Source organism: Zosterops lateralis (genome assembly GCF_965231275.1).
Source record: "Zosterops lateralis genome assembly, chromosome: 3".
In the NCBI taxonomy this organism is placed as follows: domain Eukaryota; kingdom Metazoa; phylum Chordata; class Aves; order Passeriformes; family Zosteropidae; genus Zosterops; species Zosterops lateralis.
Window position 1 is genome coordinate 69798815 of NC_139764.1, and position 72089 is coordinate 69870903.

Consider the following 72089-nt stretch of genomic DNA (forward strand, 5'->3'; position numbering starts at 1 on the left):
GCCAGCCAGAAAACCAAGGCAGCAGCTGCCGCGCTCGGCCTGGCGAGGCCGTGATCTATAACGTGCATTGTCTTTTTATGTAATGTGTTTTATTAAACATCTTCTAAAGCTTACAAGTGTCCCCAGGATATAACTCTCCAGCACAACGTAATGCTTTGCCAAGTAATGAAGTATGATTTATGGCGGTAATGGTTATCCTATGTTTTTTTAAAAAAATTATTACAGCAATAGCTCTGTCGAATATAGGAATATAACATGCTGCATTTGGCACGTTTATGACAACAGTGCTCTGGTTTTCTTAACTCCACAGTTCGGTGTTGGCAGTATTTCAAATTCTTGAGACAGATGTTTAAATGAATTTTTTTAAGAGGACAGTGAAGTACTTTTAAAACATCATACGGCGCTGAGTGTCTCAATATGCGCAGGAACGTTATTTCTTTAACATTCAGGTAGGGCAGGGCAGCACATGGCCTCTCTGGTTTAGATCTCACGGTAAATGATGGAAGTAGCAAATGTTGAATTAGGTTTCTGGGGCATCCTGGCCTGCTGTTATTCCTGAGCTGAGGTGGGGAGGGAGGGGCGGACACTTGACCTTCCCCTGGATTTAGTGCACTGTTCGCATCTCCTTTGTGAGCACTTACAACAGATCCACGTTTGTTTTGAATGCAGTTCCCACCATGCTGAGACAGGACTAAGTGGTCTCACACTGACATTTTGAGCATGTCATTGTGGTCCCGGTGGTTAGGGTTTCAGGCCAGAAATGACAATCATTTGGAAAAATGTAAATGAGAATCCTGGTCACATATCTGAGAGGCAGACAGCATTGACGTATTTCCATTGAAACACTGAAAATTCTTGTCCTTTTTTTTAAAGAAAAGGTACTGGCTGAACCTGAGGAAACTTCTTTACAAAACAATGCCAAGGTATTTGGCTCTGGCATTGCTGTTTGCAGCTTTCTATGAGGGGAAAATCAGAACCCACAAAGACAAGAGTCAGCATTGCTGAAGACACCATCGCCCTCGGTGTACCAGTGTTGGGGCCACAACCAGGCTGTGCACCCAGTTGGTGCAGAGAGATTGAAGACAATGGAAGCGTCAGTAAAGCAATGAACACTTATATTTAATTTACATTTGACAATTTGCACATAAATAATGATGTAAACCAATACGTAAACATATGATAGTTTGTTGTTCTAGCAAAGTAAAAAGCCTGTTAACTTTGGTCAGAGTCTTTCTTAAGAGAGACAAAAAAAACCCCAAAAACACTGTTGATTGTTGCTACATTCACATGTAAAACGTCTAAGGGGAGGGGGAAACAGTAAAGAGAAGTAACAATTCTTAAAGCTGATGCATATAAATTCTTGTAAATTTTGTATCAAATACAAGAAAGCACTACAGGCAATAATAGGAAAAGTGTGTGTCCAGTGACAGAGTAGTGATACTTTGGTTTATCCTACAATTAAGTACTATATTTATGAACTATTGCTACATTTAAAAGATGTCAGCCTCACAATTTGCAGGAGTGGAAATGTAATGAACTGGAGTCCTTCAAAAGCTGTGTTGAGAGACTTGTATTTCAGAATTGTTTGTTTTTTTAACAGAAGGCATTAAGATGAACTTTGCTGAAAAAAGAGACCACCAAATCCTGAATTGTTAAGGTGGACTTTAAATTTTTTTTAAAGAACATAACCAGACAAAAAGGGATACATGGAGGGAAGGTGTGTAATAATGCTACTTATGTTCGTGTGAGTTGACTGTGCAACTCGTTAGTGGCAGGGCACAATGAGACAAGGGCCTTGTCACACCTGACTTCCACCCTGCCCTTACTGTGATTTGTGACCACATCACGCACAGGTAATATTTGGCTTCTTTTCCAGTTCTTTCAGTTACATTTTCTGGCTGTCTGTTGACTGACCACTAGCCTCCTTCCCCCCAGTGCAGACTGCCAGGAGAGCAGGGGACTGAAGGAGCCCTGGCCTGCACACAGGGTCATTCCCATCAAATTCACTGAGATACCACACGTGGAATAAATGATGATGTCATTCACGTGTCTGCAAGTTCCGGCTTCGCCTTCAGCTGTGCGTGTGTATTTGCAAGTGATAAATGCCTTGGTACAACCTTCTGGTTTTGAGGTCATTGGTTATTTGCAAAACTGGGATAACATTTGATTTTCACACTTAGATGAAAAATAGGTTTTATTACATGGTTTGGCTCACAACTTAAGTGGTATAAATATATATACATATACATATATCGTATAGTGGTATAAATATATCTATAAATATACATGTATTCTTTGCTACACCTCAAACATCACCATTATCATCTTTGGGCTTAGCAAAACAAAAAGATAAAAGGACGTGCATTCTATCTTTCCCTGTGCACATTTTGGTTTCTTCTCTAAAGTAGCAAAGCATTTAGGTAAAACAGCATTGTCTGCACCACTGGACACAAGCACTGAGGTAATTGTTGTTCAACAACTTTGCAATGCCCTTTTCTTCTTTAATTAAATTAACCACAAAATGTACAAACACAAATACTGAGAAAAATCTGAGTCGTACAGGAAGGAAGAAAAAAAATTTATGTGCCAGGAAAGGACTTTGTTCCCCACTTCTACCCAGACAAAGTGGGAGAGAAAAATACAAGCAAAACTGAACCCCTTCTTTCTCAGGGAATCTGACCATCTCTTTTTTTTTATCCCTGGAAGGCTCTGGCCAAAAAAAAAACCCCAAAATAAAACAAAAATCTGAAGAAAGAAACCTGCCCAAACTCCCCTTTTAGGCAGAATATTATTTGTGGTTTTGCTTTTAAACTGCTTTTGAAAACAAAAGAATGTAAGTGAGATTTGATTTTGGAAAAGCCACTATAAGCTCATGTGTTCCTTTGGTCTTAAAGTTACATGACAATGTGTGGGGCTGGAGCTGTGTTCTAAAAACCTGTGGTATTGTCCATGGCAGGTCGGTGTTTGTTGTGCCACATCTGTTCCAGGGAGAGCTGCAGGTAGAAGAATCTTTCTCCTCTGCTCAGAGAGACAGGGGAAAAAGTTTCTTCCCTGCTTGCTGCTACTCTGGCTTGTTGATTTGGCTTTTGTTTTTTTTTTTTTTTCCCTTTTCAATTCCCAGGGGGGTGATTTGTTCATGAAAGTACACAGCATTTTTTTTCAAACCAACAGATTCTGTATGTCATATGTCCAACTTTGGCAATATGAAAAACCACATTTGTTTAAAAGACATTGGTACATAAAACACATTTACTGAAACCCTAATCTTAGGTTCTTAAAACAGATGTGCAGAAAAAAATATCTACAAAGAATGGCCATAAAACAAAAAATAAAAACATTTAAAGTAAAAATTACAATGAATTTTTCCAGTCATTGTAAACATTTTCCTAATTATTGCTTTTAGAATGATTAATTGCATAATAAATTACGAAGTACTATCATTGAAAAAATAATTATGGATAGATGATTGTCTCTTAGTAACTGGCGAGGCAATGCACAGTCCTTTGCCCCTTTTTATGCCCTGAGAAAACAGTAACTTTGGAGTTCCTTCTTTCAGCTGGAGAGCGTAGGGAGACTACTGTAAGCCAAGATTGCTTTGCAGCATTGAAACTATGTACAAGCAACTGCTACAGGCACCCTGACTTGCCAAGTCATAAATAAAAAAAAAATCACTTTGCCAAAAAGTCTTAAGGGTCCATTGGTTCAATTGTTTCTTGCTTGACCTTTACAGGTAACAGAGGTAGTGGGTGACCGTGAGGCAACTTCATAACTGACATATCTGACGACTCGTAAAGGTTGCATCCTGAGGAGATAAGCCCATTTCCCAGGTTCCTCTGTAGAGAGACTTTCATATTAGCTCCTTCCATTTCCCTCCTGAGCATGGTCAGTATATCCTTCTCCACGATCGATGTTAAGTCGATATTGTCCTCCACTTCTTCCAGCTTGTCAGCATTGTCACTGATGTCGAACTTCTCGATCTCCTCATTGATTCGGTTCAGGTCCTCCATGGAGAGACCGGAGGCCGGGGCAACGGGGCAGTTGCCCTTCAGGTGGACCTGGAGGCTGCAGAGGTGAATGTAGCTCTTGTGGCAGTGGATGCATTTATGGGGGCGTTCCCGGGTGTGGAGACGCTTGTGCAGCTTCAGGTGCACAAACTGGGTGAATTTGGCTGGGCAGAGCTTGCACTGGTAAGGCTTCTCTCCAGAGTGGAGCCGCAGGTGGGTTTTGAGATTGCTGGTGCTGCTGAACCGCTTGTGACAAACCTAATGTGGGGGGTGGCAGAGAAACAGTGAATGAGTGGGAGGCAGTTTTATGGTTTAAATCACAGACACCTAGGAGGAGATGGCAGGATGAAGCAGCAGCTTTCTATATCTTCACACTTTCTCACAAAGGGAAAGAAATCCCCACCTTTTTTATTTAAATATTGCTGAATGTCATTTTGAGTGTGGCTGATGACAAAACTCTATCAGGCAGATGTTGCTCTAGCAGGCTGCAGGCAATTGTGCTGTCTCACAGATGCTGCTGCACCAGGGCTGGGCCAGGCTGTGGTGCAGATTCCGGCCCTGAGCAGCCAAGGGTTTGGCCCTCAGCCCTCCCTGCACACCGCAGAGGGTGTACAAAGCCCTGCCGTCCCTTCGGCCTCAGAAGGAATCATCTCTGTCTCTCTGGGTTACATACCTGACACTCGTGAGGTTTTTCTCCTGTGTGTACCAGATAGTGCTTCTGGAGGTGGGCCAGCTGCGTGAAGCCCTTATTGCAAGTCTGGCATTTAAATGGTCTCTCTCCACTGTGTACTCGGAGGTGCACCTAGGGAGAGACAAAGCAATTAACAATTTGCAGTTTCCAGTACTACGACAAAAGTGCTTTCAGATGTTTCCTAAAGTCAGCGGAAGAGTCCCATTGCCAAAATACAATGTTATCTAGTTAATTAGGTGGCGTCAGTATTAAAATACACAACCACGCTTTCTTGCTGGGGGATGCTGTATTAAGCCCAGACACATAAACAGCCTAACAAGCAAGGGAGGCCTGACCCGACTTTTCCTCGAAAACCTACAGGGAGAAATCTGAGCCTTCAAAGACGGTTCCTGTCTTATTCTCTACTGCCTACCTTCAGATTGGAGAGCTGGCCAAAGGTCTTGGAGCAAACATTGCATTCGTACTTGATCTTCCCATTCTGCTTTTTCAGTGGATATGGGAGGGTTTTGTAACCGGTCACATTCCTCTTACTTTTAATGAGATTCATGGCTTCTTCACCACCGGTGGCAGCCAACACCACTGAGGTAGGTTTAGGTTGCATTATGTGTTCCGAACTGGCTGCTGTACCAGCGGTGGGGGACCCACTGGTAGGGCTGCATGGCTTGTCCTTCATGCTGGCAGCAGCGCCCGTGATAGAGAAGGCACTGTTGGGTGCTGGTATGAGGAAGTCTCTCGGATGGTCAGGCTGCAGCAGTCGACGGCCTCCTTCACTGGGCAATGAGCTGGGGAGTGTGGTGGGGTTGAGCATGTGGTGGGAAAGGCTACCTCCGCTGAGCAGGTTGCCATAAAGAGGGTACATCCTTGGGAAGAGATTGAAATTGTTGATGCTGTTGATATTGTTCAAAGCGCTCAGGTTATTACAGCTCATATTGAATGGAGGTAACAGGAATTTGGGGTAATGGGGGTTATAGGATGGTAGAAAGGCAGGTGAGAGGTGGCCAGGGGGTGCATATCCAGGATAAGACCCCAATCCTTCTGAGCCATAGGATCCATTCAAGTAAGAGTATGGCTCTCTGTGCTCTTGGGAAGTAGGTGCCAGAGGCGAAACTGTGACCCCGGGACTACTGTGAGGGCTTGAACTTTTTAAACTTTGGTCTGGGCTGCTCCTCCCAGAAGGACTTGGTGTAGTAGATGCCTGGATGGGAGAGTGAGTAATGTAGCTGGGTCTGTCCATGCCATATGCTAAGGAAGCTTTCAGATAGTCTTCTGGAATGTGAGGTCGGATCGGGTAGACAACTCGAGGGAAGAAACACCTCTCCGGGCTATAGTTCTTATGTAAATCATCCAAGTCTTTTTCTGGAGTAACTGGTGAAATGTTGGTCTGAAAGAAGTCTTTTCCTTTAGGAGGATTGGATTCCATTTTCAGGATTTCTTTCACACTGTGCTCCTTCTTTGGGACGTTTTTCTGATAAAGCTCATCTTTATCAGTGCTGTGCTGCTTTGGATTAACGTGCGTTTGTGCTGAAATACAAAGACAAGATAATGATTATTTAGATATGTCACTGGCATTATCTCTTTTCAAAACAGAATCTAACCCCTACAAGTTTAGTGGGAAGGAAGGGCTACTCTCAGAGATGAGCAATCATTCAACTTGCCAGAAAACTAATTGTTGTGTGAAGAAATGCCTGCTGGTATTAAGTGTTAATAAAAAGCATTGTTAATTTAAGGGATACTAACCAGTACATAGAGATCTGGGTTATGATGCATTTGCGGAGTGCCAGCCTTCACTCTGCAAACTGATTTCATCTTTCTTCCCCCTTAAATTTGCCTAGCTTCGCTCTTGAATGTCTCTTTAAGCAGTATTTCTAATAAATGTGGTAACAAGCATTTGTTCACATTACAGGTTTAACTGAAGGACGTTGCAGAACACAAGCTCCCAGAAATGTTCCTCAGTAAAATAACAAGGCATGACAAATCAGGTTTTGCCAAACCACAGCAGTCACTTCACCAGCCAGTTCAATTACTTACAGTACCAAAAAAACCATGGCTGGCTAGGATGAAAGCCTTCTTCAAAGAGAAGGTATTCTCCATCAGTAAACAGATCATTACTCATTAAATATACTGCTTAGGAACATCTACAACAAAGCAGACTATTTACTGCAGATTTCTGTGGCATTCAGTCTATGCAAAACTCCTCTGCTTACAGCTGTATTTTATAAAAAAAATGCTGAAGCAAAGCAAAAGAAAGCAAGACTGGTTGGCTCCAGCTTAAGTTGAAATGTGCTTTTTTTTAAAAAAAGGGAAAAGAAATATGTATTTAGAAGGAAATAGAAGCTAACATACATTCATCTCAGTTCAGCACATACTCTACTTGTATTCAAAGACCTTGCTGTCTGGACATAATATAATCATAACAGCACACTGAAAGATGACTTCAGTAGAAAAACAAATCTGCCTTTATCTTTGTTACATAATCTTGATTATTTTTAAGATATTTTATTATGGGGGAGAAAACTACACAAAGGTTTCATAATCACAGTTAGTTAGTGCAAGGCTTTCCATCAGGAGGTACAAGCTGACACCAGGAGGTACATGACTAAAAAACCCTCCAGTCCATTAGAAGCATTTCTGCTTCCATGACTGACTGTTCTTACTTCACTATCTGAGGTGAGAAACAGTTATTTCTGATTTTTGGAGGATCATCTGAACCAACTGAGGAACGTGAGAACAGGCAATGACCACGCTGCTTTCAACACAAATTCTTTGCTTCACTATTCACTACCCTGATGAAATCTATCATTTGGCAACATTACCCTATAAGGCAAAGAAACAGACATTTATTAAACGTATCCAAGAAAGCAGCTGCTTTCAAAGCATGCTCCTACTTACAGCAACCCACTTTACAGTAGTATCCTTTTTGAAATGGCATTAGACTACTAACAAGCAAATTTAGTTTGAGATTTTTGAGTGGTTTGTATATTTTTAAGCTCCAATGAAATGCAATTGAACACAGGTTAAGTTCAATTAAAATATTTATGATAAAACTTTAAAATGTTGTACAGCAAGCATGTGCACACATAGCTTCCCAATGACTTCTCTTGGTGTCCAAATTTTAGTGCAGAGCTGTATCAAAAATAAAGTAATAACACGTTGTATTTTCTGACTTTAAAAAACATCTACTTTCTTCAGTTATTTTGTTAGTACTCCTGGACTGGTAACCCATTTTCTAAATGCCAACCAGATTTTTGGGCATAGCACAGAGGTCCTACTAGGTTCAAGAAGCTTCACAATGGCACTGTGGCTATTATCTGTATCTTCTTATCAGCTGCCTTTCACCACAGCAGTGTCTCAGAGCAAACATTCCTGGTGACACTATCAGCATGGGGAAGTATCAAGACCAGGCAGTATTGAAAACTGGACAGAGGGGTGGGAGGCAGGACTTGTGAAGCCTTGCAGCAGGAAAAATAAATAAATACCACCTTATCAGGCCCATATCAGTTTCTCAGTGGGGTCTGTCAAGCAGGAAGTTCAAATTGACACTTTTCTCTTTTAAAGAAAAAAACCCAGGGGAAGGGGGAGGGGAAGGAGAAATGCTGGTGGTGCTGGAAAAGTGATAGAGAAACTGGGGCCACTTCAGCTGGAGAAACAGCTCCTGTTCCCAGTCACAAGGTTAAACAAGAGGCTGGGGATGTACATGCTTTATGTGCAGGAGCAAGTCCAGGAACAACAGAAAAAAAGCTCATGCAGAGATTGTAACTTTCTTTGTGCAACAATCCCAAGCTCTCTCTTGACTGACTAAAGATAATTGCTCTTTTCTTCCCTTCTGAATTTTCCCAGTAAAGCTGTCCCTCCTACTAATCTCCATGTGTAGACAGAAGTTGTGATATTTAAAGATTATTTTTCAAGTCTAACTGTGACAGCTTGCTTTAGTTTGCAAGCTATCTTTGGTCCATAAATCCGCTCTTGGATTTTTTCCTTATTACCTGAGGACAAGGGACACTTGGGAACACCAGAAATATCAAAACATAAACAAGCATGTCAGCACTGTTTAAAATAAGAGAAGGTAATGTCCGGGGCCAAGGAGAGGTTCTAAAGTTTTATACTGAAGGTGGATTTAAACCAGGGCTGAAACTGATTGAGAGGTTTACAACCTTTCTTGTTGCTCTTTAAGGAGCCATACTTCAAAGTGAAAGAGATATATTTCTTATAAATGGATTTTTTTGAACTTGTGATCTTAAATCTAAATTTTTACCAATCAGAATTTTTCCTTTTCACTCTTGAGATGCATTACTCCCCCGACTCCTATATACACACACACATATATATACAGTAAATATACACATATGCACATACTCTTCCAAGATCTGTCTAGTTTCTGTGGTCACAGAGACACACAGAAAAGAGATTCACGAAAAAACAAGAATGGTCCAGCTGCATTTTCAAGTTACTGATCTGAGGGGGTGGGGGAAGAAAGAAAAAAAACCTCAGACGTGCCTCTTGAGGAGCCTGATCCACTTCTAACTGAGGTCAACAGATTATTTGCTCAGATCTGAGATTAGTGAGTGCGTGCAAGAGGAAAAGGGACAAAACTCCTGTTACTTTTAAGTATTAATAAAACTTGAGTGAAGGAGCTGCCTGAAGTCACTCCAATGTGGGTGTTCCAGCTACAGACTGCTGCAGAACTATAGACTTTGGCTCTTGGTTCCTGTGCTCTGAAGCTGCAGCCTGAGAAACATTTCATAAAAACAATGATCTGTTCTTTTCTAAAAACTTGAAAAACGGTTGTAGGCAGACAGTAATTTCATTAGTAATTTCAGGAGTGAGATGGTACCGAACACTTCGAGTGGTGGAGCTTAATTATGCCAATTCACATTTTCGATCTAAATTAAGCACCTCTTTTGCTAGTAGAAAGAGAACCTCGAAGTTGTGAAGCGGGCAAAACAAAGACTGTTTCCACTCAAAATGAGAACAGAGACCAACATTTAGAAGTACATAATTTGATCATCTGTTTTCTAAATGTGTCCGTGGCTGTGTGACATGCCTTTGAAAACTTTTTGCTCAGAGAAGGTCTTTCTGGGAGCCTTCAAATAATTCTCAATATTGAGACTTCAGCCCCCAGATTCTGATTTTGTGAAGACAACCTCTCATATAATTTAAAAATCATTTTCCTGAGCCCTTTTGAACATTCCAGGAGGCATTTTTTTAAGCAAGTGCAGATGTTTCCTCTCAACCCAAACAGAAAAGCTTCAAAACCAGAAAGTGAAACTGCCCATAAACAAAAGGGAAAGCGAGTGACAGGGCTGAGCTAATGGCCAGCATGTCAGGGCCAGCAGGAAGAATAATAAATTGCATTTAAGAAAAAAAGCATTAAGAAGTTAATCTTCATAGAACCAGAAACATTTTAAATAATGTCTCAGTAAACCTGTTAATGAAACTGAAAGATTGCCAAATAGTTAATAAATATGCAAATTATCTTTCCCCGGCTTGAATGTTTTTCTGAAGCTCGACCAAAAGATGTCACCTGCCTGTACTTGACTGAGGAGACAAACATGACACGAGCAGAAGGAAGTTGCATCATATGATTGCAATATATGAACATTATTATCAAATAGTCATGTCCTGAGTCAATCCAATTGTTTGGAGTTTGTTGGGTTTTTGTTGTTTGGTTTTGGGTTTTTTTTAACTGTTACCTTCTCCACTCCTCCACCCCAAAATAATCCTCCCATGTTGAGGTAAGAATGAAATTCTAAACCATTTGGAACCGCCAAAGCAAATTTACTCAGTGTTCGCTAAGTAAAATATCACAGACTAAAAGACAATCTGAAGGAGCAGTTGAATGTAGTTAAGCACATTTAACAAATTACTGAAATTTTATTTTTAGCAGAATATAGAGATCTTGTGCCATCATACTTTATTGACTGGACAATGGCACCATCTGAAGGTGACATCTCAAATCTTGACAGAAAACATCAAGGGCCTCAAACGGGCAGGAAGGGAATGAAACTTGAGTTTCCAGCACTGGAATAATGTGGAGTCTTGCCTCCACCACTGTTGTGCAACTCCTCGCAGGCACTTCAACATCCATTTGAAGTTATGTAGCTCCACTCGGAGCTAATCATGGCCATGAAGGTAGGTGTGTGCTCCAGCGTCTGAAGGACTGGGTCAAAGGCCCCAGTTCAGGAAAACACAGAGGACAGGGTTAAACCCACAACTAAGGACATGCCTAATTGCTGTCTTGCATCTGGATGCTTTCCTTCTGCGGCACAAATGAACTAATGTTGGGGAAGTGACCTTTAATTTGAAAGTTTGCTGTTACAGAGGCAAGTAGATGTTACATGTGGGTGTGTAAATATATTTATGCTCTAAAGTGGTAATTCTCTCATTTTTGAGGCCACTAATTACAGGAAATAAAGCCAGAGAAATTCCCTGATACATTTTTCCCCGGAGGCCCATCCTGCTCTGTGCTTAAAGAGGAACTAAGGTGCTGAACTCTAAGGCTGTGATCCCCAAACCCTTGAGGCACTTAAAGCAGCTGTCTATATTTTAAGTTGGCAAGACTGGAAGGTCTCTGTAGGTGTGTGTCCCAGGTGCCCTCTCCTGTGCTGGGCAGCCAGCCAAGGTACGACTCTTCCAATGCCTCCCACGGGCACCACTGTGCACTGCACACCCAAGACACAGTGAAAGGAGAGATCTGGGTGCAACACACCATGGCCACTGGCTGCCTCCTGCACACACCAGCGTGTATCCCATGGAGGAGGCCCTGACTTCAGCCTGCCTCTTGGGACCCAGACCCCAACTTTCCCTCCTTCCTCCTCAGCGGGTGCCAAAACCGGCAGCCAAGAGCTGGGAGAGGTGATGATGCACCCCTGCTCTTCTTGAGGGAAGCCACACTACTTTAAACACAAATTATTAGCAATCCATTTGGCTGGAGAGGACTTTCCTGACTTCCTAGCAGGTCAGTGGGGGGAAGGTGTTGGGGTGGGGTCCCCTCAAGCAAGGCTGTGTTCAGATGTTTTGCTGGGCCAAAGCCCCATGTCTGTCACAGGTGCAGAGCGCCAGCAAACTGGGGACAAACCCTCTGCACTTTACTCATGGATGAGTGCAGTACCAGGCTACCTTGGGCAGCCTTTGTGACAGAGAGAGAGAGGCTGGAGAGGCAGCAGAATGTTCTCTAATTTTAGATTTAACTAGCAGCCTGGGAGAAAGGAGCAGAAGAAAGCTAAACAGTGCTGGCATTCACGATAAACTCATCTGGTTCCAGTACTAATGCTGGAAAAACCACCTCTGCTTGCACAATTGCTACAGGGACTTTGGCAAATAAGGATCTTCGGGAAACTTTTGGATTTTTCTGCTACACTTTTCAAAGGCTAACTTTAGAAAACCTCAATCCTTATGGCACCTGTAGGGGTTTTGGCCCATCTGCAGGCTTTAGGCCTGAGTGTGCTGCTCACAAGAATGATGGGGAAAGAGAAAAAAAAAGTGAAAAGTTTTTCTCATTTTCTGAACTACTATTTTCATTAGGTGGAAGGAGCTAACATAAAGTTTCTAAATAGTTTAAATGCAATTATCTTAAAAAAGAGAAGAATGTCTATTTCAAACTCAGCATCTGGAAATACTGCAAATATTAACACTGAAGTACAAAATCGTGGCTCAAGTTCCCATTTCTTTAAATCCTTGTATTGAACTTACTACTTTTACTAAAATCAGTTATTCTACCATGTCCAGACACCCCTAGTTTTGATCTGATTAAGAGTAACCAGACAGAATAAGAAACACTTTACAAGTACATTAATTCCTACTTCTGCAAGGAAGCCTAAGGTGCCAGCAATGCAGGAAACTGATCCTGTGTTTGTTTATCCTCCTAGCTAGTGGTCAAAATGTGCCTGACTAGATTTTAGCAAACTCCTCATTGACCAGAGCCCAACATGCTGTTGTCTCATCTCACCTGCAGGTACCACTGAAAAGCCAACAGTTCATTTAATCAGGAAATAAAACTGCACAGAGAGTGGTGAAATGACATATGTAGCAAAGATGACAGAATCAGTGAGATAGTTTTTAAATAGAGAATATAGCTGCAAAAGACATTCCTTCCCTCTCTTCCCTTTGTCATTAGGAGACAAGTTTTCTTCTATTAAATTGTAGGAAAAGACAAAAAGCTAGTGAAAGGGTGACACCCACAGAGTACAGATGTACTCTTGATTAATCTGAATATGTGATATAATTTTTATAGTATGGGATGACAATTCTAATGATTCCCAAAGTAACACTGATATTTTTTAACCCATTCCTTGTTGCCAAATAACCATAAATAAGGTTTTTATTTAAAAAAAAAAAAAAAAAAAAAAAAAGCCAGAAACCACACAACAAAAACTGCTTGCAGTTTTTTCCTTCAAGTTTCAGTGTAGTCACTGCAGAATGACAGAGGAATACTCTGCTCTATCTTAAAGCAGCAGGGCAAGCAGCCTAAGAATCCAGCAAAAAATCAGCAAGAATCCTTCCTTCTCTAGAAGGGGCTCTGGGAGAGGTGTCAGGCAGTGATTAAGTGAGAAGTAAAGCACCAAGGCTGGAAATAGTCAGAAACCACAGAGGAACACAAACTCCTGGAAACACCTCTTCCCTCTGCTGCCAGTGCTATTATTTTTGAACAGAAAATGAAAGCTGCAATATGAAAAGTCAGAAATGGGGACAAAGGACACTGGGTTTAAAACACAAGTAACCAGATGAGAATACCACAGGAGGTTTGCTCCCATAAGATAAATAAGTGTAGATGCGAGGCTCAAAGTGCATAATGCAGTAAACATGTATTTTGTCAGACACCTAGACAGAGTCATGGCACATTGCCACTTCCTGGTACAGTGAGGGCAGCCCTTTGGGAGCATGACTGGACAGCCCTGAGTATACGCGACCAAAGCAGACTTTTGCTCAACACACTGTGGGATCTAAAACTTTAAAGTCTGAGAGTGAACCCAACAGCTATGGTTAGGAAGAGAGAGGTCAGGTTGTCTGTCCAGAATTTCAACAGACAAAACTCAGATTGTAAACAAGCAACTGCTCAGATTTTAGAATGTCTTTCCATCTGAACAGGCAGAGAGAACTCATTCTCTTGTGTTGGGTTTTTTAATTCCCCTTTTCCACTCCAAGCTACCTCCTGTGACACAACAGATGATGCGGCTGTATAATTATACAACTTATTATTAGATTGTATAGGCAGAAGAGACATTACTAGCATTCCTTGTTTATACTGTAATCCACTTACTGAGGTTCATCATTGTCAGCTCTCTGGAGGGGGGATAGTGCAGCCTCTCTGCGAAGTCTCGGCAATACCACACAAGCAGCTCTTGGTTGGCAGGGATGGGCTTGATGGTATAGAAGTAGATGTTCATTCCATTCTGACAAGCAGCCAAGTTCTGCTCCTGAACAGAGTAGCCAGGGTTTACATAACGCATCCAGTTGCTCTTGTCCTCATTAAATCCATCAATGAAGTGGTGAAGTTCACCACTTGAATAGATCTGGAATAGAGAGGAAGTGCTTATGAATATATATACATATATATATAGGCACAATACGCAACATGTATGCACAGAGTCCATCAGGGAAGAGCGATAAGCTCTTTTTTTTTTTTTTTTTTTAGATGAGCATATATTACTGAAGTAAGTGCTCCAGCTGTGTTCTTGCCTTTTGAACAGTGACATGCTCTGAGTTAAGGTATTTAAAGGCAAGTCCACAGTCACCTTTTCCATTTAATCTTAGCCTGTGTCTCTACTAGCTTGGGAAAACAAGACCCAAAATCAGAAATGCAGAGTACTCTCTCTCTCTGTGAACAGTCTACCTTAGAGTCCTTTTCCTGGTGCTCTGATCAACAAGTGGGTGATGCTGATGACTGCAGGTCTGAGTGCATGCTTGCATTAATGCTTTGAGTCACCTGTGTATAAGACTGGCTGGCTGTGCTACGTCAGAGTTCTTCTCTTCTGGCCTCTTTCTATGGCCTCTGTACTTGCAGTTTCCTACCACCTCCACCCAAAGGTTTAAACTATGCAAACATTCTCCACCCCCCAGTCCTAAAGCAACACTTGCTCATAGCTGAACTGTAACCCTTTTGTAGGAAGGCTGGGCGAGGCAAAGATGAAATTCACCTGCCATAACTGAAGGAAGACCTGGAGAGGCATTAGCCCATGAGATGTCACTTTTCCTACCAAGGGACATGTTCTGACTTGTCCACAGAGGGGCAAGAGAACACGAATCTGAAAACTGCTCAGCGGTTTCGGGGGAAAGAAGTTCCCATCACTGACAGAGAAACTACTGTTTCTTGAAATGCTAAGCATAAGAGAAATATATATATATAAAAAAAAAACCAAGAGAAATCCAGGAAACACACTCGCAAAAAGACAGTGCTTACTCTCAAGGGGAACTAGCTCCGTGCTGGATGAAATGGGGTTCCTGCTTTTCTGAAAACAGATGACCAGGCAAAAGCCAGACCTTGAAGTGGGAGCAGCTTGCACCAGCAACGCACCTCGCTGAGCAGGAAGTGCTTTTCCCAAGGGGAGACAGAGCTTATCTCAGGGAGAAAAGGCTCCAGGGGGTGTTGGTGCCCGTGTGCCCCCAGCAGTGTCTCTGTCCCCCCGGGCGGGCACGGCCGGACCCTCCCGCGCCCCGAGCCCGGCGGGCACAGGGGGAGGCGGCCCGGCCCTTTAACGCGGGCCGTAAACACCAGAATCACTTTCTTTAAGAGTAACTTCCTGTAAACTGAGAAGGGGGAAATACATGTGGCCTCATCAAAGCGGCTTGCGAGAGATTTTGCGGTGTGTTTGTTATGAGAAAATGGAAGGGAGCCGGGCGAGTTGTGCCGCATCAAGAGGAGCCTTCGGGTTTCTCTGCTCGCAAACTTCCAGGAACGCGGGGCTCTGGCGCTTGACGCCTGCCACCACTTCCCAAACCAGCCCTCCGCCGCTCCCACGTCAGGGCCACGGCTCCGAGCCCCCGGCAGAGACACCCACCGGCTCCCACCGATTCTGGGGAAGGCGCGCCCAGATGTGCTGAGTCACGGCGCTTCCCAGAAACGAGGCGGCCCCGCTCCCCCGGCGCCCGGCAGATGTTCCCGCTCCTGCCAGCCGGCCCAGGATGCCTTCAATAACATGTGGGAAGTTATCTCCCACAATTTCCTTTGCATATGCAAGCCTGTGTCAGACCCCTAGGAAGGAATTAATTTTAAGTGCAGCGGTCTGTCTTGAACAAATCAAGAGATTATAACAGGGAATTTAATGATGCTTAGATGGCTCTTAGGATATTATTTCTGAGGATCCCTCCGCATTAAGCTTAAAATCACATCGTAAGAATGATGTCATCTTTCTCACTGAAATGTAGGAATGAAGTCCTGCAAGATGGTTATCAGCCCCTCTTCCCTGTGTCTGCTCTTACCAAAACTCGGTGGGGCCAGGGTCAGCCTGCTGGTCTCTTCCTAGACTGGACACAAGCTCCCAAAAAGTTCGGCAAAAAGAAACATTTTGTGGCCTTACTAATGAGAAAACAGTTGCCTGCTCTGTAAAAACACTCATGCAAATAACTGCCTGTGCAATGCCGTATTACACTGTACAAAGACAATCGGAGAAAACCAAAATGATTCAATTAGGTAGGAAGAAAGGGGTGTGGGGAATGCTGGTGCATGCCCTGGGTTTCACCTGGATATGAGGTTGGGATATTACTAAGGCAGGGAGGCACCTGAGCACAGAGGCTTGGACACAGTCCCAAATCCACGGATTTAGACACAACCTACATGGCTAGAAGGCAACAAAACAAATCCATGGAATGAGATGGGGCTGAAGGAATGTTCTCTAACAATTAATAAGGTGTCTGTAAGGAAAATGAGGATTATGTCAACTGATAAACTGGAAGCATATTCCCCAGCACAGACTGCTCAAGCCAAAACATACTGGCTGCTGCTCTCTTCCAGCTTATACTATGGAGTACGAATTAAGCACCACCTCTGCTGTTTGTTTCTTTTCCCTTCGCTACAATCCGTGAGCTGCTCTTTTAAGAATTCTGAGGAGGCCTAGAAAAGTTTATGAATTGAATAATATATGCTAAAGACTACCACCACTGTGTTATAGCAGGTCGATACAAGACGCAGGAAAAAATGTCAGAAAATGTATCACAATTCCAGAGTGAAAGTTTATGCAGTATTTCAACAGCTTCTTTATGGTCGGAAAAATCAAGGACACCATACTTGCATAAATCAGAACGTCCTTCCACTGTGAAGAAATGCAAAATAACCTGCCCTTACAGCAGGCAGCAGAACTATTTCTTTACAGAATCATACATTTTGGAAGGCAGAGCCAGGAAGGGCTGTGCATCTCCACTGCTCTCTCCACCCACACAGTCCCTACATCCAAGACAGCCAGGCTTTTACTCAGCTTAATTCACCCAGTGGCCCTGTTTGTACCTGGCTGCATACAGAGGTTGTCCCCTGCGTCACACAGCAGGAAGTGACCCAGCTTCTCAGCCATACTCATTTAGTGATCTGCTTACTGCAACAACGTGGTGCTGTTTTTTCCTACTTACCCGCCAAAAGTATTTTCTGTTCGCATTCTTGGGAACTGTATCACTGGTATAGATCTCTCCTACCAGGGGTCCAAAGCGTGTTCCTTTTGGGATGTACTCTTTGCTTATAACTCCAGTGACCTACAAGAAGACCAGCACAGGAACAGTCCATCACAAATAGAAAATGAGAAGTCTCCCTCTTCTCCCCTGTCCCCCAAATGTAACAAGGTAAAGCAAACAATGCAATAAATTTTTGTGACAGGTCAGCAAAACAGAAATAAATATATGAACAATCATGTTAGTTACAATACAAACAATTTTATTAGGTACTAGCATTTTCCAAAGACAGATGGAAGCTAATGATGAATACCACCTTAAAAATGTGCTTTCTGAAAATACATTTACAAGAAGAAACAGTAAGCAAAATGTACAGAGACTGTCAAATATCTTCAGAAGTTATTTTTCCTATCAAAGGCAACCCCTGAAAGTCTAGTTCCAGCAAACAAAAATATGTGATATCTATCAATCACTTCACTGCTACAGAGCTTGCTTTTTTAATAAGTTAGGAACTGGAATGACTGCTCTTCCAGATCAAAACGAAACCACCCTCCACCCCCCTCCATTCTTTGGTCTATACCCGCCCTGATAGCTAAAAGGAGAACACAAAAGAAACAACAACAACCAAAAAGCAAAAAAAAAAAAAAAAAACAAACCACTCCAAACCAAAGCAAACAAACACCAAAACCCCAAAAAACCTTCAGTTCTCTTACCAGTATACAATGGCATACAAAACAGAATATGAAATGGCTCAGTGACATGTACTCACAGGTCACCTTTTTGTGCAAAAAGGAATCATCAGTTATCATCAGATAACATACAGCAAGTGGTTTTGGTCAAAAAAGGTGTAAGGATTTTAAAGAAAATGCTCCACTATTCTAGGCCTAAGAAATGTACTCTGGTTGTTCAGCTTCCTTCTTGACAGTAATTATACCAAAAAAAGTCACTGACCACAAATCAGGAAGCAATTCATCATTATTCAGAAGAACGTGCCTTGGAGTAACCCTTTGCAAAACACTGCTGAGTTATTGGTTTTGTCTCTCTGTTTCTCACCAATCTTCTTAAATTTAATGTATCCAAACAATGTTAGAAAACCAACAATTTTGTAAAACAAAAACCCCAAGCCTTTGCAAGACTGATCCTGCTGCTCAGATAGTGAGGGAAAAAAAGAAGGTAAAAAGTCTATTAATTTGGTATTATAACCAAATATATTTTAAACCTCATGGCAAAATGTATTAAACATATCCCCTTTACACATCTTGCTATTTGTCTTTTTGCTCACCAGGATTTCAGAACAAGACAGGAACACCAGAAGTAGCTGAGGAAGACTGAGAACTGGGATTACTGCTATCTGTACACCACAAAGAATCAATGTCCTTACCAAAGCAGATTAGCACTTGTCAGACCCTACAGATAGCTCACTTCAGTGAGCTTTTCTATTTCTTTTTTTCTATTTCTTTCTCAGCAAAGGGTGGTAAAAACCCTGGACTGTATGTAGACAAATTAGCTAAAATCCTTCTGATTTTCTCAGAACATTTTCTTACACTGTATGATACTTGATGTATAAGTAAGAGGCAGACAGAGAAATCCTTGCCTGTGTACTGGTCGAGATTAAAAATCCCAGTAAAAAATGAACACCTAGCATAATTTCCTGTTAAATGTCAAAATAAAAGGGCCAAATAACAGCCATGGATTCAAGGAATCACCTGGAAACAGATTGCTGGGTGTACGTGGTGGCTGTTTGTACTCTTTTGCATCTTAACATATGTTTTCAGCACACTACAAAGAAAAAAAAATTAAAACATCAACAGCAGAGGTAGTTAAATGCTCCATTGATCTGTGCATCTGGACTGAAGAGAGAGAAGAGGGACTTCCAGAAATTTTCTTACACCTACCATATGCTGAAACAAGCTCAGTGGCTCAGTTTTATTTTTGTCTTGCTTGTACATGTCTCATAGAGAGCTGAAAAAGGCAGATGTTCTTCTCATTTTCCCTATATATCTTAATTTACATCCATCTGCCCTCTCAAGAAAAGTTCACAACCAAGCTACAAGCACGCCCTACCAGTTTTACTGCACGATAGCTTGAGATTTTTCATGGTTTTAAAAATATCTTGGCCTTAATTAAAATGACTATAATGAAATTCTCAGAATCTCTAGAAATCACTCCTTGAACTAGTCAACTTGAAACAGCCTCTGACACAGCAGATACTTTTTGATATCTACCTTTACAGACAGCGTTTGTGTTCAGCTGTGCCAGGGGAGAAGCAAAGATGATTTCTCAGCCTGTACTCATCAGAATTTGGCAGAAAAGGTTCTGCACATCTGCCTGTGCCAACACTGAAGTTTTGCTAAACCAGGCTATAAAGCCGTCCAGATGACTTTTAGCTGACGGTGGCTCTCAGGTCAGCAATTCCCGGCCGCCAGTGCTCCCTCCCAAGCTCAGCTGCCGGGATTGATGGGGGGCACCCTCGGGAGAAGGGCAGTGCCAAGGCAGCCCGGCTCCAGGCCGCCGGCAGCCCCCCTGCCGCAGCCAAAAGCGCGGCTCCTGCCCCGCCGCAGCTCAGCGGGGGAGGCTTAGGGAGAGGCCGGGAATCAGGGAGCTGCCGGGGGCCGGCAGGCGGGACAGCGGCGCAGCTCCGGGTGGGGAGCCGGGCGGGGGCGAGCCGGCCCCGGGCCGCCGGAGGGCTGTGCCCGAGCGGCACTTCGGAGCTGTGTCCGCCAGGTGTCCCCCAGCGCGCCGCTCCGCTCCGCTCCGCCCGGCGGGAGCCCTTCCCGGGAGCCGCGGGGGCCGGGCGCGGGCGCTCCCCGGAGTCGCAGCCCTCCTGCCGCTGTCGCTGCCCGCGGGGCCGCTCCTCGCCACGGGCTGCTCCCCCCGACAGCTCCTCTCCACAGCGCTTACCCCTTCTCCCTTCACAGCTCCCAAGCGCTCCGGTCGCGTCCCTGCTCTCAGTACAGCAGCATTTCCAGCAGGAAGGTGCAGCCCGGCCCCAGCCGGAGCTCGCTGCCCGCTGCCCGAGCGGGGCGGCTGCAAGCGGCGCCGGGGCGCGCCGGCGGGGACAGCGCGGGGACAGCCCGGCGGGGACAGCGCGGGGACAGCCCGGCGGGGACAGCGCGGGGACAGCCCGGCGGGGACAGCGGGGCGGCGGCGGCCCGGGACGGCGGCCCTGGAACTGACCAGGGTCCTAATGCGGCGCCGGGGGCCGGGCACGCCTGGGGCACGCCTGGCCCGCTCGGCACATCCCGGTCCGCCCGCGACCCCCGGACATGGGACCGATGGGCTCCGGTCCCAAACCTGATCTCAGACGGCGCTTTGGAAGATCAACGCTCCTGCGTCTTTCTTTGGGGAGAGGGCACTGCACTAAAACAATGACTCCTGCTAATTCTGCAAGGGGATGGTATTTTGCAATGGAACCACTAAACTGCTTTTAAAAACCGAACAAACTCTTACTGGCTTCATTAAAACAGCAGTATTCTCCACACGCAAATTCAGGCCTTCACATGTCCTGAATTAACACCGATTTTAATTTTTTTTAGCTACTAGTTCTATAATTGTGTATTTTTTTTTACCCCTTTGTTTAGTGATCAGTTTTCTAAAAGTGATGCCACAAAACAGAATGCTTTCAGATGGCTTCCTCGCCATCCACATAAAAAATAAATAAAAGCAATAGGGGAGAGCAAGTGTCTGAGGTCAGTAAGGCACAGCTCCTAACAGCTAAAAATCACTGCTTTCACCAAAATCACTGATTCAGGGTCTGTCTCTATGAAATGTCCTTATCAGAAATATGCAACAGTAATGGGTAGTTTGCCAAGATATGTTTTCCTCTGTCAAAGCTCACACACCAGCATGAAATACTAGTGATATTCAAGACAGCAGAGGAACTGTCATTTTATATCAAGAAAGGCTGTTTGGGCTTAAAGCACCAGACCAAAGGGAAGATTATTGAAAAGAAAAATTTTAAATGTCTGCATGAGAAGATCATTCACATATGGCCTTCTAGAGCATAAGCCTGACACCACGTTTCATCATTTTTTGACAATTGCCTAAACTGGGGGAAAGGATAAATAATTCACGCAAATAAATAAATAAATAAATGACTTCATGTAGATATAACAGCCTAAAATGTTATGAGCAGTAGTAATTCATTTTTTTAAATGCTGACACATTCTGTGAACTCACAGCAAAAAATGTGTTCTTCAGAAAAGTCCCTGATCAAGATCCAAGAATAAACAAGAGTATGATGACGTGTCATGGGCTCCCTTGCAAATTGCATAAACCTTTAAAGAGGAGCTCCACAAAGCATGCAAGGAGAAAAGATACAGAAAAAGCAACCCTCCCCAAACAGCAGCGGCCGTACTTCCTCCCTCCCTAAGGAGACACGCAGTACTTTTCCTGCTCCAGCCCGAGACACAATACTAATCGTGACAGCACTAGGATTTCATGATCTAATCATGACAGTATCAGCATTTCACAAGCGATATATTATATATGTTTTTTTGACAATAAACTGACTCAGCATTTAAAGCTCTCAAACAGATGAAGCCACAGCTCTCCCCAAAGTTAACAATGAAGACAGCTCACATCTGAAACCCACTGGCAAACATGCACGCATGCATCCCCCAAAGTCTTACTTCATCCTTTTGCAAGTGAAAAAACCCCCCTCTACCGAGCTGTCGGGACTCCAGGCTTTCCATGAGATCAAAACCAGAATCAGGCTCCCTGACTGACCCACAAACACCAACACGCGAAAGTAACACATGGAGCCAGTCCTGACCCCCCTAAACAAAACCGAACTTGGAGGGCAGACAGAAAAAAATTACAGTGTTTCATGTCAGAAGTTACTAGCACACAAGTGGATTATGCCATTTACAACTACTTCACTCTGCAGATGCGGAGCAAATGAGACCTGTCCGTACATTCAGCGGAGAGTAGCCTTCACAGAAGGTGAGCAAAAGAGCACATCATATCGGCCCTTCCTTTCAGAACTACCTTAAACACAGTCAGGGTTTAAAAGCTCCTATTGCTCCTTAGGGTAGGTGCAATTCAGCACAAATGAAAGACCGGGGGGAGCTTTGGAGAACAAAAGGAGGATGTCCTATATTCAGACTCCCACTAGCAGGGAGCTGCACGGGTCACATTTTACAAGAAAGAACCAGCAATCTTTCAACAACTTCTCTCTCCCCCCACCTCATATACAGAGATGGCAGCAATCCTCCTGATTCACTGACCTGAGCCAGGGAATAAGGAAATTACACCTTGGTGTTTCCAAACACAGTGTTGGGAATTTTGAAAGCTCTTTGGATGTCTCCAGCCACAGTAGCAGGACTCTACAGGGCCAGAGAGAGCAAGCAGCCTCAGCAGCCAATCAGTCATCAGCCGACAGCCAAGGACCGACCTGAGCTGTCACAATGCAAGCTCATCCTTCAATCAAGAATTTCTCCTGTATCTCATGGCAGTCTCAGCTTTATTTCCTTCTTCATGCCAAACTAAGACCTATCTAACAATACAATAACACAATACGAGGTTTCACACTTTTCTGGAGCGTGACCTTTCTCTGCCAAAGTTCTGCAGGGCAGGGCACGGCAGATGGGAAGAGAAGAGGGATTTTAAGGAGAATTTAGCTTTAACATCTTACCAAATGTACTTGGCACTCTTATTAGGCACTGCCAAGCTAAATTCCACGGTGTCAACACCCTTCAGCTGGGGGTCCAGCCCTATTTCTTTACACAGGATTAAACAAGTACCTGCTCTGGAAGGAAATATTTGATAGGCACAGATGAGTGTACCTCTTCTTTTCAGCTCTGTGGTCAGTATGTTTAGCCAAAGCAGAAGCACAGGTAATAGTTGCTATACCACAAGTCTCAGCACAGGGAGAAATGAAGGGTTGTCCCCTGGGTTGTTACGCTACCGAACATCACACCTAGCTATAATAGCTACTCTATACCAAGGAGTAAACACAAAACCAAATTGCTCATCCAGGCTTGTTTCTTTCCAGCCCTTCTGAAACAACAACAAAGAATGTACCCACTCCAGGGACAAGGATAGGACAGACTCGCACGGCTAGCTGCTGGTGAAGATACTGTCCCAGATAAACAAAAGTTAATTTAAGCTACGGCCACCCTTCTGTCAAACTTGCTACAGTTCTACCATTACTTCCTTAACTGACATGCCAGAGTTTTTAAGAATTTAGGAAGTTGGGAATACAACAAGCTCACGAAAAGAATAAAGCAATTTCATAACCAAAGGGAAAACAAAAAGAAATAATTAAACACATTTCCAGGAATTTGTTGGGTTTTTCGGGTTTTTTTTTCCCTTTACTTTTTTAAAGCTATTTATTGGACAACCGAGGCACTTTAATCTCTGTGCCAGAGGCAATGAATGGTCCTGGCAAACAGCAGCCTAGAAATTGGCACAAAGAACTACCCCACAGTTTAAATATGCTTATTCAGATGCTGTTCAAATTGTGTGAAAATTTAACTGTTTGTGAATTGGTACAGAACCAGTTTCAAGGATAGGTTGGCTGCAATTTTCAGTGAAAATATTGCACAACAGATGACCAGCACACAGTTTCTTAAAAGAGTTATTAGGGTCGCATGTTAAAAGCCAGTGGGCAGCATTTGTTGTTGTTGGTAGGGTGTGTGTGTGTTTGCTAAAGAATCAAAGACAGGGTGAGCACACGCTTTCCAAAGTGCTGTGATTTGGCTTGTCTGACTCCAACCTTCCCCAGAGCACTGCCGCTTACCTCTTTGCAGTTAGATGCGTATTTGAAAGTCAAGTTCCTTGGCAAGGAAGCCTCTGCCTGAGTTAGGGTGCCTCCATCGGCACTGGGATCCAGCGGGTGATCATTTACAATGTATGTGCACTTCTCTTCAAAATCAGCCTCTGTCCACAGAGTCATGTCAGCATCCTCCATGTCCATTTTCATTGTCCACTCTCTCCCTTTCACCAGATTCTTGAAACTCACAGCGTCCGAGCTACACTGTGTAGCAGCCTGGAAAAAAAGAAAACAGCCTTTAATCCTCATTGTCCTTCAGTGTTGTGGTTTCCGTTGATACAGTGTGACTAATTCAGTAGTCTGTGACACTTTAAAAGCGTATGCAGGATAGTTGGTACAGTTGAGTAATAGCCAAAAAGCAGTGTAAACGAAGCTGCTCTGACTGAAGCAGCACTTTGAAATGCCAGCCTCGGTAGTAATAAGGGAACAAAAACAAAGAGGAGAAAATCCTTAGGCTGTGACAACCACTTTACCTTTTTCAGACCCTTTCCTTAATGCTTCAGAGAGAAAAGAATATTCTGTGCTGAAGAAAATGTGGGGTCATGGCCGTGAGACCACTTAGTCGCCTGTGGAAAAGCTGCCTCAGAAAAGTGTCACACAAACAAGGAGAGGAAGAGGAAAGGAACTGCTGTCTGCGTCTGAATGAAGCTAAAAATGGAAAGCGCATGTTGGAAGAGCGGAACCCAGCCTTGCCTCTTCCAAATGGGGAAGCCTGAACTTTCCCACCGGCTTTCAACACACAAACAACTTTCAAAACAACCTGGCCCCCCCGCCCGCCTCCTCCTGACGTCCCCTTATCCTTTGGCATGGAAGGCTGAGAAAGCCGACATCCTGCCAGCATCACTAGCAGCCCTGCACAAAGCACTGCAACACGTTCCTGAGGGTCAAACCACAAAAGGAGCAGGGGAAATAAATAAATAAATAAATAAATAAATAATCTTTTAAAAAAAGTTATTCTATCCCTTTTGATGGTACCTCGTAGAATTGGTATCCCAAAGCAGTGGATATGAGCCTAGCAGAACACTTCCAGCAAGTCCTTCAGCCCCTCTGTCTGCTCAGGACAGAAGCGCTGTTATCAAACCTATCCTCGAACATGTACTACAGTCGGGCTCTTTCCATAAGGTTCATGAGGAACCAAAATCTCTATGCCGGTAGCTGAGAATGACGCCCAATACGGCGTAAAATCCCTTCATTTTTCCTGTCTGGATACGTAGCTACTATGAAATTCACACCCCTCCACCGGGAAAAACGAAACACGAAGACTGAAAGCGCAACGATCTTCCGAGAAGGAGGTTAAGGGCTGACTGAGGGGGGCTCGGGGAGACCCCCGGCGGGCCCTCCCGGAGGCACATCCCGAGGGGGCTGAGGGGGGCTCTGGCAATACACAGCCCCCTCCCCTCCGCCGCCGGACCGGCCCCCGCCCCGTCCGGACCGCGGTGGAGAGAGCAGGGAGACAGTGCCGGCCCCTCGGCGTTCAAGGGGGAGAGGGGACAACAGCCAAACTCGGCCCGGGGATGTGACAGCTCGGCGGCGGAGCGAAAGGGTTAACGCCGCTCAGAGGAGCGCTTCCGATCCGGGAGAGGCGACGAGGAAACTTCTGCTCCGTCCCGCGGGCGCCGGGACGGGCGAGAAGCAAGAGCCGGGGAGGCGGAGACGGGGGTGAAAGAGGGGACGGCACCGCGCTCCTTACCGGGGCAGAGTCCGCGCGCGTTTCCACAGCGAAGCCCACCGGCGGCGGCAAACCTGGCTCATTTCTACAGAGTAAACATTTCTCCTTCCTTCCAGCGGCCGGGTCCCCGGGAGACTGACTCACACCTCCAGCCGCCGCTCCCCTCCCGCTCCTCCCTCCCTCCCGCGGCTGTCACAGGTGCTGCTGCTCTTGCCGCCGGGGAACGCTGGGGGGCCGCCTGCCACAGCCGCGCTCCGCTGGCCCCGGCCCGCCCGCGCTCCGGCCCCTCCCTCCCTCCGCCGGCCCCTCACAGCCGGGAGGTGGGGCCCTACCTGCGGACCCTGCCCCGCCCAGCCCACCCGCGTTGGGTTTTCTACATCACTGTTATTATTTCATTTTTTTCCCCCTTCCTTTCGGCCCCGTGCGTCAGCCGGGAGAGCCGGGCGCTGCCCGCGCTGGATGTGCGGGGTGGGCGGGCGGGCACCGCGGCGTTCCGCGGAGAGCGCACCTGAGCCGGCTTTTACTAGAAATCTGTTTTCCGTGCTATTTTTAAGCTCCGGAGTTTAGCACGTGCCCGCTTTCGTTCTTGCGCGGTTTGGCTTGATAGAACTTTATAAAAAATACCAACTAAAATTAATTGGCCGGTTTGCTGATTAAAACTCGATTCAAAGCGCTCGCTCCCAAACCTCGACAATCACAGTACTTTAGTTGAGACGACAAATTTGGGAGTTTGAGTTTTGATTTTATCCCTTTCCCGAGTCTCTAATCAGAGCCTGTAAGAGGAACTGGGAAAAACATTTCTTCCCTTAAACAAAACCTTCCCCCTTTCCCCTGGTAACAGCAGGGAAGCTCACAGCGTTTCCAAACCCCAACGCCCCTGTCGCAGCGCAGAAAGAAAACGAGCACGGATCTTCCAGGGGGCAATGTGTGAGCGGCCGTCCAGGAACACGCTGCTGATGGAAAGAGGGTTGGTAGAACAATCAGCAGATCCCGGCACCCAATTTTTTTTCCTCCGATCCAAGTCAGCATGCTGGCTGAAGGAAGGACATCCTGTGATGATGGCATACAATGTCCTGTTTGTTTATTATTAAGAGCATTCCTGCTTCTCATTACAAAACAACCAGATGCCTTACTTCCTTCAGTGGTCCTGTCTCTTCAGCAAGGCGTCCTCGGGCTCAGAGGAACGGTGATGCACAATTCCATTTATAGCCATCCACAGCCCAGTGCAAATGCTAGCAGCTTCACTCTGAGGCAACTCTACTACTTTTCCTTCTCACACGTCTGCAAGCACGATTCTCGTCACTTGCCTGGCACTTTACGTGGCAGCTAGTTTCACATTCTTCTTCTAAACACACATGCACTTACACTCTAGGGCGACCTCTGAGTTATGTATTTCTTCACAGGAAAAAGGGAGAAGGGGAGAGGGCGGGAAGCAGGTTTATGCAATCGTGTGCCTGTCTGTCTCCCTGACAGGCGTACACAAACCCCTTTCCCTTAACCTGCTCCTCCTCCCACTGATAAAAAGACGTGTGGAAAGGATTACTTGCCATTTTGGGCCTGCGATGCTGAGAATAGCATATCTGTGTAAAGACCTTCCGTGCGCGCTAACGCGGCGGGGCTCATGGCAGCAGACCTAAGTAGGGCAACTGCTCGCAAGTGAGTGTCCTGGCTTAACTGCCACCACAGCGTAATGCCACAGGAGAGGTGGCCCGAGCACTGGGGCTGAAGGATAGAAATGTAATTGGATATACCCTGTAAAAGCGAGGCACATCCAAAATGAGGTCTAGGAAGTCTCTGAAGTAGGAAGAACCATTCATTAAAGGAGAGAAATCCGGCCTACTTGATTGGGTTAATTAACTGATGCTGAGTCACACGGCATAGAACAGAAAAACAATGTAGTCATACTGAAGGTGATTATTTTACCGAAAAATAGTCTCACTCCGAGAGGCAGCTGTTTCAGAGCTTTTCACTTCCCTGTTAGCTTGCAAGGAAAAAAAAAAAAAAAAAAAAAAAAAAAAGGGGGGGGGGGGGAGACAAGAAGAAAGGGTTGATGTGTTTCCTTCAGAGACTGATCTTCTTAATGTGAAGGAGAGCAGGGGAAAAAGGCAAATCTGCTTTTCAAGGAACTGAGAATGCTTTTGGGCTGGAAAACAAGAGGAAGCAGAGCTTAGATTAGATCACATCAGATGAAGTGAAATATCCACCAGGAAGATGCCAGTATCCCAGGTCAGTGCAGCTCTATCCCTGGAGCCCGGGGAGGTGAGTACAGCCTGTGAAGCCTATGGACTTCAAATAACTCTGTGGCACGCTCTGAGGCTATCCTGAAATTAGCTCCAAGTGTCTCAGTGAAGCTGAGCCCAGAACTCCCTTAGTTCAAGAGAAGGGTTTTGCTGATGTGCAGATCCAGCCTAACAGTGCCTGATCAGGAATAAAAAACTAAGTTTATCAAGAAAAAGAGACAGAAACAAATTGTTAAGAATGTGTACTAAAGTAAGGATCACAGAAGAAACTCTGCCATTAAAGAAATATATAGACTGACCTTCTGACCTTCCTCCTTAAGAGAGAAACATAAAAAGACGCTGTGTTCAACCAGAAGTTTTCTGCTCTTTTATAGAAATTGTTTGTACCAGTAGCTGCTATTGTCTGGAATGTGCAATCTCAAAATGTTGTTCATTTCAGAAAGAACATTTTTAGTCATATTTTAATTTTTTCCTTCTCGCTCATAGAAAACCTCAATTACTGTATTAATCAGCATTTCTCAGGCAGCTCTCTCTGCAGCAGCTTTCAGCCTAGCAACAAATCATGAATGGCCCTAACAGCTCTGATCTCAGAAATCCCCATCCATTTCCTTTGATGCTATCACCACTTCAGCTCAACAACAAGCCTGTGCAACTCAGCTTCAGCTGCCACTGCTGCTGTTCTCCCTTCGCCTGCTGTAATTGTAAGGGGAAGAAGGAGGGAAGGGAGCTGGCTCTAATAGATGAAATTTCTTTAAAAAGTTGGAGGGGAGATAAAATGCACACGAGAGATTAAAGGAGAGTCTCATTTTCACATCCTCCCCTTCCCCAAACAAGGTCAGTGGCAGATTGACCACATCAAGAGTAACTACCAGACCCACCCCCATTTCCCACTTCCTGCATGTAGGCATCCTTGTGCTGGTAAACATTTGGGGACCAGTTGTGGTCATTATTGAAGAAGGTACATGATGCAGTTGCACGACTGCACATCTTTTAAAAGCCAACTGAGAAATCAAACTCTAAGATGAACTTGCTTTCAAGTTCTGATATGCACTCATGTTTTGGGGTCATATTTTTGAAAAGATGGTTACTGTCAGATTCAAGGGAAAAAGAGAGAGATCCTTTAGTGACTGTGCAACAGCAAAAGTTACACTTCATTGTAAAAGAGAAGCTGTCTTCTCTTCAGACTGGCCTGACCTTTGCAAAACCTGCCTATGGGCTTCAGATATGATCTCAGAGGCTTTGTATGCCCTAGACAACTTCAGCTGGTATTGCCTACAAGGAGAGAAATTAAAATTGCACTTGAGTCTACGAGAAGCTTTTTGCAAGGGCATTTGGGGTGGTGTGTGCTATAGCCAGGAGGCTTTTGAATTAACACATGCAGCTTTCAGGGACTGCCTTTAATTACAGAGCACCCTGGTCATTGCCTCCTAGCACTTCCAAATGCCAAACGTTTATTTTTGTCTCGGCTGTGCAATACCAAGAGCAGATCTTTTGGCTGCACTCTCAGCTACTGCCTAGTGCAAGCAACATCACTTTTGTTTTCTGCTGTTTTATCCTCTCAAGATATTTTCCTTAAAAAGAGAAAAAAGGAGTCAAACTAAAATACCATCTCCCTTTTTGTTTCCCACTAGGCCTTATTAAAATACTGCTCAGATGACGTGTGAATAAGCCAAAACAATTCTCCTCCAATGGAATAAAAACATTCTCACAGCACACAAAAGTGAGAACTAAGCTTCAGTCTTTTCTTCTTGTTGAGGCTTGAGTTTGAGAAGGAGCCAAAGCTGTCTGGGCCTGCTACCAGGAGGGCAAGAAGGCTTTGGGAGAAAGTGGACCACGGATGTTCTCTTCTTGGCTACCATCAGCCTTCCCATCACACTTCTGAGCAATGGTGGTCTTGGGAGAGGTAGGGATGACAGTCAAGAGCACGTACAAGAACACTTTATTGTCTTTGCATGTTTTTATCAATGCAGGTTTATACTGGACAAGAAAATCTGAGTACAAATTCAGCCTTTCACATCCCAGTCCTGGAGTTTTGAACATTCTGTCCATTTAAACTGAGTCAGGAAAAAATGAATGACAACTGGCCAACCCATTCCAACTACTTTAACTACTGTCTAATCTTACTGGTGACAAGAGGACTGAAAAAAGAGTGTGCTTTGGAAAATTTTCATTTAAAATAGGCTGATTTACAGATTGTCATGGAGGAGGGATGAGATTGTATGCATATATATTAGAAGGCTCACTCCTGTGAATACTTCAGACTTTAGCCCCAAAACAAGCTCACAAGCTGAAATGAAGTCACCTCAGAATTAACTCTACTATGTCAACTTTCACGTCTCTTCCCAACTTGGCAGTCATGACACTTTTCGGGGTATTCTCTCCTCAGCCTGCCTAGTACAATGGTGAAACTTCAGTCTGTGCTCCTGAATGTTCCAGTTTTCATGTCAGACACTCTCTGGGCTGCCCAGTCTCCTGGAGCTGATGAACACAGGAGAAGGAGGGCAAGATCTATTGGTGGAACTACGCCACTTTTCTCAGACAAAGAGCTGGCCACAGAGCACATTTCAAAACTGATTAACAAAAACAACAGCTACACACCATGACAAAGTGCATGTGGTGGAAATGAAAATATTTACCCGCAGATTATCACAGATCCAGCAATGTGACTACTGTGCATTGAGGACCAAAGGTCTCAAAATAGTGACTGTTTAGATGTTTAGAGTGATGTTTAGAGTTGATTGGGCAATCTGGAAGGGTTGGTCTGTAGGACCACTTTTTAAGTTTCTAAGAGTACAGTTGTCGTTTCTCCACCTCTCCTACCCCAGGGTGGTGAAATAACAGTCTTTTCATACCTGTGTGTTGGCTGGGGGAGGGAAGAATTCCTCTGCTATTAAACACAACTTCTCATTAAATAGTTGACACCTTATCCTTCTTTAAATGTTGTAATGTTTACTTTGCAAAACCCAGGAAAGCTTTTAAAATAAAGATAGCAGAGAGATTCTTAAGCCGGGTGTCCTTGCTTATCTGCTCTTTATCAACCAGCTATTGTTTCTGGAGGAGCTCGTTGGGGAAGGTGGAGCAAAGGAGGTTAATGTTCAATAGGTATCTATCAGTTCCCCTGAAGGAATAGTGCTGCTGACAGAAGAGCAACACAGGGCTCTCAGCTACTTCCTGCAAATGTGACAAACCAGAGAGGAGAAAAAAAAAACCCAAAACAACGGAAGGCTGCAGCTACCTCTTCTCTTTTTTTTTTTTTTTTTTTTTTTTTTCTTTTTTTGTTTTCTCCCTCTCCCAAAACAACTAGTTTTAAGAAATACATTGTCCTTAGGAGAGATAATCCCACAATAGAGAGTCCATTAGAGGTATTAAAGCATTGGCAGCGCCTGATCTACAAGAAGGGTTCTGTCCTGACAATAGACAATTAAAGCTGATAAATCTGCACTACTTGTTGCCGTTCTAATTCCTCGTAATTGTATGCTACTTGTCCCTGCCTCCTGCGTCCAGGGATGAAGCATGCTTCTTTAATCTCCAGAGTACCTGACCTAGTTCCTATGTGGTCTTTTCAGGACCTGTTTTCTTCCCATCTGGACTTCTTCCCTCCTACTCTCCTTTCCTGCTTTTCTGCCCTAAGCATTAAGAAGAGGTTATGATAGAGGGCACAGAAAACACCAGAGCACAGCACCCGGATCAATAATTCTGGAGCCCCAGACAATGCACTAATCTGCAATAACAGCTAATCATGGTCAATTTGGCACACCAGTGATTAAACTGTACTTTTCATTAGGCTCAACAAGTAGAGCAGACGCACACTGACAATTCAAACTGCCCTATCAGTAAGAGCTGCCAAAATCATGTGCACTTCTGCATTTGTCACTGCTGCATCACTAGACTTGCCAGACTAGGTGCTTTGTGGGGGCTTACCTGTTTTCTTTTGGTGTTTTATGAACTGGGACTCTTAGCTGTGTTTTCTATAAAAAGCAAGACCCTGCCTCATTCGATGACCATGAGTTCTCTTACTTAAAGGGCTCAGTGGGTGAAATTGTGATATGCAGGATGCTGAAAAACTATCATCTCTATTACATGTTCCTTCCTGGTCCTAACAAAATTCTTGGGTTTGTTTTATGTTAAAAGATATTGGGTGGTTTTGTCAGTTTATTTTTTTTCCCACTGAATAAATCTTGGAAGCCTGCTGGTGACAGAGCACAAGCATGAAAATGTGCATCACAGGCTTTAGAAGACTGAAAGCAAGTAAAAATTACTTTGGATCTATTTGTTTTTCAAACTGAACCGTTCAGTCAACTTCATAGAGTATTTGGAGACTGAAGAAGGTTTTGGGTTTTTTTTTTTCCCCACCCCTGAACTTATGAACAAGCCACTACTGTGCCCACCTTAGAAATCTACACAGTTATTACCCTTTACGTGTCATTTTGAAAGTGACCTTCCTGTCACCCTCACAGAACAATTTCTTGTGACAACAGTTTATTCTGGTTGCAGTCACACCTAACAGTCCCATTTTGCAAACTGCCTTGAAAGTCTCAACCAAGAGTTTACCACAATCTTTCTCTAAAGCACAGCACCAAATTCCAGGACTCCTAGAGACCAACCCCACACACTCAGAGGTCTCCTTCTGTTTAACTTTAGCTTATCATCCCTGTAATAACTTGAATAAGTGTTAAAACTGCACTTCAAGTTGCTCTTAAAAAAAAAGAAAAGAGCTTGCAAGATGTCAAACGAAAGCAGGAAATGTCTATTCTACTATTAATATTAATGAATCCCTAATGCATTTGCAACCCTCTTGAGGTTAAGTCAGTGGAGTTGTTCTTCTGACAGCTATTCCTCATCAGACTACCACTGCTGAAGATGTTGATGCTTTCCCTTTTGCTCTGTAATCTTTAAACCAAGTTTAAATCACACCAGAGCCTACCACAAAATAATGTATTTTATCCTAAGTGAACACAAAGCCCTGGAGACAGCAGTTTAAAACAGCGCACATGTCCGCTCAATTTATCATTTTAAGATAGGAAGCTGCCGCAACAAACAAAACACCTCCTTGAAAGTGGGACAGCAGCAGATTGCGGTGCAGAAAGCTCCGGGATCTTTTGTTTTCCTGGAGAGCAACAACACGGCTTTGCAGAGAAAGACAACAGCCTCCCCTTCCTGAAATCTAAATCAGTTCATATAGAAAAGCCTGCCAACTGCTAGGTAGATGGTAGCAAAATATTGCAGATAATTCACTTTTCACGATAAAGCAGAAACAAGCAGGCATGCAGCACCCAGCAGGGGCTCAACTGATAAAACGGTGTCAAACTCAAACCATTTGTCAATTGGGAGGGAAGAGAGCAAGCTGAAAGATGGACTCAGGAAGTAGATTTATCTAGTGCGACACATTAACTAGTATAAATACTAGGGAAAAAGTAAACACATTTACCCAGCAGTATCTCTAGCCAGCCAAGAAAAGGCTTCTGAGCCTCAGACTCACGCTGGCCATCTAACCACTCAGCTGTCAGCTACAACAGCAGTAGCATTTTTCTTCTTGTGCAGGATTGCAATGACATTTAATTCACGGCACTAAAAGGTTTTATTAAAAGCATACATTATAATTAAGCAAAACAAAAGCGTGACTCGTGTGCTGTTCTAGTCTCCTCCCTCCACCCAGTAGCCAAACCAATAAAACCACCTTGGCAGCAAACAAGTCAGGTAACATACCCCGGAGAAGAGCACAGATTTGTTATAGAATCATTCACTTGGCGTCTGGCTTGTTCAAAACTGCCTTATCAGAAACTTCTGTGCCGGAGGCTCCCGAGGCAATAGAGGGGGCTGACAATGCAGGTCAGGCACAGTAATTCGCCAACAGCGTAATGTGGGGCACATAAACAAACTGGAATAATGCAGGGCAGAAGGGCTCTTTGGATGTATGCTTTCCATTGGAAAGTATAAACAAATAACAGAGTCTGTGCACGGCACATCTCTGCTACAATCGCTGGGAAGAAGGAAAACATTTCAAAGGGCTTCAGGATACCAAGCCACAGCTACGTGGCAACCTGTAATATCCAAAGAACAGTGCAGCACACCGGCAAACGATTTTAACACTCAGTCTAACGCAAACCTCAAAGATTAACAGCAAAGTAAGTAATCTGCATCTCTCGCCCCCTCCCATCCCCCTCCAAAAAAAAAGAGTTATTTCATAAAGAAAACTACAGCACAGTTCTTTGTTCAGCTGTACCTTCATGTGTCCACACAGCACAGGTTCCCCACCTCCAGCTTATGCATCTCAGGATTTTAGTCCATATGGAAAGTCTGTCATTCGCTCTCACACTCTTACACACACACACGCATGCTCATGCACTCCACACCACACCCGCACTCTTGCTCCCCAACATACACTGCCTGGAACTGCTCCGAGGATTTTAGAATTTCCTCTTGCTAGCAGATTCCTCCCTCCCCTCACATCCACTCCACCCCGTTCTGTAATTAGGCTTAACAAGAGCAATTAACAAAACAAACTCCTCTCCGCCTGGTGGCCTGATAATTCTGATTGTCATAATGTATTAAGATGTGTAAGCCAGTTTAAAATAAAGGTAAATTACAGCATTGCACAAGAGCCATTTTGCACCTATTTCTACTGCTTTTATCATAGGGATAATGAACATTCAGCCACGCCTTTAATTTAAAACATAGAACACCAAAACTCACATCTGAACAGCAGAACTCAAAATTAATGCTTTTGAACCAACAAGACTATTTTGATTTTTTCCTAGTTTGCTAGAGGGCAGTTCCCTTCTCCTATGCACAGTAAACTCCTTAGAAAGATTTTTATTTATGGAGCTGATTTGTGATCCTAAACATCCAAGGTGTAAAAATCAAGTTTTAATGCATCTTCTAGCTTTACAATTGTCCATGAATAAACGGATTGCAATTGTTCCTTTTGCCCTGTCTGGTGTCTAATGGCATGATACAGGAGACCAAAGCCTCAACATTTTTCTGATGGTTTGTCTGTCCATTTTTAAATCACTTTCCTTCAGCAAGCAAATCACATAACTTTAGTGTCAGAATCATAAAAAGAACCAATTGAGGACTAACTGATTTCAGCTGGACAGTGGAGAAACTTTGATGTTCTTTGATTTCAGTGAGCTATGGGTACAACACGCAGAGGAAAATTTACAGCCAGTCTGAATTCAGTTGGAAAACACATCTAGTTCTTTTTCTGCTTATTCACTATGTGAGTTTGTAATTAAAACTATCGACATGAAATGAGTAAACATATAAAAATCATAAGCACACAGAAGACCCAAAAATAAAACCGGTTTGATATGTGACAGGGATTTGGGTTCATGTGAACTGAAAAAACCATTCTGTTCCCTCAGTTACGTACAGTCTGATTCACAATACCATCTGCCAACTAACCACAAACAATTAAAAAAAAAAGGTCAAAAAAAGAAAGAAAAAAGAAGGCTGGTGTTGCTAGTATATTGTTGGAATCCTGCAGTTTCTGATAAGCTAGTTATGCTTTTCCAAGTCAATGATTTAATCTCTGCTGGGTGTCAACATTTACACAATAATAATTTGGGGGGTCAGAAAGACATCAGCAAATGAGATTTCAAAAGGTTTCATAACAGCATAGATTGCTCAAACCCAGGGAAAGGAGGGTTTCAGCTTCCAGAAGTTCACTCTTCTGCTTCTTCATTCCTCCTTCCCTGAAGCTGAGTCAAAGTTCTGTAAAAACCTACAGCCAACTATGAGATTTGCAAGACAACAGACTCACATAAAAAACCCCAAGCTTTGCAGTGAGACAAACACTCCAAAATGTCAGTAAATGGAGCCCTATTATGGTGCAAACTTAGGCATTCTTTCAATCGGTAGGAGATGCCAGGAGATCTAAGATTGTGTACAGAAACTCAGTTCTGTAGTCTTGCATTAGGATGCACCATCATTTTCTCCACCTCATTCGGTGTTTAGAAAGAAGAGTCCTGACTAGAAGAGCCATTTTTCCAGATTTTTTTCTCTCTCCTTTCTCCTTGAAAGGCCCAGTACCTTACTTAAACCACAGACCGTTTAAATGAAGACAACCAATTTTGTCTTGTATTTTTCCGCTTTGCTCATCAGAACAACAGCACTTGAATGCTTGACAAACATCAAATAATGACTAATCTGATTTTCACAATACCTCCCCCATATGTTTATGAAGGTATTATTGCTATTCTCGCTCTGGAGAAGGGGTATAGAGACACAATGACACTAACATCAAAAGCATACGTTACTTTTGGGATGCAGAGCAGCTGATTTACTCAGCACAGTGCAATATTTTGTATGTTCAAAGCATTTCTCTTCCTGGCATCTGTAATGGCTCTGTATTTTGCAGGGCTTCACATCAGGCACCCAAGAAGATGTCAAAATTATTGCCCACCCAGAAAAGGCTTTGCTGAGGTGAACTGGCCTGAATATTATTGCCAATCACAGGTAGAAATAATACACAGTTCTTCAGAGCAGAGCTCACCTGCTCTGAGGAGAGAAGGACTTCTTCCTACCATGGCTATCTTACTTATGCAGCAGCGAATGAGATGGCGGGAAGAGGTGTCTTAAAGATAACATTTTATTACACCACCCCAATTCATCTCCCCTAGCAAGCTTGTCTTATGCTTGAATGAGGCAAGTAGCCAGTTTTAGCAGTAATTAAATGAGTAATTAAAGACCGTATCATAATGCATAAGAGGATCAAATTGGAGTTAGGCAAACAACTTTAAACTCTGGAGAACATGAATTTGCAATTTTAGTAAGGTTTTTTTTTCCACAGTTTTTATGCTGATTTTTCAAACTGCAAATAGAAAAAGCAGAGCTCTCATGACCTGGCACTACTCTGGTGCCTACACAGATCAAGAACAGAGCTGAGGTGTTCTGATCTGCCACAGGCAGACCTCTGCACAGACACTGGCACTCCTGGCTCACAGCAACCATACAGTTGTTTTTGGCAAGGTCAGGACAAGCATTGTAAGGGATAGGACACTTCTATTGAAGGGTTTCATCAGGTGATAGGCTGGCAGCAGAGGAATGACTGCTTTCAGGCATCTTGATTTCATGCCAGGTGTGGTGTGGAGTTTGTTCTTCCTCTTCCAGTGCTCGACTCAGACTTCTGATTGGTTTCCTTGCCCAGCAAGTCCTCAGCTTGTTCCTCCTGACCCCTCTTGTAGTTTCCCTTTCCAGTCACTCACATCTACCACTCCCACACCCAGCCTCCTGTGCATCAAGTCTTCTCATCAAGCCAGTTTCTGTCCCTCCTGGTTCCTCATCTGCACTGCACTTCTTTCCTGCCCTACTTTAGGCAAATATGACATACTCTCCATCCCCATGTGCCCCTTCCTGCTGACCAGCAGGCCTGGCCTCCACAGCCTCCTTATCAGTGTGGTGCAGTCAAGTCTGCAAGCATCTCCTGGTGCTCCTGTGCAGGCACGTAGCCCTGAGCTCATTTCACACATTGAGCAGACATGGTGTCAGGCCAACTGGAACTCCTGTGACTATGTTAGTATGGCACTGAGCCCGAGCTAATAAGCCCTGGTGAGAAGCCGGATATATTAGCTTGGGCTTAGCACTGTGCTAATGCAGGCAGGCAGCTTTTGGATCAGAGCTGGCTTACATCCCACCCGCTTTTAACACCGAGCTTGCTTGTCTTCGTCTACAATAACCCATAAAGATAAATCCCCTGGTCTTGTACTAACCTTACTCTCAGTTTCCCTCTTCCCTGACACTGCTGATCTTCAGGCATAGTCTCTCCTCCTTCATAATCCCCTCCAGGTTCAGCTCTTGTCCATAGGCTTTTAAGAACAGTTCCTTCTGATGACTCTCTGGCCTCAGGATGGTTTATAATGAGCACATGCTGAACATGCGCTCCTCTGCTCTCAGTTCTGGTGTTCCATTCTAGACCCAAGAGTGTTTGCCAACTGAAGGGATCCATGATGCCCTCCTACACCTCCTGGGAGGGCTGCTCTGCCAATCCTCTAGGCTGGCTTCTAGCTCAAAAGCAATTCTCCTGGGTGTGGGAGTCAGAGAGAGGTGGGGACATCACCAGAGTGTGTTCTGGTCTTGCTCTGACAGAGACCCAATGCAAATGAAGCACATGTGGAGATCCACAAACTGGAAAGTGCTCCTGGCAGAGGGGATGGCATTTGAATATCCCAAACAATGACAGTCACCACCCTCCCCTACCACATACGCTGCCCTTCCCCAAGCCACTGAACTCATCATTCAAACTTTGCTCCAAAAAATGGGGGCTGTCATGGTGGAGATTACTTTTCAACAGAAAAGTCATCATACTTTCTAATGTTAGCAATACAATTTTTGTCATAACCAAATTCTTGGAAATGACAGACTAGATAATAGATTTCTGGGGAAAATGCATCCATTGGGGAAAAAAATGCAAGAAACACCTGAGGCACATGTTAAGAATCTGGTAGATTTATGAGAACCTTAAAGTGAGATCTCCTAATGCAAATTGTCTGTCTATCTTAGCAATAGGTAATGCTAGTAGGCTACTAAATATTGTTCCCTGAGATTTATTTTAGGGGCATGTTATTGAAAACTCTCATTTGTATGAGAATGAGAATATTGCCATCAGACACAAGCTACATACAAAGCACGTGCATAGATTTAAACCCTTTTTCCTTGGTCTGCTGTTCCTCTTTCAGTGACCCAGGCCAATGCATTAGAATTTTATTACTTACACAACATAGCAAGGTTTGATAGAGACAGAGAGGATACTCCTATTCCAGTAAGTTTATACAATTTTCTCATTTTCTTATACTAAATCCTAATGGGCAGTGCAGGCAATGGAATGCTAAGACTCTTATTTTTCATCACTGTTAAGATTAGAAAAGTAAACAACTGACTATGTAATTACAGTAGCTTGCTGTAATAAAACCAGATCCTTAAATGACTAATCTCATCACCAAATAATAATAATAGAATTTTTTTTTTTGGAAAGAATAAATTTGCACCAGTCTGTCTCAGCACATCCCTCTCATTTAAAACTATTAGCACTACGTGCACACAAATCAGGCAACGGGGAGTAAGGGAAGCTTGCAATCAGACCTAATGTCTTCCCTTCCTCTCAGCCCCCAGTACAGGACAGCCACTTCCTTTCTACAAACGCTTTGCTCAGATCTGTACGCAAGACAGGCCACATCTTCCGGGGAGGCTCAAAGTCTTTGCAGACACACAGTTGCCTTCAAAGCATCACTGGAAATCTGTGTGGGAAGACTCTAAAATATTAAAACCATCCTATACTCTTTGCTTCTAAGCCAACAACAAACCCCCTCTAAACTTATCTATCACTTCTCTGCTCAGTTTATTCTGGGCTGCAGAATAAACTTTCTGACTACTGAAAAAGATACACAAATGCATAAGCTGCACCACATGTGCAAAGGAAAACAAATAGAGAAAATATGTATGTCCCTTCCAGGAAGACGGTTCTTTTCCAGAACATTAAAATTATGCACAAGTGTTTCCCCTATTACAAAAAGCAGGCAAAAAGAAAGCTGGTGTGAAAAAAATGCACTTCCAAATGCAGTTTATCTGTCCTAAATCCAAACTGATTTACCTTTTAGATCAACACTTCACTGCCATCTTGCCTGATTTTCTTCTTCCACAAGTGAACACTTGCTCTCTAGCAGATTCATAAATCGTTTAAGCCATTGTCTTCAGTTTTAAGAAATCCCCATCTGAAAGCCTGCTACGGCACTTGTAACCACAGCCCAGCAGCAAGCAGGACGCGAGCGATGCTGCTCCTCCTCGCGCTGTGCTGGGGCAGCCAGCCCGTGCTCACTGACTACAGACCAGAGATTGTCATGTTTTCTGTTTCCCCATTTCTGCCCTGAGCGCCGGGCAGAGCGGTGCAGCAGGATGACTTTCAGAGACGCATCCTTCATACCCTCTCCTTGCTGCCAGATGTCCTCTGCAGCCACTCCATTGCTTTCATTTTGTGTTTCACAATAGCTTAGAAATTCTAATAAGAAATTCCCGGGCTGCTACTCCTGAAAAAAGTTATTACTCTTAAAGAAGGTGGAGAGGCCAAAAGAGCTGATGTCAGTTAAATCTTCTGAATTTCTCTAATGTGACATTTCTTTCTGACTGTCAGATCTAGGCTGCTGACAGTCCTTTATATATTTATCCCTTTGAAATATGGTCAAGCTGACAAGGTGTGGCACAGTACAATAGTGATGCTATTCCCTAAAATACCTGGCACATTTGCACTATGCTGTCACAGCTCACTGTGCAGAGAGAAGAGGGCACTAACAGACCTTCAGAGGCTCCTGATCACTTTCTGTGGATGGATGCTCTAACCCAACAGATAATGATGAGGATGAATCAACTGGTTTAAGTCTGGCAAGGAAGTAAAGACAAACAAGTACCAGAAATTCAGTGTACATACTGTTTACTGAAAGCAAGCAAGGCACAGGGAAATATTTTTTCTGATTAATTTACATTAAAATAAATTTGACTTTTGTAGAGTTGATGTGATTTTGCAAATCACCACATCGAAGACATCTAAACAAAGTCCATCTGCATGTTTATAAACATGTACAAGTGTTTAAAGGATGCAATATGTTAAAAAAAAAGTCAACAATAATGGTTAGTCTATGCTTCCAATTATATTCTTTCTTCAATTAGTCTTGAAGAAACTAACACCTCTATTAATCATTTCAATTAACTCCACGCACCACATGACATCCGCACCAGCAGCCCATATGTTGCGTTCCAATCACCCAAATATTAAAGCCTTTTTAATTGATTGATCTAAAGAACATTCAACAGGCTCAAGGTGGCAGCCAGCCAGGAAATCCCAAAAGAAGATGACAAAAAGGTGGGGGTGCTAAACCAGCTTCCCAATTTGTTTTTCCTCTTCCTCCAGGGTTCACTAAGTTAATCCAATCACAGCCCATAAAGCCCCTTTTTAATAAAATAAATAAATAGATAAGAGAACACACATGTTGGCTTTCCCCCAGAGAAGCCCCCTCCGCTAAAGCTGGAGAGCCATCCTGTTAAGAAAGTGCCGCATAGGAGGGTGCATTTTTTATCCAGCAGAAATATTTAGCTTGGCCGCCCGCCAGGGAATGCTGAAAGAATAGACTGAATTAGGGGATTTACCTTCCACGTGTTTGGCACGCGTCATTAGAGGCTCTGAAGAGCTTGACTCTTTCGCTCTCTCACTCTCTGTTTTTACTCCCCCCCTCCAGAGCTTTGATGCAGAGAATAAAGTATGAGCTATAAGAGCGGTTGCAGTTGTGTTGCAGTTGTGTTGCAGTTCTAAATGTTGGCACGGTGGCTTTTGTGCTGTCGAAGAAAACCGATGCCCAGTTTCTGAAGGTTTTCCTTTTTCTTTTTTAATTCCAGTCAGGTATGGGGTGATACATTTTAAAAGCATTTGCTTTGACACAGAAAAAAAGAGCATGCTATTTTTCTTTCTCTCTTTTCCTAACAACAACAACAGAAAGTTTTTGAAGGTTTCTGTAGACAGATTTAAACTTGGAGAAAGTTGCTTAAAAGTAAATTCCGTAAGGGAAACTCCAACCACAGAGCATTTTAGGAGCTGGTTTGAAAGGTTAGTTTTGTAACAATAACCCACAAATCGCTCTGTCATTTGACTTTTATATGTTGCCACGTGGACTTATGTTATTTTAAAAAATACTTCTTTACCTAAGTACTTTGGTCTTGCAAAAATCTATTAAGATCTATATAATCAGAACTTGTTAGTAGAGGTGGTTGGTCTATACCTCAAGTAACTTGAGCACCTTCTCAGAATTTCTAATTTGTGAAAGGAAAGACTATGTTTTAAGTCAGCCTCTGCCACCTTAACTTAGGGCAAGGAAAGAAAAAAAAAGGAAAAAAAACCCCACAATTTCCAGATGAAGAAAGGCATGGAGGTCCTTAAACCAACAGTAAATCCAAATATTTGTGTCTGGCACATGTGCCAACCCTGTTTACAGGGCAGAGTCTTGTAGATCAACTCCCAGTGCCACTAACACCCATTCACTGAGCTGGTGTGAGCACTGGAAGAGCCCTGCTGCAGCTGCCTCTGCTGTACTGTCTCTCACAGTATCAGATGAACACAGCCCTATTCACTCACAGTTTTTATCGCTATCGATTTAAACAAATCAGTTTAGAAGCTACTTGCTGACATGCTTACTCAAAGCAAGATTCAAGCAGAGTTTCTGAACTACAGTTCAGAAAGATACTGGCTGTATCTTTATCCCATCTTAACTTGCAAAAAAATCTGGGTCTGACTTTGGTTCAGTTAATTCATGCCACCAGATGACAGATCACATGTGAAGTTTCATCTCTCTTTCAGTAAAACTAGTTCATTTGGCCTTGCCTATCAGGAGATCCTGTGGGCTGCAGAAAAGCAACTTAAGGGATGGATACTAGCCCTCAGATGAAAATACAAAATATTAACTCCAACATCAGAAGGGTGCTGAGGACCATCGGAGGACCATCTCCTTGCTGAATGTAAAACATCTCAGCTGTAAGCTGTAGGGACCTCCTCTTAGCTTAAGGGCAGACCCATAGTTTATCACTTCTTAAGTAAATCATTCATAATTCATAGCCAGGTTGAAAACCACACAAATAATGAGCTCTCAGTATTACTCAGCGGAAAGTGAGAACTGGAGTTTTCCACCTAAACCCGTAAAGGCTGACAAGTTCAGACATGGTTTTGTGAGCTCCTTCCTGGACCCCACGTTTTTAATTCAATTTAAAGAAAGCTAGGCAGCCACTTCCCCCCGTCTTTGAAGTAAAGATGTTAACATCCGTGCTAATAATACAAACTACCCCTTCTTTTATCAAAGGCTTCAGCCATCGCAAAGGCTTTCTTTTCATCACAAAGAAAAACTGCAAAGTAAAGCTGCCTAGTTCTGCTGCTAACAGGGCAAGTTTGGCTCTGTACACTGCACAGATGCCAGCCAGTGCCCAAAGCACTGCTTTATAAATTCACAGAATTGTTTCAGTTACAAAAGACCCTTAAGATCATATAGATGTTAAAGATCATTCCAACCATGAGTCCAGCACTGCCAAGTCCATGGCTAAGCCATGTTTCTAATGGCTTTTAAATACCTCCTCCTAGGATGGTCACTCCACCACTTCTCTGGGTAGACTGTTTCTTTGCTTGACAACCCTTTCAGTGAATAATTTTTCCCTAATATATCAAATCAGAACTGCCTTTTATGCCAGAGGCTGTTTCCTCTTGTTATAGAGAATATCAAAGTCTTCAATGAGCCTCCTTTTCTCCAGGCTAAAATACTCCAGCAGCTCCTTCAGCTGCCTCTCATAATACTTTTGCTCCAGATCCTTCACCAGGTTTGCTGTCTTTCTCTGGACTTGCTCTTGCACCTCAATGCCTTTCTTGTAGTGAGGGAGCAAGAGCTGGACACAGTATTTGAGGTACAACCTCACCAGTGCTCAGTTCTGGGTTCTGGTCACTGGCCAGGTCCTACTGACCACACTGTTGCTGATCCAAGCCAGGATGTCACTGGGTTTCTTGGCCACCTGGGCACAGACTGGCTCATGTTCAGCCACTGTCGACTGGCAACCTCAGGTCCTTTTCTGCTGGGCAGCTTCCCAGACACTCTTCCCCCAGCCTATAGTGGTACAATGAGGTTCCTATGAACCAACCGCAGGAGTCAGCATTTCACCTTGTTGGGCCTCATACAATTGGCCTTGGCCCATTGATCCAGCCTATCCTGGTCCAGATCCCCCTGCAGAGCCTTCCTACCCTCCAGCAGATCAGCACTCCTGCCCAACTTGGTGTCATCAGTGAACTGACTGAGGGTGAACTTAAAACCCTTGTCCAGGTAGTTGCTAAAGGTATCAAACAAATCTGGCCCCAGTAACTGAACCCTCAAGAACACCATTGGTGACCAGCTGGATGTAACTCCTTTCATCACCTTTCACTGGGCCTGGCCATCTAGACAGGTTTTTACCCAGTGAGGAGTGCCCCTGTCCAAGCCATGAAAAGCCAGGAGATTGCTGTGGGAGACAGTATGAAAGGCTTTACTGAAGTCCAGGTAGACAATATCCACAGCCTTTCCCTCATCCCCTAAACCAGGACAGTGGGTCATCTGGTCATAAGGAGACCAGGTTAGTCGAACAGCACCTGCCTTTCATAAATCCACACTGGCTGAGCCTGATCCCCTGGTTCTCTTTTATGTGTCAAGATGATCTGCTCCAAAACCTTTATGTTTCCAGTGGAGTGTCTTTGCTGCTAACTGAATCTCCAGATGACTGGAGAATTTGCATACTGGACACTAGTAGCATTAGGAACTGCAACAGATAATTTCCCATCAGTTGTTTCCACCTTATCAGAAAACAGAGCATATATCCTGGACTGACAGTCTCAAATGGGAAAATTCCTCTGTGGAAAGACTCTAAGTTTAATAAAAGGTAATAGTGAATGAGCCACTCAAGAGTAGCTCAGTTGGCTAGAGCATGGTGCTAATAATGCCAAAGATAAGGGTTTGATCCCTATATAGGCCATTCACCAAAGAGATGATCCTTGTAGGTCCCTTCCAATTCAGAATATTCTGTGAATTAAGATGTGTATGCTTCAGGCTCACATTCCATGACAAAGTGCCACAGGGCAGCATGTGCTTCTCAGTAAAGGAAGGCTTCCCTGTAAGGGAAGGCAGGCAGTTTTCCCCACGCCCCTGGCACAGGGCTGCCTTCCTGTTAAACACCCACTGATACAAAAGGTGCATTTCTGCAGCTCTGGCCCCCATCACATATGATCTTAGTGGATTTCCATGACTATGACTGGAAACTGCCTACCTGCTTTACTTCTTTAGAAGATACAGTGAGGCCAAGTGTATTTCAGTATTGTGATTGATATTTTGAAACTAAGGTCAAATAACATAGAGCATTGGCCTGACAATATCAGTTAAGTGGCATATTGCTTGATGTATTTGTCACCATTAAAACAAACTTGTGTTTAAACACACTCTGCTTATCATATTCACAGAATAAAAATATGACCTTTAAAGTGAAATAAAAGAGCTCTTTTCCCCCTCCGACATCTCCTCCCTCAGTGTTTTTAATTAAAACCATGAACCAACACATGTATCCACCCTTCCTTCTGTAATAGCCTGGGATTCCACTCTCAAATACTATACAGATAAAATGAACGTTTATGTGTTAGTGATTCACAGTGCAGTAAATTCTCCTTTCCAAACCTGCCGTCTTCATTAAAATCTTATTTGCTTTGTAATCTCCTTTGATCGCTAAAGTTATAAGAAGCCCCCTCCTCTTCTTTTGATACTATCAGTGTAGCTTTTGACCAGAGAGCATGATGAATTAAATGTATGACAGATATGACAGGTGAGGAGTGCTTGGAGAGGGCTTAAACAGCAGGGATAAGACAAAGCCCCCATTTAAGAACAAAACCCCTACCCGATGGCTAGCCCGTTAATGACCAACCACTCTATTTGTCCTGGTGGATGAGGAGCAAGCTGATACTACAGACAAAGCTTTGTTAGCCATGGGGCTGTTCTTCAATCAGGCCACACAACCAACTAATTGAAATGCCCAGTTTTTCCCCCTCAGGATTTGATATACAAGCCAGAGGGTTTGTAGGTATACTCTTTTCTTTTTCTTTTTTTTTTCCTTGTAATGTATTAATTCAGCCACCACAAGTTTACAGCTGGACTAAGTGGAATTACACCATATAAACCTAAAAATCTATCTGCAGGGATCCAGCTAAGCCCTGGAGAGAGACAAGTCCAGCAATACAAATCCAAGGAAATTTGGAAGTCAATCCATTAGGATTACCAAGCCTTTGATTTTGGAAGTCACAGGCTCAAAATATGGAAGTGATGAACTCTGTCTTCCTTCATTTTAGCCTCTTTTCAGAGGACTTATTGACTCTTTTTTTTTTTTTTTTTTTTTTTTTTTTTGTTAAAACACATTGATAAATGTGAACAGAATTATATTGGGTTTCCACTATATTTTAAATAAAGACATGAAAATATCTGCTTTCCTGAACTTGTGGGTAGCATACCCTTTAAAATTTCATACATATTTTTCTATATATTTAAAACTGCCACAAGCAAAGTCATCACTCTTCTCCTCAGATAAAGGCCCCTGTCCTCCTCTTTAAGGTTCATCTTAACTTCCAGCATACATGTAACTTCCAGCGTGTGTGCTGCACCTAAACGTAGAGCTTCAAGCACTGGTAAAATGTGGAGCTTCAGGCACGGGTAACTGTAAACCACTGTCTGCTTCCCAGAGGTGAAGAAATCTCTGTGCCCCCTGCAGACCAGGATTATATTCTCAATGGGCAGTCTCTCGTTTTAGCCCACCAATCTGTGGTTAGCAGAAGGCCACGAATTTCCAGGGGTAGGTGCCAATGCAATATTCACTGTTAAACCCAAATGGTAAAAAAAAAAAAAAATTAGATTATAGAGATGTATTAATGATCTGGGTATAATGGAAAACACTACCTGAAGCAAGAATTTTCACTTTCAGAAGAAATTAATTTTTTATCTCTTTGCTTCTTCCTGTCCTGCCCTCACAGTGTGCTATGGCTGAATCATTTGTGCTGGTATCAGGAAACCTGGGTTTTGTTCTTAGCTCTTCCACAGGCCTAGTCTGTGGCTTCTGGCAAACCTCAGACCCTTTCTGTGCCTCAGTTTCCCTATATAAAAATGCAAATATTCCTACCTATTTCAGAAAAAGCGTGGTCCAGTGGTTTAAACCGTAGAATCAAGATGCCTGAATTCTCAAACTGAATATGGTATCAATTTCTGTGGTGAAGCAACTACCCTTACCGACCCAAGGGGTCAGCTTCGCCTGGGAAATGCTGAATGGCCAAAACCCAGGCTTCCTGGCAGAACACATGTGCTCCTTTCCGGGTAAGTGGTGTTTCTGTCTGGATAAGAGCTCAGCTTCACCTCACAGTGAGACCACTTACATGGAATGCAAAAGAAAAGACGGTCCAAGCTACAGCCAGCAAAGCTTTCGGGAGCTGCTCTCACTAGAAGGCCATGGTGACCTTCTCTCCCAGTGCTTGCCTGCAGACCACCCAGCAGAGCTGGCCTGACTCTGGCTCAGCCATTACAGTCCTAATTCAGCATGTGGAGGCGTAAGGCTAAAGTTCCAAAACTTCACCATGCAGGACAAAGGGCTGAAATGATAGCTTTCCCCTTCCCCAGGGAGCACTCTGGAACTTTTGGCCATTTTGCAGCAAACCACTGTGTCTCTCACGCTCTCTCGTCCTCCACTCTTCCTCCATAAAACCACCCCCCCCCCCCCCCCCCAAAGTTTTGAGTCCATTCAACTCAGAATAAGTAGCAATTTGAAAACTTTTGGAGTGCAGAAAAAGCACTTCATGTCTGGCTCTAGCTCATGGTTCTCTGACTCACTGGACACTTGCAAAGGTTAATTAAATAATGTTTATATATTCATGATATGTAAAGCCCCAGACAAATGGTAAGTGCTAACATTATGATGCATAAAAGTGTCATTCAAAGAGAACAACCTTATAGAAATAAAGAGGGGAATAGTGTTAACTTCACAGAAATACACATTTTTTCACTATGGACTCCAATAAAGATAGGCAAAGTTGTTACAATGATTGTCACTAACCCTGTACTGAAAAAAAACAGACTGATTTTTAGAAAAAGAGCATAGGGATTCAGATCGGTAAATGAAGGGAAAGGCAGTGCAGGAACAAAAAACGCCATTAATTTGGTGTATTTTGTGTTTTGAATGTGCAGATCTGAACGGAAGCTGCATTTTTTCAGACAGCTTTCCAATCTCCCTATTAGATATAATATTATAGTCTTATTACACATGTTGCCTACTAGATGTGCTCTGACTTTTATAGATGTCAACCCCATTTCTTAATTCAAGACATTTGTCTCTTGTGATCTCTGCGCCTCTGGGTTAGAGTTCCAGCCAAAGAGGTGAGCCAGCTTTGTATTTGCAATGCAGCCATAAAATCCTCTGGTGCTACATCCCTGAAAACTGCTGCTGCCCTGTAAAAAGGCCTGGATTTTGTCTGTCTGCAGCTCAGCACCCAGAAAGGACATTTTGCAGAAGGGCTCAGTGGACATTCAGGAAAACTGCTTTCAGGACCTTATCTGAAGGACAATACTTAACTTTCACCACCTGGGCCTGGCCCCTGAAAGGAAACAGTCACACTCAATTATTGTCTTTTTCTAGACAATTACTATTTAATAAAACCTCCAGCTGATATTAACTGGTGGAAAAAAGGCTATTTTTAGTCAGGACAGTGATTCCCCCTCACTCCTTTCATCTATGAGTAATGTATTTCCTTTTGCTCTCAGTACCACAAACCAGTCCACACCAGATGCTCAGTATTAGGTAAAATTAAAAATGTGGGCATCATACCCTTTGAAAGATGCTTTGAACTCAAATTAATATACCTAAACCCACTATTTAAATTAAAGATATCCTGTCTCTCTGCTGTGTAGTTTTCCCTTTTATCAAAAGGGAAATTTTAGTCCATTTAAAGGTTTTTTGGTTCAGCTCCACAGACCACGCTTTGACTTAACAACACATTGTAATTTCCTTTTAGCCACAAGAATAAAGGAAATGTATAGAAGCAACACCATAATCTTGTCAAGCACTCTCTTTCGTTTCCCTGAACAAGCCTGTTTGAGAAAATATGAAGCCTAAGATTTTTAAGATGTTATCTGGAAGATGTTTAGATCATGGAACACTTTTATTGAAAACAGACGTATGTATTTTTATGCATCTACTGATGTACCCACACACATAAAATATATGCCTACTAAATTCTTTTATGGACAAGAACAGAACAGTCTGAAATCTGAAGATGTTTTTCAGACTTCAATCCTCTTGCCTCAGCACTTTACAGTTTCCAGACTTTTGCCCCAAATCTGCATGGATACTTGAGAAAGCCCCAGCAGGGAAGTAACAACCAGAGAGTGCCTGCACTCACACTCACCTGTGAGCAGGGCTCTGTAACTGCTGTCAGAAGAAAAAACATGGGAGCAATGTAAAATGCATTACTCTCTCATGCATCTCTATGCATATATGTAAAATGGGCTCCTCCACGACTTGTGCCATTTATTTGCATCTTTGATCTTTTTCAGAACACAATTATTTAAATCCAACTGCTCTGCTTCTGGAGCTACAGGACTCAAGGCAGTTTGCTGAACATACTCGGACTTTACATTTCATAAGCAAACACCACCCACCTTCAGATTCAGTCCATCCCCTCCTGATGTCTCCCTTGATGTCATCACTGACAGCGTTCAAACTACAGGCAGAGGTTAAGAGCTGCCTCTTCCCTTTTGCACTGAACCATGGAGCTGTGAGTCCCCTGGTTCTGTGGTACCAGGAGCCACATCCTGTCACACACAGCAAGCCTGGGAAGCACCCACACATGCTCTGGGGCATCCAAAACATGCATGGGATGCTGTTCCCTCTGCAGACGCTGAGGTCTCTCTTTGGTGCTTGGCAGCTTTGCCAAGGCGCTGCTGAGGCACTGGAGGGCAGCTTGGCCCTGGCCACAGCATAGCACAGGGAGGAGGACCTGCCAGGAGAAAACACAACCACCAGGCTGTAGAAACTGGTGCTGCTGAACCTGTTGTACTGGACAAGTGGAGGGGTAACAGTTGGCAGTGCTAGCGATACCATGAAAACTACTTCAGGACAAGGCAAAAGAGCAAGTTAAGCATCTGCAAGTTCTCTCAGTGCTGGTTAGACAGTGATAGTAGGAAAGTTTATCCCCAAGAGCTTTCTCCTCACTGATGGTGTTGAGTTAACTGGAGGTGACCTCTCACTGACCCACAGGCAGCATCTGCAAGTGGTGTGCAGCGGTGGCAGCCAGGAAGCACTTCTCCCAAACAGCGCCCTTTCAAAACAGCACTCTGGAAAGCAGCAGCTGAGGTGACCCAGGAGTCAGCAGATCAGCCCTGTCCAGTGTACAGGACTCCCTTCAGTCTCCCTTCACCCTCCTGGGATTTCATCCATCTTCATTTGCTTTTTCTTGCTGCCATTTCCTCTGACTTTTCAAACTTGGGACACTAGTAGCTATTATTCATTCTCTTGTTTCTTACCAGCCATGCAGCTAAGAGCTGCAACTTTCCATTAATAAATACCATATCAATTGTTATTTAGGTATTTTTTTTAATCACTGCATTTTTTTCTCAGGTATTTCTTGAGCAAAAGCAGGGTTTACTGCATTATTACAATTTAGAAATCTAAGAGAGAAATATCGCAATGCAATTACTAAGTGCCACTCTGGGTAACCACAAAACAACTTGCTAATGAAAACTCTGAATAGGAATGAAAATATAACTGAGGTATAAAGAAAATAACTGTCCAAACCATTTGAATTTAAGCAAGTATGAACAAACCTCTTCACTGTGTACCCTTTTTGTCTATAAAAAGGGTGAAGACATGAAACAGCAGGACTTAACACTTCCACGACAAACAATGGTGCAAACACCAAGAGATTTTCCAATTTCCTGCTATAACAAACCATTTAGCTCTGGGTAATTCCAATAATTTTAGTCATCAACTTGCAAAACTGCATAACTCTTACTCAGATGAGATGAATTTGAGTAATCTTGTTGCCATGTCTGGTTAAGAGAAGATAGATAATAATACTTTTCAGTTTCACAGTAAGGAGGGGAAAAGCTATCTCTTCTCTTCCTCTCCACTTCTTGGTGGTTTGGGAGGAACAGGGGAGAAATGGAGCTGTTGTGAAGGGAGAGAATTAGCATGGGAGATGAAAAGGCAAGCAGGAGTCCTGGTAGCAGATTTGGGCATAGGATCATGTTCACCATTCTAAGAACAGCCCCCAAAACTCTAAGACCTCAGCCTTCCTCCCCAAATATGAGAAGGCAGCTTGCATTAGTGGGTAGCAATGGTGAGACAGGCATGCAAATGTGCAGCTGGTGACAAGAACCCCTCAGCTCAATGGAAAAGACAACAGGAGTTTGTGATTTTGTGTAAGAGGAAGAGATCTAATGACTTCCCCAAGATTTAACTGAAAGCAGAGAGCAGGGATAGGAGCTGAACCCATGAGTCCTGAATCACAGCACTTTGTCTCAATCACAAGACCCTCCTTCCCCTTAGATGTTTTGCACTATTTAGGGTAATCAAGAAAAAGACTGCCTTGCCCTTCTAAATCAGGAAGGGCAATGGGTTCCTAAGGAATCACAAAGCTTGCTATTGGCTCCAGAAACAGTGTGTTGTTTCCTATGCTGGTCATCTGTGTTGACTCAAAATAATTTTCGATTGTATTAGATTAGAAAATGCAGATCCTTTCTTAGAAAAGATGCAAGACAGCATGTCTAACCCTACAACATCCTCTGTTGCAAAACTTGCAGAGCCAACTCCAAGCCCCACTGGCTGTGGAAAACTGTAGTGTCCTGAGGGGTATTGTGGCATCAGGAGACCAATGCAGATACATTAACAGCTAAGATAATAAGCTTTACAGCTTAGAAATGCACATAAATTCAGGTTCAGGAACATACATGGTTTCTAATGCTGCCTCAATCACTGCTCATACTCCTGAAGGCTGCTGAACCTTGTTTCATTATGCAATCATGATCTTTCTTGCTTTCTGGTTTGGCCAAAGTTGGGAAAAGATGTGGTTGTGCTCAGCGTGTCATGAAGTAAACAGCAAGGAGCTATCTCGTGAGATTTTTCTGCTAAAGATTTTCCCGAAGAACAAAACTCTCCCAAGCAGATTTAAACAAGAAGTTCTTTAGTCTAAGAGAGGTTTTTCCATCACAGTGGTGAGACAAAAAAAAAAAATGCCAGCCTTGGTAAAGATGGGCCTCATGCCTTAGTAGAACAATTTTTTTATGAAGTTGTCTGTTCTATCAGAAGACTGTGCTGACTGACTGAGAAGACCTAGACCCATCTTTTCTAAGTCTAACAAGTCTTCTAAGGTATTTCTAAGAAATATCACATTCAGATATTTCCAGAAGGGTGAATTAGTAAAGCATTATGCAGATTTTTTTTTTTTCAGGGCAGACCATACATAATAAGTTTTCCATCTTTGGAAAAAATTCTAGCTGACTGAGCAGTATACATGCATGTGCATGCCCATGAACTCACACTATTTTCAGTATCAAGACCATCTTCAAGCAATTTCTCACTCTTATAATGCATTTATCTTATGTAAAACAGATGCATGTCTTTGGGGTAGGCTTTTGTCTTTTGTCTTAGATTGTGAATACCCCATTTAATTAAAACGGGAAATACAAATTTCCTCATTTAGTTCCAAGCCTGAAGCCCACTAGCATAAGCAGCCATCTGCAGATTCAGCTGGAACCCTTTCAGCATCCACAGTAAGTCTGCTGGTTAAATTAAGGATCTCTGGACATGTATAGACCAGTGAAGCTCCACTGAGCTGTGCCCTTGTACACCAGCTGTAGCAAAGCTGAACTAGCAGTTATGGATCCATCCTGAGTCCTGAAACTCCATCCCCAGTTGGACTTAAACAGTTACATTATTACTATTTAAAAGCTTCTGAGCTGCTGATAATGTCATCCTTGTTGGCAACAACCTTTTAAAGTCTCTGCTCTATGCTGTGCCTATTGGGATGAAAAAGAATTAAATGAGGAAAGCAGCAAACATTGCAAAATGGAGATTATCAAACTGCGCAAGAGGCAAACTGAAGGAGGACACCTAATTATCCTCAATGCAAAATAATTCAGTCCTAACTCTCTCATTAAAATATATATATTTTAAAAGTCTTCCCTTTTCTTCACGTAACCAAATGAAGGCAGAAGCAGTAATTTCCTTTCCCGATGATGGACGTGGTATCAACTGTTATGTCATTATTCAGTGAAATTCCTCCCATCCATTTCTGTTGAGTTAATGTAATCTGACTGAAATGTGACTACTAAAAGTGAGCTGTTCGGTTCCAGCAAACTAAAGGCTTGCAAGTTTATAGGTACAATTGCTTCAGACCCCTCCTACGGGTGACCAGATAGGGTGTCATTGAATGGACTCAAAGAAACACATTTTCACACCTGTCAGGCCTAGATTAATATCCCTGCTAACTGCACTTTAAGAACGGCCAATTAGTTCTAGTTATAGAAGCTTTCATGGGTAAGGGGGAGAAGCAGCCTGTTATGACCATCAGGACTCATTGTTCCCCTGAACAGATTTGTGCACCAAACTGCGCGTGGCTCAGCGTTTGACTGAAGCCCTGCTGCACGCCACTGCAATGACGCCTCTACCCAGCCCCAAACGCGCTTTAATGATGATAGAGACGGCAGAGGTGACCATAAACATAAAACGAATACAAACTAGTGCTGTACTGAGATTACAGAGCCAGAGACCATTTTCAAGCCAGAAGCAGTTTGCTGAAATTTCTTAATAATCAAAACTTATTTTTTTGTCTAAGATAAAATCTTGTTTGTGTTCTAAAGCGACAGCACTTTGTAATAAAACGCTTGCTTCAGCAAGGGAAAAAAAAGTCCAGTAATGGGGCTGAATTTGCAAAAGGCTGATAAGTGAAGCTGTGGCCTTGAAGTGGCAGCCTGAAAAGTGACACTGCAGCGCCAACAGCACCGGTGGGACACTTGAAAACAAATCAGGGACCAAGGGTTAGTCCAGCCATCGGAACGCGACAGTGAGGTTAGTTAATAAACACCAGCTAACCCCTCCAATTACAGCAATAAATTGTTGAATTGGTTAAATGTCCACAGGTTCTGCCCCAAAGACGTCTGTGAACTGTTTAATTAGCAAACTCTTGCATCACTGGACAATCAGACCCTGGTGAGCATGGGGGACGCTGGGCTCCTGGGGAGTGAAGGGCAATGGTGCCCCACACAGCTCAGCTCTGCAGGGCTCGCCTTTGAGCCATGCAACCTGCTATGCTTTAACAGCTCTGGAGATTATTCATTCAGTGACACCTTTTTTAGAAACAAAATTAATACCGTGAGGGCAAAATACAGCTTGGTTGCCATTCTTTCCCCATCAGTTTTCTGCATTTTGATAAGAAACTCCACAAATTACAGCATCTCACCTGCCACAAGATTAGATAGCTGCGCACGCGGAACGGGTTACGCAGCACAAGAGATACCGAGTACCTGGAAACTGCCTGTGGTACAAAACAGACCTGCAGATTAAAAGTCAGCAACCCTATTTCTTGAAAATATTTAACACACTGAATTTGGAATTATCTCACTAAGAGTTAAGAACATTTGAAACATTGCAAAATGATTTATCATTAAGATTACTGCTGGCTGTGAAGAGTATTTAGATAATACTCATGAGGCACAGGCCACAAAAACATTAAAAATCCTGGTACAAAACCAAGTTTTTGGCAAAGGATATTTTACCAAAAAAAAAAAAAAAAAAAAAAAAAAAAAAAAAAAAAAAAAAAATCATTATTTCTCCTGAATAAAGCAACAAGTTAAAGCTGATCACTGAGGATCAATTCATAGTTAAAGACTCATGTAAGTTGCCTTCACTGGACTTTTAATCACTGTGATAAAACAGAGATCATACATACTCTGTTACCAACTAAAAACCACACACTGATGGAGTGGAAAAGAATGTGTGGTTTTAAAAAAATGTTTGTATTAATAAGATCCATTTAACAGGAATTTCATATCTGAAAAACAGCTAAACAAAGGAGATAAGTATTATTTGTTATATTTAGACAGTGAGGAGAAATTGCATTTCCCTGATGAAATTTTCTTAATTAACTAAACCCAAGGTAAATTTGTCACAGTTGGGAGTAAAAATACATAGAGTGCTTGCCTGTGGAAATCTGTAAGTGATTGCTCCTCATCTCTCTACCAAAAGTATTTATTTGGAAAATGGCTCTAGGCAGAAATGTTCATGTAGAACAATTTTTTTAATACCATTGAAGAAATCTCCTATTTTACACTTCTGCCTGAGAGGCTGAACCTGGATCCTCAAAGGATATCCAAAGAACACACAGGGCAATTCTGTTTATTGGGGACGGATGTGGTTGAACTATGCCCTATCCTCCACTTCGCAAAAATGCACGTCATTGAACTAAACTCAGGATGCTCCTGGCTGAACTTGGTGGCTTCTGGGATTCCTCTCCTGAGTACTGTGTTCTCCCATTGAACCATCCAGAGAACCTCAGCAGTAACTCAAGCTCTTAGATTTTCCTCCAGGTAGGTACCGGATGGGTCCACATCCACTCTGGGAAAGCTGTGGGTTCAGCGTTGTTACTGCCTCAGGTTTAAGGACATAAATGGTCTGATAAATAAATGATTTAACATGCACATCTTGCACAGCTAAGCAAAGCAAACTCTTTAAATTCGGGTTCACAGGAAGATTTCTGTTGACTTTTACTCACTGGATCAATCTTGTACAAAGCAATTTGAATGCTTATTGCTAAACAAAATAGTTCTCTTAAATTGGTGTGTATTAAAAACTGTTCTGTTAAAAGTTGTGTACTGACTGGTGCAGAATCCAAGGGTTTAATGTCTGTGCCTCTAGAGTGGACAATGTAAAACTACTCTGGTGTTTTTTCTGTTTTCTTTTTTTTTTTTTTTTTCCTTTTCCCTTTTAGTTTTGTAATACTAAGCGAATTAACATCTCTGAAGTCTCGGGGTCTCAGGACAGGCTTTCAGGCGACACCGATTAGCACAACCTCGCTGAATTAAACAGACTGAAACAATTCAAGCCATTGACAATCCACGGGGGCAGGGTGGGGAGAAACTGCAAATTAGGAAAAGAATAGAGGACACAATACCAGCACTGATGTCCTGCCACACAGGCTTTTATTCTGGAGATAGTTTACAAGCAGTTCGTAACCTTTGGACTCCAGACAGTCTGTAGAACCAACAAGAGGAGGTTCAAGACTTGGTCTGAACTTTCCATCCAGCCCCAGCAGTGTCAATATTTGGAGGATGCACAGCAACTCATAAAGTCTCCGTAAAATGTATGTTAGTGAAACGAAACAAAAACCCCCTGAAACTTGTATTCATAAGGTCTTTTTAGACTTTGTCACTTTAAGCCAAGAATGTACGAAGGAGATAAAAATTTATAACTTTCCTGTGCATAAAAGAGGAGTTTTCCAGCAAAAAAGCTAATGCATTTTTATTTAACAAACCTGGAGTTCAAATGCTGCCTCTTGTTCCAGGTTCCTAATTTCTGATTTGCTTCGAAAATTTTGAATTTTAAGTTTAAACTTTTTGCCATTAATAGAATAACTCCTAGAAATGGTGTAAGAGTGATTTTTCTACTCTGGGTGGAGAATTCACAAATCAAAATCCCTTATGTTCCAGGCCTGTCAATATTTCATTAAACTGTTTTAAATACATTAATCTTTCTTTCATTCTGTATTAGAAATCAATTCAGTTATCATATCAAACCATACTTTGTCAAGAGAAAATTATTTAAGCAAAATAACGAATTAAAGTTTTGTTCTTTGATAGTAATTTTAAAATACTAAATTTAAAAAAAATATAGGTATGTATTTTATTTTGTGAATGCAAGATGCTTAAAATACTTATTCTGTATGCCAGAGACTTTCATGTCATGCTAATGAGGAAAGGACATTTACTATTAACTTAGTTGACAGAGCTTTTGTGTAATCAAAGTCAAATGTAGTATACTGTTAATAAATATCACAAAACTAGAAGAAAATGAATTGTCTTTTATGTCTCTCATAATTTTGTTTCTTGTCAGATGTTTAATGCTCTAAGTCACAGGGAGGACAACTGAATTAAGTGTACTTACACCTGTGCAAGGATAACCTAAATGAAGAGGGAGGGAACTGAGTGCCCAACAATATTTTAACAAAGAATTTTTATCTGGTGAAAAATAATACTTTAAAGGCATCAAATTGTAAACTTCTGTTCTAAACAGAGGCTAAACTAGGGGTAACCCCCCCCCCCTAGTTCTCGTATTTAAATGCATAGAGAGGAATTTGTATTTGCTATTACAAAAACAAAACCCCAAACAAACCCACACTATTACAACTCATCTAGAACCAGCATTTTTAAAACAGTTCAGATTTAATATACTAACCCATTTTATACGCCAAGATGATTAATAGAGATGATCATACAATGCTATCATTGCAAGAACTGTGCTTGGGTGAGAGGTCTCCCACATACACAAAATGTTGATTTATGCCTCTATGAAATTCCAGAAAACAAGACTGTTATCCCACATGCCTAATAACAAGCAGTTTCCACAAAGTTTTCAAAGCCCCCAGCATACAAGGTCCAGAGTCTTGACTCACCTTATCTATTAATTTTCTGCCTTGTACAGAGAGCTCAAAGTTTCAGCACTATCTTGCCCCTTCATTCTCCATACAGAGTATCTCCACACTGTGACCTCCTGCATAAAGCATGATCTTGATTATTTCTCTCCCCTTTCTCAAAGCCTTAGCACAAAGTTAGGCCAGCTATCCTGAGAAGCTTTACACTGTGTCAAGCATCTGTTCGGACCACAGTCAGTTAAAAAATCAAAATAACAGCTGAGTTGGGGTCAGCCACCCTACACACTTCAGAACATATTCAGAAACCCTACTACCCTCATCCCTCCTGTTTTGATTTGAAAACAGCAGCTCTAGTAACGTGATGCCTTCATTCCTTCCTTCCTTCCTTCCTTCCTTCCTTCCTTCCTTCCTTCCTTCCTTCCTTCCTTCCTTCCTTCCTTCCTTCTTTCCCTGTTTGAGCAGGCAGTGAAAGCCCTCCTGCTTTCTTCTACTCCTAAGAGTAAAGCTTTAGTCTCCAATCTGAAGTAGGTTGTCTGCAGGAATAAGACAACTCATCCCACACTGATAGTGCTCACTCGTTTAAGGAACACAGGTTCAGCAGAGGCAGTTAACCATTAGCTAGCACTCATGCAGATCATATTACACCCACTGTGCCTACTTGCTGAGCTATCCCTATGTGAAGTTTAGTTAAAGAGAAGCACTTGGGTCAATCAGTCTTCTCTGAGCATCACTACAGGGTAACACCGACACAGAACATCATGACAAACACTGAGCCAGCTCCAGGCACACATTCCATGTTCATGGAAAAGATAGCTGTCAAATACCTCACTTCAACCACTCAAGTGTTTATTGCCAATACCAAAAACTGCTTAGAAGGAATTGATAGGCACTAAAAACTCAGATTTAACAGACATTCATAAAACTGGTCCACAGAAACGTTTCCCTACATACATCCATAACCTGGTCAACTCTACAGGCTGAAAACAGCAGCTGTCTTCATGAAAAATAGTGGAATGTTACAACACTTCTTCAAATATTTTTTCCTGGAATCTCACAAGTTAATTTTGCCAGTCAGAAAACTACTTAGTGCTGCCATTATTTTGTATCAACCTAAATCTTGACAAAACTTTCACATGTAACAATACTCTATCATGTCACACAAATAATTTTGTCAAGACTGAAGCACAGTATTTTTTTATTATGGACTTTTATTAAAAAACCTCCTAGAAGGCACAATAAGCAAGAGCACTGTGCCAAGGCATCGAGATACTGCGCCGAAAGAAACCTCAACAGCTCAAAGAGTTGGAAAGAAGGGAAGTGGCTTTACCTTCACAGGACAGAGTGTGTTGAGGCTTAGAAAGATTAAGCCCCTTCTCCTGCAACTTCAGACTTAGCATGGCAGCTATTAACATTATAGAACTTTTTATGCATGCCAGGGTTCACCAGCATCAGGACTGAAACACAAAGGAATTTCAGTCTCCAGTAATTTAGCCTGAAACAGTCACAGGAATAGAATGCACATCTCTTCTATGTCCTACCCACGATTTTAACAACCCCAGCAATTTTAACAACCCTCTTTTTACACCTATACACCCCTCTCCTTGTGACAGTTGGTGCTACCCTGTTCCTGGTTTATATTAATTTAAGATCCAAATCTAGCGCGTAGCTTTCCAATCTTCGTAGCACAAATAAGATTAATTTTTAATTTTAAGGCCCTGATTCAGCAAAACATTCAACTATGTGCTTAATTCTATCCCTATTCAGTAAAGTACTTAAGTATTTGCTTAATTCTCATTTACTCTGCTGAGACTTGAACATGTGCTTAAAGATAAGCCTCTTCTTAAGTGCTTTGCTGAACTAGGGCCTAAACTGTGACCTAGGAGCCAGGAAGAAAAGAAAAAAATAGATCAATAATGTCCAGTGTTATTTCCTCAAAATATTAGGTTAGCTGACTGCAAAAGATGAAGAAAAAATAAAAATCACTTTGATTCAAGTATTACCCACAGCTAATACAGCTGCTGCATTAGAAGAGACCAATTTTATAAAATCTCAACAAAAATATATCTTAAAAAATTCCTTCTTGTTGCCCATTTAAGGGCATATTTACAGATATATCTTATGGCAATGTGCTAAACCTATCACTCAGTCTCGTTTCCATGACTGGAACCTTGAAGCTTTTCAAGTTAGTTTCCTGATATTTAGGAAAAAAAAATTAGAGCAGAATCCAATTTAATAAGTACGGATGGTTGAATAGAATTCAGTTTTGCATTAAGAGAAAATTAATGGAGAAGTTGGGAATATGCCAGGGAAGGACTGCATTGTAAAAACAACGAGGAGGAAAGAAAGACAGACCGGTACTCTGCTAGAAGAATGGCCTGAGTTTAGTCTCCATCAACAGAGACCATGTTTATTACACGTACTCTGTGTAATACATTTTCTTGCTAAAAGGTCTCATCATGGGTGGATCCTTGGGCCAGTGTGGAGATAATACAAGACCAGGATCAAAGAAGCCCTTGTCAGGTAGGGAAAAATGTGCTGAAATGTCTAAGCTTAGGCTTAGATAGCAGAGAAGGCAAAATATTATTACAATTTTATTTGAAAAAAAGACGTATCGGCTAGTGTGGCTAGTGGCTTATTTCTACCTATTTGTCTGCCCTATCCTTTTCACCGTGAATCATTCCATAAAGCATCTTCCTCCAGCTGTAAGATCCTAAACTGACCAAACATACCTTTTTACAGCAGGCTCACTGATCAAATTAAAGCTACCTTGCCTGTTTCAAGGATCTTGGTATCAATTCATCTGACATGGCCAGAAAGTATTGGGAAGGTGTAAGTCAGGAAAAGCATCTGCAGATGAAACTTACATCCTATTTCTTCCAACAATCTATCATTTCCTGGCAGAAAGTCTGATGAAGCTCAAGTACTTAAATGGGATACATGCTTCTAAACTGTAGAAAGATGCTTTCACTAGGTGTGTGCCCACACAAATGGAACACAATGCTCCTGATGAGCTCCACCCTTGAAGAAACTGACCTACAATTGTTGGCAGGAGAAGAGCCCCTCTCACAAATAAAGACCAAACATGTGTCACTGATAGGTCTTCTGTTGGCAAGTCTTTCATGTCAGCTGCTGCTCTTCCTTCAGGAACTGCATTTCCTCTGTAGTTGGAGTCCCTGTTTTCATCTACCTTTTGATTTCCAGCTAACAGGAATGCTATTTAATCTTTACAATTCCTAACTTACACATATGCTTAACTTCACGTACTCTGAATGGTTCCACTGAAGGCTGAATTATGGCACATAAAGCTAAAACACATGCCTAAGTGCCTGCAGGATTGGGGCCTGAAGAATGGAGTATTTACTAGCTATTACCCCTTTGACGGATTCATCCCACTATAACGATGGATAAAAGTGCTTATTAAAATCTTTGAAGACGAGAGGTACTCTGTAAGTGCATGTGTGGGGTAGGGGAAGTGGAAAGACCTAGAGACACAGATTGGCACTGGCTGCCCTAATGTTTGCCATAGAAACCACACATCATTATTAGCAGCTGCAGAACTAAGAAGCTTACATGGTTGAGGTAGTTCCTCTTATTTTGGACAAGCACAGGCAGACAGCAGAGAGTGCAGTTTCTCAGCTCCCACCTCAGTTCAGTAGGAGGTGGCAGGAGAAGGAAGATGTCCCATGTGGACACACCACTCCTTGGAAGGCTCTGTTGCAGCAACACCCATGCTCAGCATCAAGATGCAGTCACCCCTGCCACCATGGCCTCTCTCTCCTGTCCGTGGCCAACAGCTGAGATAGAGGATGGCAAAGGGATGAGTAAGGTCTAATCTGTATTCCCATTGTCAGGAGGGTAGGAAAGGTCACTCCCCTTCAACCAGGTGCAGGATCAGGTACTTGCTGTCCCCTGGTCAACTGACAGGACTGTGGAGGTATAAAATATTTTCTAACAAAAAGAAACTGGATCACTTGCCTGGGGGAGCCATAACATTTATTCTGATGACAATGAAAGATGGCTTTGATCTCCACAGCAGCCACACATCTCTGATTGCAAGCAGCAAGCCCACCTCAACACGCTTACAATGCATTTACCAGCCTCTTTCCTCCCGCCAGGCTGGATGTCAGGCTAATCAGTTTGATCTGACAGATTTTAATTAAATTAATTAAGATCTTTCTGAATGGACTTGATTAGTGTTCCACAGAGGAATCCCCCATGAAAAGGAACACTGTCAGGAAAAGCACTAATGTTTTCTCCTTGCATAATGAGAAGTTTCTTGGGTTGTTATTGGATTTTTTACAGCATTAATAAAAGCACTTTATAAACACTTGGCATATGATGGGTTTTGACACCCTGTTATATTAAGTTAACAATAGTCCTATACACACAAAGAGAAGATTTTCATGTCCTCCTTCAACCAATTTTGTCTCTGCCAAATCCAGCATTTCAAACACAATGACTTAATCTGATTTAAAGAGAAATATGCAAAAACTGAGACACAAACCAATCCTGATCACTTCCAATCAACCTTCACAGGGCAGCTTATTGTACAAATATTAAAAACCCAGCATGTGTAGAAATGAGATGTTGCTAAAACTATGAGAGGCCACCTTGTTCCCTGCATTGGCTTGTGCAAGAAACAAGACCATTTCTGTTCCACCAGACTTGACTAAGATTGTATTAGCATCATTTTCAAAGGGTTATGTAAGGACAATCTCCCCTTTTATCTGTAGAGATGCAACAGCACGACCAAGGTAGAAGGCATCACCTTGCTTTCCACACCACATCTGTGATCTGCTTGCCTGGGATTTGTAAAAGCATTGGGGCTGGAAATCCCCTGGTGCTGGTACATGATAAGAGGCCACAGTCACAACGTCCACAAGAGACATCCCACCAGCCAAGACAGGCACAGCCAAGTAGCAGGTCCTGCAGCTGGTAATGACCTCTGCTGTATCACAGGCAGTCAAAAGGACGTGTGCTGCAGAAGCCTATTAAAAAGTGACATGGAATCCCAAGTTCACAAATAGAAAAGCTCATTGTACTCTACTTATAGCAAGGGCATCCTTGACCACATGATAGCCATTAAAATGCAGTTAATTCTTACCACTAGTTTAGACTGAATGTACTTTGAAAAATAAACTCCCCTCTAAATACTTTTTGATTTTGCCTTGTATAGCAGGTAGAAACCCACCTTTCTTTCTCTATCCACTTTTTTTTTATTTTAATCTCCCATTTCCCCCTACTTTGTAGGTTTATTAGTTTAATAGCAAATTAAGCTTTCCAAGAATTGCAAAGGATTTTGAATTCAACCTGAGAGGAAGTAGCAGTGATCTTGTTGTGACTGAAAGGAGCTCAGATACTGAAAAAAACCACTACTTCATTCACCAACGCTTCCTTTTTCCCTGAAGCCAGAGTGGTCATTCAAAATACTTGATCTGGAAGGGTCAAATGATGGTGAGCCCTATGAATTTTTTTCTGACAAAGGCTGAACAGGGGAAGGGAACTCTGACGTGGGAAGATAATGTATTTGGAATGGAAGTTGAAATAGAGGAAAAATAAAAATAACACTATGAAAAGGACAGAAAAAGGAAGCAAAAAATTGAGGCATAAGCTAGAGAGAAAACATTAGGTACTCTGAGAGACAGTGAGATAAAAGACAAGACTGATGTCCTCTAAAGAAAGAAAAGATTCTGAAAAAGAGAAAACAGTGATGACAGGAAATTATCTTATTAAAGAGGGAAGAAGAAAAAGCAAAGGCCATGGTAATTTTTAATCCATGACTCCTTTTTGTTTTTGTTTTTGTTTTTTCAACATGCCTGTTATGCCATACATGTCACAAAAAAAATCTTGTGTTCTTGTAAGTCAGCCCCTATTTACTTCTGTGTTTCAACAAACAAATGCTATTGCAGCTTATCTGCTGGTTAGTCGGACTCCAAGTGCATTTTCTGGTGTTATTTTAATTAGTCTCATGGCTTTCTGAAGTTCAAATTCATTTATTCTGAGCATGAGCCAATAACTAAAGTTTTCTCATTGTACTGAGATTAGATTCACATGGCAAGTACAAATTCCATTCTAAAAAACATACCTGGTTGCAGCATCTGTTGCTGTTTTATTCTCATGACCACACTCAGATAAGAAATAGAAATTGGCTAAAGTGGAATTCTGTGAAGCGATTTCAACAGAAACATCTATTTTGAGGCATTTTAGGCTGTTTTATAAATGCTTCAAGGAAAAAAGGCAGATAAACAAAGAGGCATAGATTTGCCTTTGCCAGAAACAAACAAAAAAAGGTTTTCTTTAATAAATTATACAAAGAAAGATAGGATGCAATAAAAAAGACATAGCCAGGAAGAAAAAAGAATTCAGTGTGACTGACCTTCAAGTTCCCTCTGCTCTTTCATTAACTGTCCACTGAGGTGATCCCTGGCCAAATACGGGCAATTCAGAGCCTGTCATAGAATTACAAGATGAATTAGGGACTGCTGCCACAAATTTACAGCTACCAAGGCCTCTGCTGATTGCTTTTTCCCAGACTTGAAAGTAATTTCACTGGAAACACTCTTACCGTGGCCCCAAGATCAGCATCACGACAAATGAGGAAAAGGAATAACACTTTTCCCTTCCAATTATCTGGTGATTTTTTTCTCCTCTGTGATTTGTACACAAATAGACATAACTTAAGCCAGTGTGACATGAAAATGCCAGATCTAACATGGACTGTTTGCTTCCTGAAAAACTTCCTGGGAAAACCCAAGTTTTCAATTCCATTGTGGAAAGGTGACTCCTGTATTTTTTATTTAACTTCTGACTGGCAGACCTTATTAAATAACTGCAATTATCAGCCTGAACAATTAGTGACTCACCGCACAACCAACTGAAAAGCTCATGCAGCTGAAACTGTACACAGACAGCTCACTACAGGTGAGTAACTTCACATGCATGAGTAGTGTCACTGCACTTGGTGGCATAACTCATGTGCATAAGTATTTGCAAACCCGGGGCCTCAGATTGTAAACTCACTGAAGCAGAAACCAGATCTTATCTCCCTGTAAAGCACCTGGCACTGCACCTATCTTTGCCACTACATAAATTAATTATCATTAGCATCTGAATTTTGTCAGCTACAGCATTCTCCTCCAACCTCAAACACTGAATTTCTCACCAGAGAAGTGTTGGTGCGCACTAGATGATAATAATATATACATGGATATTTAACTGTTCTGGCATTTAATGTAGAGCTGATTCAAAAATTTTAATACAAGATGTGTAAGACATCTAAAAAGCTTCTAAGGTCCTAGGTCTGGGTGGGGTAAGGGAAAACTTTAAAGGTAAAAAATATACTGAATTGAAATCTTGAAATGCTTTGACCTTTAAACGGAACCTTCCTCCCCTCCTGAGGTTTAAGATAAGTTCAGCAAACAAAATTTCACCTTAGGCTTGACACATAATCTCCTAAATTACTGAAGAAATAAATAAACACTTTTTCCTTTAAAATAAATCAACATATTTTCAAAAGAAAGACAGACACCAATTTTTGTAACTCCTGGTGATAGTTTATACATACAAGCTTACCTACAATATAAAGTCTTCTTATTTTAACAGGAAATACATACTTAGAAAGACAGAAACTGTTGTGAAATAGCACCTTGCAGATAAGGAGCTCTGGGCAAGATGACTTTTGGTCATCTGAAGAAAAGAATAGTCATCTTCCTTAATCATTTCAGACTGATTGCTTCAGTTTGGTAATCTCACATTTCAATAGGTTTTTACTGCTGAACCTACAGAAACAGGGAGGGGGACAGGAGGGGATGGGAGAGGACAGGACTGGAAGCGCCGGTCAGTTCACTCAACCCTTCCACTCGCAAAAAACCCCCCAAACAAACCAAAAACACTCTACACAAACCAATCCCAACCATGAACTAATAAGTCAAAATGGAAAAAAAAAAAAAATCTCCAAAGTCAATCTAGTGTTGTGCAGTTCTTTTTCTCCCTGGAAAAAAAAAAAAAGTTGAAGGGAACATTTTTGTGTTTGATGGTTTCCTGTTGAGTAAATCTTATTCAAGACAGCAGCTGGCTTTGATGCATGTATGGGTATTCAGTGCCACTCTTTCTCCTCTGCTTTCTCTTTTGACTTTCTCGTCTTTGCTAGTGGACTATTTAGATAGCTCCTCCAACAGGCACAAAATACTCTGGTGAACAGTGAAAGCTACTGCATGTTCATCAGACCAAAACTAAACTGAAATTAAGAAAAACAAACAAAACCAATCAAAAATATAAAAGGATTAAGCTCTTCACTCATTTGTTTAGGTAAGACAGAAATCCTATCTTATGAATCCCATGCCAGCAAAGACATTATAACCATAATTACAAAAACTCTGATTAAGTTACATATTACACAAAAAAAAAAATATTGTCTCATTAAAATGAAAAAATGAAGTACATTGTTTTTTATTCTAGTCTGAGACGTGCTTGGATATGTGTGGACACAAGAACTCTTTACCTGCTACCTTATGACATCACTACCTAAAAGCTGGTTTTCTTTTATTGCCCCAAAAATCACAAAAGCACCAGAAGTCAGTTTCTGGTGACATGCCTTTCCTCTAATTCTTAGGTGAGTCCAAAAAAAAAAAAAAAAAAAAAAAACACCCACACAAAAAACCCACAAAAAACCAAACAAACAACCTTGAAGAAATTTCAGAGTTTTTTGCAAGAGTGTGATGCCAAAGTCCTACCACGTAGAGCAGTACTTTAAGTCAGAGAAAGAAGTGTGTTCTTCATGTTGATGACAAAAAGGGAAGGAATACCAAATAAATTCTGTCACAAAAAGAATTACAAAAATAACCGTGTATGATTAAAATACAATGACAATAAAATCAAATCTATTCTGAATCTTTACCTCTTTCCCTGCTTGTGTTGTGTAATAGAAAACCGAATACACTAAAGATACCTCACGCCAGAGAGAAGAGTCTCTCTTCACACAACATACACCACTTTGCATCTAATAATTATGCACATTTGAAAAAAAGAGAAAAGGATTTAACTCGGAAGAGTGACAAAAAGTACAGCTGATAACAAAAGCACTTCCTTAAATTGTGCATCATCTTGAGGGCTTCATCCACCTCAAGGAGCCATCCTTGCTGGCGGCTACTTACACAGCTCTTTCCTCCCGCGGAAAACACTAATGGAAGCCTCACCTTGGATATAGGTCAGGACATCAAGCGTGGTCTGCTGGTCAGTGCTTAGGGCAGGTGTGAACAAGGGCCGGCTGGCCGCTTTCACGCTGGGACCCGCCAACAATTCAGAGTCTTTATGCACTGAGAAAGTAGAGCAGAAGCTCAGAGAGTACATCTTTTAAGCAGGATATTTAGGAGCCTCTGCACTCCTTTTACCATACAGACAAATGCAACCTCAGCTGCTTGCTGCTGCTTTTTTTTTTTTCCTCCACTCTAAAAATACTAACCTTTCTTCTGAACTAGTTGGAAGGGACTTGTGAAAGGGTGGAGTAAGGGAAATCAGTGCACAAGTCACCTTTCAGCCACCTATGACATCAGCCTGCTGCCCTGATTCCTTCATTAATACCTTTGAGCTGAAAACAATGGGCCTACCATTAAGCACCACACAGTTCGAGATAAGAAAGCCCTAAGCAGATAATAATCGGTGCATTTAGCTGGATTTCAAACATTCAGCTGCTTAATCATTTCTTCCTCACTGCATGCTACCCAAACACACGGGGAATGCTTTGGATGCCTTGGGCTAAGGAAGAAGGAGCTGGGGTGTGGGGAAGAGGAGAGAGAACGGAGCCACAGGATGGGGATTGGAGGGGAGAGGAGGATTTCATTGGCAATCCTCTCCCTGGGAAATGAAAACATTTCTTAATTGCCATTAGGGAAATAGGTTAAATACAGGCTTGGTAAGCTGCTAAGGGCTGGCTAACAGATTAGAGGGGATGGCTGTTGAAGTATACTCATTTCCATTATATGACAGAGGAGGGAATTTTTATTTTCTTAATAGTCTTCAGAGACTGTTCCTGCCAGGCACTGGGTGTGAGACTGCTAGTTAGATTTTAACTAGTCACCTTCCAGCTGACGAAATGAGGCCCAGTTCTCTGGCCCTGAAGTGACTGCTTTCCTGTCTCATCCAAGGAAACAGAAACTGCAAGACATGCTGACGGGGAAGGTATTGTAACACCAGCTGGCTTTACTCACACGAAATAACAATGAGTAATCGCAGAATCAGAGAAACTAAAGGCATGATGCAGCATACCTGTCACACAAGAGGAAGGGAAAAAAAAACACCTCGGGATCCCCAAATACTGAACAGACTCAAGAGCTGAGCTGGGGCTAAACAGCAATCCTGCCAGGACTGAGCAACTCCTCAACCTCGGAAACCTTGGGGCCCACGTTGGGAAGAGTGTGGTCAACTTAAAAATCTGAGATGCCACTGCCTGCCTGCTAAGATCCTTGAAACCCTCTCCTTCTTCACATTCCCCCAAGGCACCTCCTCCGAGTGGGTCCCCTTCCTCCTCACTTTTAAGTTCCTCAAAAGCCCCATCTCTAGCTTATAAAGAGGATGATAAAGTTTGTAAATGGGCACAGCCTTTATTCATCCACAGACCTAAAAAGCAGCTACAGGCAGTACACACAACAAAGCTGAGACACCATCCTGTAATCCTTCGTCATGCAAAATTCCCTGGGGCGTGAGTGGGAGTTTTATCTGAGTAAGGTCTGAGTTTTTTAAGGAAAGTCTTTGTTCTGGGGCTCCCTGAAGCCAATATACTGAACTATTCAAACGACCATGGACTGGCAGGTGAAGTCGACAGGGGGTCATTTGAAGAACAAGTTTCTGGCGGCAATGCTGGTTTAAAGCAGTTGCTGCCACCTCCCTCTTTCTACCTGCTGACATATTTACCTTCCCCCACCACCCCAGTCTTCTCCGGTGATAAAGACACAAGGATTTTTACAGTTGTGAGCAAAATGGACCAAGAAATTATTCTGGCTGTAAACTACCCTGTCTGGGAACTCTTCCACAAGTTTTAACTTGGGCTTATAAACAGTTCTGAGCCAGGGAACACTGTGGCCATGATTTAACAAACAAGGAGCAGGGATACACAGGCTACAGACATGGCTGCAACCATTCTATGGCACTGCAGACTCCTCACCCAGGAGGGTCTATGTCTCATGTACCAGCACCACTCAGAATCCTTCACAGGGCTGCATGCAAGTCACCTAGGCAATGGCAAGACACCTGGTCTATCTTTAACACCCCAACTGTGTCCAGGCATTGTCCTAAAGAATGCTGGATGAGTCAGGCCACAGCTGCTAGCAACCCTCCCCAGCAATGCAATGTAGATACCCAGCACCTAAGGCTCTTGCACCCAGTGGGGCAGCATCACTAGCCCAGCAGCTCACAGACTGGTTGTTAAAGGTGCTTTGTCTCCTCAGGGAAAAAAAAGAACAGCTTGGAATGATCTCCACTGTCTTTTGACATACCCACTGTGTATCCATCTGCATCATCAGACATCTATCTCAACACACTTCAAAGTCTGGTGTCAGTTTCATCTGAGTAAACATAAATTTCTCTGTTGCTGATGTCTGAAAGAGATTGATAAATGTGTTGTAAATGCTGGCTGGTTTTCTCCATGGACAGTAAAGGAAGCTCTGAGCAAACTGACTCAAACTCTGGCATGTGAAGATGGGTGAAAAACATGCCACCCCCACTTCCTGCTCAATGTCATGCTGGAGGCAAATGCCAGCCATGAAATTTAGTTTGGATGTTCTCTCTTTCAAGTAAAGGTGCCTGCCACAAGATGAGACCCAAAGTATGCTTACCTGGGTGTACAGACTGTGCAACAGCAACCACTTTGGCAACAAATAGTTCTGAAGGGCATTGCTCAGCTGTGCTGTTATCACAGATTCAGCCAGCATAGGCACAAAGCCCATTCCTTTACACAGCACTAGCCTGTGTTTCACTTGGCTAGTAACTCCATGGACCTCATTTGCACAGAGTGTATTTCCCAGGAACACACCGGATCTTGATCTGATGGCAACAAGAAATGGAAAAGCATCTCCCTTGGTTCTGCTTCGCTTTATCAGCTCTCATTCAGAAATGTTTGACTGTTTCCCATACAGAAAAATTACTTATGGATGAAAATTTAACTCTGAGCTGAGTAGTCTTCCCAGATGATACACGAATTAATAGAAATACATACACCAGGGCAACCAGGGAAGCAAGGTTATAGTGTGCTTGTTCTAAAGAGCTTGGGATGATCCTTCACATATCCAATCATTTCAGGTCAAAAGTTTTTAATGCATGGTTTTCCTGTGACTGCCCATCTAAGCCAGCCACAGCAGTGCCTGAAAGACAACGGAATAAAGAAAGTATGTTTTTGTGTGGTGGCTACACACAATAACCTTAACAACTGAATAACTGAATGCAGCCACTCTGGCTGGGTGTAAGAAACACTGGTTTAGGTCTGTGGAAATCAGTGGCAAGTTGAGAATGGGCCTTTTGTATGAAATTCTATAATAACACTGAAACATCTTTCTTTAAGAAGAATTATTAACACAGGTTTCATTTATGCTGGGTGTTTTTTGGGTTTTTTTTTTTATTATTATTATTTTTGTTTTTTTGTTTTTTTGTTTTTTTGATTGATAGAGAACAGTGGGGAAGTAAAAGAGGAGTCTACTGTTATCCCAGAGTTCCTGACAATACTTTTTTTCCCAGTACAGGTACAGTTTAAGACTGTGCACCCTTTATTTAAATTTGGATAGGCAAGTGTAAGCCTTTCTGAACACATGACCATGCTATGGTGCAACACTTCTTGGCAAACAGCATATATTTATTCATGTCCAAGACCATCTGAGTGCCTCTGAAAGGCACTGCAGGCTAAGCCAGCACGATCCTGCTTCCCAGTGAAGAAAAAAGATGCTGTCTTAAATGTCATAGAAAGTCAGTTAATGTGTTTTTTTCTGTCTTTAGGGAAAGTAGTGGATACACGGTACCTAACATGAAGTACTTTCTTTTACAACCTAAGCAGCATACAGGTAATTTGTCTCTTTCTGCAAGTTATGACAAGTCCAATGACTGAACCCTACCTTTGGTTTAAAGTACTTGAACTTTCATTCCATAAACCCTCCAGCATGCACATTCTTGTAATACAACAAATTCCTTTTCCTTGCTTATTGCATAGGTATTTATATGACATGTAAATATAGAAATAATGCATCTATATTAACGAATAGTCTCCAAAATAGTATCATAACATCAGAGGGTTATCCTTCACAAAATTAATAGTGTCAGTGGAAGAAGCTGCTTTGTGGTGAGCATGGAAGCTATTGCTGCAAACAGGGCTCCTGATTCCTGAATATAAATAACTCCAGGTAATCTTTTTTTCTAAAGTTATTCTTTACGAATTTTTTCCCATCTCACGCATCTAAATGAGATGTTCTAAAGAGAACATCTCAATTACAGTATCATATTCTACAAGAAGGAAAATTAACCTCATCAGCAATGCTGGAATTGACTATGTTATTAATTGCATCGCAAACCACATCTGGCAAAGCAAAAACTTTGAGGAATCCTGGACAAGCAGTTGGACAGGAATCTACTTATAATTACATAAAAATGTTGTGCTGGGAAATAAGTTGCTTGTGAATTAACTATTAAGGATAGACCACTTTGCATCAAAATGTTACTTGCACCCAGTCCTTTAGACCAAAGGAAAATGAGGAACAAATGGACTACATATGCCACAATGGATGAAAATCATCTCAACTACACTAGAGCCAATGCACTGCAGCCCAGTATAAGCAAAACAGCAAGAAACTGTAACTAGATTAAGTCAAAGAGAAATAAATTTTAAAGATTAAATTTTATTTTAAATAAAAAATAAAGTGAACAACCTGACACAAGGGGTTGTCTGCGTTACTTAATGCCTTTAAAATAAGATTAAATGGCTTCCTAAATATAAGCTTCAGCACATTCATTTAGGATACAACAACTGTGCAGGAATTACTGGGTGAATTTCTACTACTGACATTCTGCTGAAGATAAAACTATGTGATTGTAACAAATTTAGGCTTTAAATTTGATAAATATGGGGAATGTGACCCACCACTAGTTATGATTTGACTAAAGAACTCCCTCAACTATTAATTAGAAAAGGAAAATTAGCTTTAAAGGATATTAGCAGAGTTTTTCATTATTCAAGTACAATTTTTTTTCTGCTGTCACACTCCTAACCCCCCTTTTATTCAAAACACTAATACACAAGCTTATTTTACCAAATTAATGTGGGACTGACTTTGTGCATGAAAGGAAAACAAGCCTGAGTTCCTATAAACCTTTCAAACTTTCATTCCATCTCCTTCCCAGTTTGCACGGAGGAGTCTATTTTACAACTTTATCCATGTAATGATCCTGCAGACTGCTTCTTCATGCCAGAATTTCTCTTTGAAGTTTGCTCTCCCATTAGTGTTTCAGTGTAGGTATTCAAACTGATGGCGCAAGCACAGCAGAACTCCAGAACTGTCCATGTTCCATCAAATACAGTTGTTTCATGTTGCTTGTGATTTACAGTCTTAATTAATGTGCTCAAAGAAGAAGAGCACATCTTGGTGGAGCATCCCCCTTCCACACACACGCATACCCCTCCTTCCCTTTTTTTTTTTTCCCCTTTTTTTTCGGTACAAACCAGCGCTCTCAGGGTTTTGTTGGACATTGTGCAGGATGGCTTTGCCAAGTAGAATGGAACACACTTAATACTTTTCCTTTATAACCTTTGCAATAAATCAGCTACCACTCCACTTACATGAGAACGGCCATTAGTGTCCTGTCCCCTCCCCCAGCACTTCCCGAATTTTAAACAAAGTAGGAATAAACTGAAGCTGAGCAGAGCCAGCGAGCCCAGTAAATCAG

The 72089-nt window shown here is 42.4% G+C and overlaps 1 protein-coding gene across 3 annotated transcripts; it reads right to left on the reverse strand.

Moving 5' to 3' along the window:
- Positions 1 to 3084: 3084 nt before the first annotated feature.
- Positions 3085 to 25880, reverse strand: PRDM1 (PR/SET domain 1; the record flags this gene model as incomplete). Of its 3 annotated transcripts, none has more annotated exons than XM_083856609.1 (7): positions 3085 to 4262; positions 4678 to 4806; positions 5108 to 6216; positions 13952 to 14204; positions 17251 to 17370; positions 24029 to 24277; positions 25752 to 25880. In XM_083856609.1, 6 exons carry the CDS (start codon positions 24209 to 24211, stop codon positions 3687 to 3689), a joined length of 2370 nt encoding a protein of 789 aa, XP_083712735.1. In that variant the 3' UTR covers positions 3085 to 3686. The 3 variants fall into 3 exon arrangements, with proteins under 3 accessions (XP_083712735.1, XP_083712734.1, XP_083712733.1); XM_083856608.1 differs by lacking the exon at positions 25752 to 25880 and adding an exon at positions 24535 to 24759; XM_083856607.1 differs by lacking the exon at positions 25752 to 25880 and having other exon boundaries at positions 24029 to 24310.
- Positions 25881 to 72089: the final 46209 nt, after the last annotated feature.